We start from the raw sequence: 72,089 nt of genomic DNA on the forward strand, positions 1-72,089 counted from the left end.
TCTCCATCTTCCAGATCATACCATTCCCCTCTTACTCATTACCACTTTCTTAAAGTTATATTTTATTTGTTTTTAATGAATGATACTTGAACCTTATATAAAATATCATACAGAATAAAAGACATACGTACACATACACATGTACATGTACACACATATATGTGTATGTATATATATATCTGCTATTGGGTCAGTTTCTTTGAAGAACAATGATTAATAAAAAGGACATATGCATATACAAGCATGTACTTGTATGTTGTATCATGTATCATATATGTATATAGTTTACACAAATGATACCACACTATAACTGCTATTTCCATCTGCTCTTCATGTAACAGTCTATCTTATAGACAATTCTATATTGGTGCACATATAAAACTGCATAGTTTTCCATTTATGGCTATTCAATCATTTATGGAATTAGTCTCCTATGGATGGATACTCAATATGTTTCCAGACTTTACTTTTTCAAACAGTGCTGTGTAGAAATCTTTGCACAAGTGTCATTATATGTTAGATATATTACATATATCTACAGATACATATTATATCTAAGAGAAGTGCTTAGAGGGAGAATTTCTGGGCTTCAAGGTATGCACATCTTGTGCTTTGCTTGGCCTTGCCATATTAGCCTCCACTGAAGTTGGACATATTTACAGCCCCCTTACCAGTAATATTTCCAAGACTGTTTGATCTTTGGTAGTCTGACAGATGAAAACATGAACTTCAGTGTAATTTTTATAAGTTTTTTCTTATAAAATTTCTCATTTTATAAGAAAGAACAAACATGTTTGTACATGTTTAAGAATGATGTCCTTTTCCATGAACTATTTAAATGCTTTGCCATGTTTCTGCTGGTGTGGAAAGAATAGCCTTTTGTTAACAGTCACTACTCCGTGCCTAGGAAATAGTTCCAAGCTGTATAAATGTTTTAATGTTAAACTAGAAGTTGATAGCTGTCACTTGGACAAATTATCATTAGAATTTCAAAGTTTCATAAAATGAGAAGTTAGTATTTCTACTTCATATAAAAAGATAAATTCTAATAAAGAAAATATCATTTACCTATTTAATAAAACATAAGTGTCACACAAAAGCCAACTGTCCATTCAGCTGGCATCCAAAAAAACTATGTGCAAAACCCCTCGAAGTTTTGGGTCTTTCATCAGAGCTGTTTATCAACCTTAACCCCTCCCGCGACTCTAGTTTTGCTGTGCCTCTCCTAGTAATGTTTAGATATTATCATCTGTTATTCCTTCCTCTCTAAGAATGTAAACTAGCAGAAAAAAACTTTTTATTCATCTTGGGAAAATGTCTAAGGTAGACATTATGTATGCACATCAGAAGATCACAGACATTGGGAAGAAGAAAGAGAATAGGCTTGAAAGGATAGGTTGACAGAACAATGATAATAACTAATACTTATGGACTGTTCACCATGCACCAGAACTGGGCCTCGTATTTTATCTGTTTTACCTCAATTCATAATCAGCAGATCTTATCAGGTAGGACTCATTATGATCCCCTTTTTACAGATAAGGAAACAGAAGCACAAGAAATTAAATAACTCACCCCCAATTATACAGACAGTAAGTGACAGAGCTGCAGTGTAAGCCCAAGCCTCTGACTTCACAGTGTACCTTAAGCACTCTTTTTAGTCCACTTCCTAAAAGGAAGTTCCTTATGATGCATAAACCAAGGATGCATCAGTACCCAGTTCTGAAAAAATGGTGGGTTCTGGGTCTGCCTGGGATTAGCTTATTCTATGGAGTAAGTTGCTAAATAGACCATCCAACAGGTGGAAGTCCTGCCTTCCTCCCTGTAAGTCCGTGGGTTACCTAGAACCAAGTGTGGCTAATCAGATGAATTCATTGCACACATACAAAAATCTTAGAAAAGGAAGTTGCAACATTTCAGAATATTAGTATGAGACTCTACACACTGATTTCATACATGATATAAACACCCAGTTTTCCTGACTAGGCCCATATCTCTTCTTTCACTCCCCAGGTTAGGGCTAAGGATGCTGAAAGTAATCAATAAATGCTTTGTGGCCGGTTGATTAATTGATCGACTGATGGACAGGAGGAAGTCTTTCTCTTTTTGTTTTTAAGCCCCAGCTTCATTTATAGTCAGGTACTTCAGCCCCTACTCTCAGAAGTTCACAGAATCAATAGACAAAATCATCAAGGATATAAAAGAATTCAACAACACCATCAACCAAGGGGATCTAATTGACATTTATAGAAAACTATACCTGACTCAGTATAACACACAGTTTTTTCAAGTGATCATGAAATAATTATCAATATAGACCATATTCTGGGTCATAAACAAACCTCAATAAATTTAAAATAATTGAAATCACACAATGTATATTCTCTGAACATAATGGAATCAAACTATCATTGGGTTTAGTCAAACTACTCAGCCAGGTAATATAATACTATTTTTCTCTTATATTTATATGATTTTTACCAAATATACTGTTTCTGGGTCTTTCTTTATAGGTTGAATGATGTCAATAGTATCACTTTTAAAATATCCTAAATAAATAGCGAAAAACATTCCTCCAGTACTTTCTTGAAGAAGTCAGGTATCTCATATAAATGCATCTTTTCCAATTTGTAGATTTTTGCACCTGTTCTTTTCTTGCAAGAGACACCTTTATTTCTCTGTTCCCCACCCAAAGCATTCATAGTAACAAAGCATTGATCTGCCCTTCCTGATTAGGCCAAGGTCACTAGCTGCATTGTTCCTTGAGCTAAGAGGATTGCTGGCTTGCAGATACAGGGGAGTCCACAGCTCTCTGGGACCCTGCCTTTAATCCTCTAGAGATTAGTTTACTAGGAGAAGAAGAGCCTCCTGAGAGCAAAGTCAACTAGCTTTACCATTCTGTCTGGGTTATTTTATAATAGAGGGACTCTTCAACAATATCCCTCCATAGCCATCACCACGGCCAAAACCCATCTCAGGAAGCCCTCGGACTCTGAGGAAGCCGTACATAGCTCAGTGAGACAACTCCAAGAGCATTTGGACCAAAGTCTCTAGTCAGCCTTTGGGAGATAGTTAGATTTAGGCAAGGGTGGGGCCCTCACAATGGGATCAGTGCCTTTATAAGATGATATGTCAGAGACACCTCTCTCTCTGTCTCTCTTTCTGTCCTGCCAACCCCTCACCCCCACTTCCCTGCCATATGAGTGGAGAAGGTGGTTTTCTGAAAACCAGAAAGAGCACTCTCAAAAGAACTCAACCGTGGTGGCACCCTGATGCCAGATTTCCAAATTCCAGACTGAGAAAATAAGTTTCTGTTGGTTAAGCACCCAGTGTTTTATTATGGCAGTCCAGCCAGCCTAAGACATACGTGACATCCTCATGCCAGGTATCTCAGAAGATGGCTGCATCTGGAGACAGGGCCTTTAAAGTGGTAGTTAGGAGAAATGAGGTCATTTGTGTGGGCTCTACTCCAGTATGACTGCTGCCTTTATAAGAAGGGGAGATTAAGACACAGACTCACATAGAGAGAAGATCATGTGAGGATACAGGGAAGAAAAGATGGCCACCTACAAGCCCAGAAGAGAAGCCTCTAAAGAAACCAACCTGGCAACCCCTTGATCTTGGACTTCTAGCCCCTGGAGGTGTGAGAAAATAAATTTCTGCTGCTTAATCCCCCTGCATCTGTGGTGCTTTGTTATGGAAGCCCTAGTAAATCTAATTACACAGGCTATGTTGGGAGTCACAGTGGCATATTCTACATGTACCAGCATCACAGCCCATAAAATCACCCCAAACATTTATTAAACTAGAGATAATAGAGTACCAAAATGGTGGAGATGATAACGTAAATGTAAAGGAGGAGAAAGACTAGGACAGACAACCTAACTAGAGGTTTGGTGACTAAGGCAAGACAGCGGGTGTGAGCAAGGGAGGGGGGGGGAGGGGGAAGCCACACCAGGGCTTCCTGTCTCTCTGTGCAAGAATGATAGCAATGAAAGCACTGGTGTGGTGTGAGAGGGGGGTCCAGTCATCAGCAGGATGGGCTTGGAAGCTGCTTGAGTTATCTTGACTTTTCCATCTACCTCTCTCCTTTCAGGAAGGTTCTAACTTCTTTGAGCAGTAAGAAAGCAAATAGCTCATCTGCCCTTTAACAAGGAGATACAGCTCTGGTATTAATGAAGTGAAAATAAAATAATTATCAAGATAAGTTAGACATCCATCACCATTTTCAACTAAAATTTCCAGGTAAAAAAGGTATAAGAGTCAAGAGGAATAGACTGATTTGAATTAATTGCCTCATTTTACCATTTTATACTGGACTTGTCCAAAGTAAGTTACATAGATGGCCTTTAGCTGTGTTATGGGTCAGCCAGTGATAAAGACCGCTGTCAGCCAGTGTTCCACCAAGGGACTCCAGTTCCAAGACCTGGTCTGGAAGGAAAGGTCAGACACACCACTTCACACTGACTCATTCTTGGACGTACTTTCTGGGTGTGATACAGTGTCTCAAATTCCAGAATGTGAATCCAATAGGATGAACTCACTATGATCATGTGCAGGATAAGTATGGAAAAAGAACTGATGTGTATGAGCCTGCTTGGTCTTGTGTATCGCTGATGTGTTTTGTGTACCTTCTTGGGGAAAACACATGGAGGCATTTAGAAGGGAAAACTGCACTTCACAGCATTTACCTTAAGAACTCACCCAAAGAGCAGTGACTACAGGTCTTTCAGCATGTCAGTGCCTCTCCCTAAGCATATTTCATCAGAAATCCGGATATTATCAAAGGCCTACCCCAGGAAATGCTGCTAACCCCCATCTCCTTCTCCAGCAGTGGGTCGCTATGATAACTTCATGTTTTCTCTGAGCATTCCTTCTGGAAGCTGAGGCTCAGAACACCCATGTCTTAATTCTCTAACAAATGCCATAAAGAGTCCTGGTTTCCTTATCTTCCCATTGAGATTCAAGATGGTGGTGTTTGACTACTTGGGCTGTGAAGTCACAACACCTGGGTTTGACTCCTAGCTCAGCCAGCTCTATGCCAGGTGATCCTGGAAAGTCATTTAACTCCAGGGAGCCTCAGGTGCCCTACCTGTGACATGTAACATAAAACTCACAGGGTTATGAGAAGAACTCAAAGAAATGATAGGTATCAAAGCCCTTGACAAACCTTAAGGCAATGTGCACTATAGCTCTTGTCAATAAGCCACGAGCGTCTTTCCCCAGATAGAGGGTGACTTGGATGTGTGTGCCCGGAGTCACAGAGACGCACCCATAGAGTGCTCATATGATTACACATTCACCATCATCCCTTCCAGGTATCTGTACTTTATATAAATACTGAAGATAGTAAAATCTGGTATGTTGTAGAGAATTTAGCCCTAGTTTCCTTGTTTGTAGACATGGTGGTTAGAACATCCATTTTCCAGATATTTTACTTTTCAATATTAAATGAGATAATTTATAAAAGGTAACTATCAACATGAGTGTTATATTTTTGGTGCTTGAAAAATATTAGGGTTTTAAAAATATTTATAGTGACATGCCTAGTGTTCTGTGGCTACTCAGGAGCAGAGAGATGACAACTCTCCCTCCTCAGCGCCTGGCACATTGTTGCATGGGTCTGTGAAGGCCTCTATCTCATTTTATTGGTTTGTTTGTTTATTTATTTGTTGTTCATTCCTCATCCCAACTACCCATCCCCACTCCCGACTCCTATTCTTCTCTTTACCTCCAAAGCAAGCATTCTAAAGTGTTCGATGTCATTTCATTTCATTTATTTACTTATTAATTAATAGTTTTGTATGTTTCCTTGTGAAGCATATTGATCTGTTTTGGAAGCAGAAAAGCTTCATTTCTCTAACCACTGGGTACTTTCTGAAGGACAAAGGAAGAATGTTATGACAGCATTATAGACTCCAAAAGGAGACTGGGATTTCAGCTCTGAAAACCAAAAACATCTTTTTCCTTCTGAAAAACAAGGGCTCACTCAGGGCCTGTCCCCTCAGGGACTGGCTTTCAGTCCCCAGTGACTGGTTACTGCTTGGAAAGTACCAGGGAGGGGCAGCACCCTCTGATAAGTGACTGATCCCGCTCATTGAGCAACAGGACTGATGTCATCCTCCCCAGGGACAGGTCACGGCCCCCTCACAGGGAGGCAGAAGAGATTACTCAGGGCTATGAACAGGCTCACAGAACCCAGGAATTTCTCAAAGCAAGGCTGAAAAGTAATCTTCTACACACAAGAATTAACTCTGAGTGGAACATAGTCATAAATATAACACCTAAAACTATAAACTTCCTAGAAGAAAATATAAGGGTAAATTTTCTTGATCTTGTTTTAAGCAATGATTGTTAGATATGACACCAGAAGACAAGCAATGAAAGAAAAAATAAATTAGACTTTGTCAAAATTAAGAACTTTTGTACTTCAACAGATACCATCAAAAAAGTGAAAGACAACCCACAGAATGACAGGAAATCTTTGCAAATCCTATATCTGATAAGAGACTTGTATCTAGAATATATGAAGAGCTCTTATAAGTTAACAAAAAGTCAAAACAACTCAATTAAAAAGTTCAAAACCCAAAGAATTCAAATAGACATTTCTGCAAAATAGGTATACAAATTGCCAATAAGAACACAAAAAAATGCTCAACAGCATTAGCCATCATAGGAATGCCAATCAAAACCACAATGAGATACAACTTCACACCCACTAAAGTGGCTATAATAGAAATAATAGGTAAAAACAAATGTTGGCAAGGATGCAGAGATTGGAATCTTCATACACTGGTGGTGGGAATGTAAAGTGGTGCAGCCACTTTAGAAAAGTCTAGATGTTCTTCACATGGTTAAACATAGAATTACATATGACCCAGCAATTTTATTCTTAGGTATATACACCAAAGACTTGCAAATATATGTTCATGCAAAAAATTGTACACAAATGTTCATAGCAGCATTATTCACAATAACTACTAAGTGGAAACACACAAATGTCCATAAATTGATAGATAGAGAAATAAATTGTGGTATATCCATTTTAGGGGCAGTATATCCACACAGTCGAATATTATTTGGCAATAAAAAAGAATAAAATGCTACAACATGGATGACCCTTGAAAACATTATGCTAAGTTAAAAATGCCAAACACCAAAGACTACACATTGTATGATTTCATTATATGAAATGTCCAGAATAGGCAAATCTATAGAGACAAAAAATAGATTCATGGCTGCCTAGGGAGGAGGAATGTGGAATTTAGTGGGTTTTGGCTAATTGGTACAGTATTTATTTTTGAGGTGATGAAATGTTCTAAAAATTGACTGTGGTAATGGTTGTACAATCCTGTGAATATACTAAAAATCATTGAATTATACACTTTAAATGGGTATATTTTATTTATGAATTTTATCTCAATTGAGCTATTAAAAAAGATGTCCCTTTCCAGGGTGGATCTCAGAACACCTAAAGGTGGCCATTATTTTAAAAAATAACTTTATTAAAAGCTAAGTGCCACCACTAAAAGAAAGAAAGACAAGGAACCCCAGATACTAAACAGCACATGTTTCTACCCAATTTCTGCTTTGAAGACCTGGAAACCAAAGCAGACTGGGTTTGGGGGATGGTCTGGCTCCTCCCCCAAGGCTCACAGAGAGGGAAGGACATGCAGGTAAGAGCAACAATAATCTGGTAATTATTTGTTTTTGACTACAGGATATGTGTAAAGAGAAGGTCAGAGAAACTTCCATCCCAAAACTGGTACCTTTCTCAGCTTTCCCTGTAATGAGTCTGTGACCTGGATAGACAACAGAGTAGAAGAGATCTGAGATAGAGCCACTAAGCACTGCGGTCCATGTACAGGACTTCTCTGACCGTCTGTGGGTAAACAGGCTGTGCAATTTCCCTTTTAGGGACTTTTAATTGCTGTGCTTACTAGAGCAATACCTAATTTTACCAAATTCCACCATTTGACAGCCTACTAATGGGTGCCCAGGTATATTATACTTAGGTTGATGGAACACCCATATTGAGAGACAGTTAGATTTGATGAATTTAATGGCCTGTAAGACCCTGAATCTCCATGAGTCTATATAATTAGTTGTAAAGCAATATTTACTGAATACAATCCCCCCAAAAAAATCAATTAAGTTTTTCACTTTTAGTGAGCAATGGATTACAAAGAAATATACTGGCATCAGAGATTCCTCTTCATGGAGCAATTTCCAAGCAAGTTTATGTAGTTGACATAGATTTAGTACAATTAGAACAGAAGGGATATTCTAGACTATAAACTAGGAGACCCAAGTTCTTGCCCTACCTCCACCTTTGTCTTGGAAAAAGCAGTAAAGCAACTGGTTTCTCCATTCATAAAGTGAGACTATTATCCAGAGTTGGTCTTTGAGGTCTCTGTGTCTAATGCTCTGAATCCCTGCTTCTCCGTTTCCCTTCACAGCTCTGGACAAGAATGCAGCCCAATATGCATGGCCTTCCATACAACCTAGGGTTTCAATGTCATATGGGTTATATACAATGCCAAATATATAATGTGCAGTCTGTATAGTAGCCTGCATTCGAATCAGCCAGGAAGCTCTGTCCCTGGCCTGGGCATAGCAAGCTGTGCTCCCCCCTGATCTGGCCACCCACGTTTCCTCAGCCTCCTCCATGGATCAGCTAGTTGGTTGGGTTACAGACTGTTAGGCATGTCAAACTTAGTCTCAGCTTCCTACCATTGCTCTTTCAGTGGTGCCATCTGGCCCGATTACCCAAATTCTGCCCATTAGCCAAGACCCAGTCAAGTCACCTCTTCCTGGACTCTGAGACCCACACTGGATCACTGTGGTCTGGCCGTGAAGACCCCATACCAGGTACTTTATGTACAGTCCTGATTAGCTGTGATGTATATTCATGCCCTTTTCCTCATCTGTAAGCTCTCAGAGGCCAGAGTGCTTAGGGGCTCCCTAATACTTGAAGATAATAAATGGCTGTGTGGGAATGACATGGCTCATTCAGTCAGCCAGCCATGTGGTCACCATCAGTATTGGTCTCAGCCTTTTGAGGATAGTGCATTCTGGTCCTTAGTCCAGTGAAAACATAAATAAAACTTAAAAAATAAAAAAAGAAATCAGTAAAGAGCAGTGGACAAATGTCAGCAGAAAGCCTTTCAAAGGAAAAGCTAAGGCATATCTAAGGAAGCTTATCTGAGGTCAAGGCAAGGATGAAGCTAGACATGAGGAAGAAGGTCCTACATCCCCAGGAAGGCATATCCTGTCCTTATGTGGAAATGTGTTTAAAATGGGTAAAGGGTTCTATTTCTTAGGTGGTGAGAGTGTAAGTCTTTGTAGGGGTAGGTGACTTTCCAGAAAATTCATCTTGCTCCATGATTTTGAATCCTCAGCCATATCTCCTAACTGCCATGAGGTTGAAGCCCAGTATAATTTATATATTGTTTTATTAAGTTGCAAAGTCATCATAAAATCAAAGTAATCAGAGCTGCAATGGGCCAAATCAGTGATCTAGTCTTAGTCTTGTCCATTCATCACACAGATGAGGGACTGACACTGAGAGAGTCTTAGAGATTGTCCCATAATTCTAGTTCATAGATCCCAACTCTCTGTTTCCAATTCACCATACATTCTAAATTAAGATATAAACATATTCAGGCAGCATCCAGAGCAAAAATGAAGTGCATGTATGAAAAAATCCTGTCTCACAAGGACCATCTCACATTATAAGCACAGTATCTACTCTTACGTATTACCTACCTCGCCTACTGTGAGGTGTTGCTGAGGGAGAGAGGGAAGAGGGATACAAAGCTGAAAACTACACACAGTTCTCGCCCTCCAAGTTTCTCTCTCTGGTTAGCAAGGTAATATGTAAACCCATTCAAAATTAAATCATATCACCACAGAGAAATATAAGTTCAGGGCAACAACAGAAGTTGTCATGGTCAGTGGCCTTAAAAAGAAACTGACTGATAGAAGATCAGGGTCAGAAGCCATGAGGCTAACAGACTGAACCCAGGGAAAGGCTCCTTGAAGTGGGTGGAGCTGGAGCAGAGCCTGGAAGGTGCAAGGATAAGATCTGCACAGTCGAGCAAGTTTCACTTCTTATACATAGAAGCTCACTGCACATTGAGCAGTGCTGACTTCTGACTTCTCTCCCCTGGTAAAAACTGCTGCTCAACATTCTGACCTTATCTCTTGGATAGCAGGATGACAGAGTAGGAAAGTTTCTTTTCGCTTCCTCTAGGAGGTTAATCATCCATCAGCAATGTGTTCATTTGGTTGACACTGGCCCACCCCACTGTCTTCCAGCTGTATCATTTACCTAAACGCATTATGTTTTCCTTGACATTTCCTGTGTGTGTGTGTGTGTGTGTGTGTGCGTGCACGCACACATGCACAGATGTGCAGACCACACTGAGCATGGTTTCATCTGCAATTCTTGAGGTTTACTTTTCCAGCTTTTGGGCATGATTTGCAATTACAATGCAGTCATAGACAGACAAGAGATAGGTGATTAATCATTGTCAATATTTGTCCCTATTTACCAGATGAGGTTTTTGAACAGCATAGCATGGAATAATTTGTATCAAATTGTATTGCCTTCTTTGATGTCACTAAAAAGATTAATTTAGCATCATGGCCACTCTATATAAATATCATGGAAGCATTGGGGTATAACTGAATGGCATAGATCCATTCATTTGTATTCAGCAAATTACATACTGAACATTTACTTCAGTATGTAAACTGCACTGAACTCAGAATATTGGGATTCTGAGATGTCTTTAATAGTTCCCTGAACTTGGCTAAGACCCTTCTGGTCACCTGCAGATAAACAGAATGCATAATTTCACTTCTAAAGACTGTAACTAGGATACTCAGCATTATCTAATTCCTTGAAATTCCGCTAATCAGGTGGCTTTCTCACGGGTACCCAAGGCTCTGTGATTACTCAGACTGATGGTTCACCCAACAGGACTTTGCATTCGTGCGTTGATAACTCATAGACACTAGCTGAGATTAATTTTCATGATACCAGAATATGTCTCTGCTAGAGCCACTGGTCTGCTTGCTGGAGGAAGGCCTCCATTTGCCTCAGAAAGGACAGTGGTTTCAAATACAGAAATAATAAGGCACCAACAGATTCAAATGGATGCTCAGTCACATTTATGCATAGCCATCATGGAATCCTGGTTTTGCTTCTGTGCCCTCTTCAGCCCTGATTTCCTATTTTTGTTCTTTAATTTCTGTTCCTTCTGGTTAGCTAGGTCAATAGGTACTACAAATATACTTCTACTCTAACACACATAATAAATAACAATTACCATTTATAGAGTGTCTTTTTTATTTTTTATTTTTTCGGTCAGACATCATGCTATCAATGTAATTATTTACATGATTGTTTCATTTAATTCTCACAAAAATTCCTGTGAGGAAGCTGGATATTTCTAATCCTATTTTGGGGATGACTAAACAGAAGTCTGGGGAAGGTGGAGTCACTTTGCCAAGATTACAAATGTCGCCAGAACCCCAGCTAGGACTCCATTCTGGGTCTTGTTGAGTCTATTACTCACACTGGTTCCCTTTCATCAGCTGACCTCTCTGGACGAGTGTTCTCTCTGTTCAATGATTAGCTTACACCATATGATTTCCTGAATCCTAATATGATGTTTCTATGAAAACATGAAATTTAGAAGTTGCTTAGGAGAGGGAACTATAAAATGTTTTAGTTTAAGGAAAGGGATTAAGGGTGATCTGTGGTCACAAATAATGCTGTATTTTCAAATAGCTTTTGACAGAAGATCTAAGTGGATTTGTAACTTAAGAAAAATATATACATTAACCCTTATAGTGTTTCTATGAGTATACTTAAGTCAACTCAATAATTCTACATTTGCTCTTGGGTACTCATACACCAGACCCTGTCAGAGGATGAAGCCCAGCACAGGGTGACTCCCAGAGGAAATCAGGAAAACAGAGAAGCCAGCCCCAGGGCTTCCCAGCCTCGGGCGTTCTCCCTAAGGGATGTGGACAGGCAGCTCTGGCACATCCGAATACCCCATGGTTTTTCCCTGCATCCAAATCATTGGATTCATTTTTGATACCAAATCATAAAAATTATGTTCTCTACTGACACTGCCTGCAGGAGCGAGACCATTTCCTGAAATAGTAATAGCAGCTCTTGCTGGGGAAAGCCAGCCCACATAAAATAGTCACAATAAAATGCTCAGAGAAATGGGGTTTTGTGACAGTTACTTTTTCCAGACTTTTCACAATTCAGTGGTGTAGCTATGGCTTGCCTTGGGTTGAGAGCTCCATACTACCCACTTTTAACAATTTTAATATACCAAATATGCAAAGCAACGGATCCTTGGGAGTCTGGCTGCCCAGGAGTCCCTGGCTAAAGACAGTATCTGAATGGGGAGAAATATGGAGGCCCAAGGGCAGGAAACAAGGCAAACACCCTAGTGTGAGTCCCTTCTGAGGGAACGGGGGTGGTTGTGCACTATTACTATTTCAGAACATGACCTTTCTAGAGCTATTAGTCTTGCCATCAGGAGATTTAAAGGACTTGACAAGTAGTTTTACATCCAATATAACTTATAAATAAATTGTAACAACCAATGCTGACTCCTGTAAAGGTGCTTCCTGTACCGGGTAGTCCACAGCCACACTTCATGCCTCACCAGTAGTTATCCCAACACGGTTAATACCACTTACAGTCTACCTTCACGGTTCCCTGGAATTTCCCATGTACACACCGTGTCTCCCCGAGTAGACTGGAGGTGCCTTGAGGACACGGCCAGCCTCAGACGCTCGTCTATCCCATCACAGGGCCACCCCAGCCATCACCATTTATGATTGCATCCGGGTCAGTAAAACCAGGACAGCTGCAGTAGCTATACTGTGTCTGATTTCCTACAATAGGACATGGAAAGTGGGAAGGGCTGCTCAGCAGAAGTCCCCGGCCCCCATAGTGGGAAATGGACAGTCCCTAGAAGGGAAAGGAAATGTTCCTGGAGAAGGGTCTGGGATGTCCAGAAGGAACATGCTGCGTCCATCCACCGCTCTGCTCCTCACTGGCCTCTGCATCCCTGGAGGAAACTCCAGCTGGTTCCCTAAGGACAAAGCCTCCTCTCTTCAAATCCCCACCAAGACCCTGCCCAAGGGTGTGGGCCCTGGGGAAATGGTCTTCTCCAGAAGCTCCACCTCACTGGGGTTTCTTGAAGATTTGGGCACCTAAACTCCAGCTGAGATTGGGAGGAGGCCATTCAGGTCACTTGGCAGGCCTCCCTCCATCCCCTTTCTGCTCCCTCCCAGGTGGGCTGAATCCAGGGCAGGTGACCCACAGCCACAAGTATTGACCAGGATTAGGGGCACCCATACAAACCCAAAGTCCACCAAAATAGAAAATAATGGGAGTGGAAAATGTGTCAACCAAGAAGCCGTTGAGGACTGGCTCCTCCAATTGGCTACTGAGTCAGAGCAGGGTTTGTGCCTGCCTGGTCATCTCCTGAAGGCGCCCCTGGGTCAGAGCGGGTTTCCCAGGTGCTCAACCCATTGGCTCAGGGCCCCTCTCCCCGGGACCCCGGGGACTGGCCGGGCCGGAGGAAAGGCCCAGGGTGGCCCTGACGGGGTGGGGGCTGAGACCCCGGCCCGCCCCTCGTCGCGGCTCAGAGGGGAGGCCGCCGTGGAAAGCAAACAGGCCCAGGACGCTGCCCTTTGGACCTTTTGCAATTCTCCGGGCGCTGCGGCCTGGGCGGCGGGCGGCCCGTATAAATAGGGCGCGGGCGCGGGCCGCGCATTCCCACGTCGGGAGCCGGACGCTGCCTGCGGGTGCGGAGTCCTGAGCAGCCGGCGACCCGCGCGAGGCGAGGCCCATCTGCCGCGCACCGGGAGGAGCCGCCGCCCGTCGGCATGGGCCGGCCGAGGCCCGCGCTGCTGGCCGCGCTGCTGCTGCTCGCCGCCGCCGCCGCCGCCGCCGGGGCGCGTGAGTGCCGCGGGACCGGGTCCCTCCGCGGGGCGGCCGGGCCGAGGGAGGGCAGCCCGAGGCGGGGCCGGAGGGCGGAGGGAGGCGTGGGCACTGAAGGAGGAGAGCGCTAGGCACTGCGGGCCCTGGGAGGCCCAGGCCCCCTCCGCGAGTACCCACAGCTGTCTTTCCCCTTTTCTTACAGAAGAAGTGCCGGAAAATGTCAGCCCCATCTGCACAAGTAAGGCATTTCCCCACTGGGCAGGGAAGGGCACTCCGCGCATCCTCTGCGCCCCAGGTCTCTAAAATGCTCTGAGGCCCGATTGGCGGGCACGGCCTTCAGCCCCAGGCAGCCAGTCCTTGAGCCTCTGCGCACCTCGAAGGGCACCAGCTCCCTTCTTCCTGCCTTCTGTTCTGTTCTGTTCCGTCCCAGCAGCTCGGCCTGGGGGTAGGGTGGGGAAGGGACCGCCGCTCTGCTGACCCATGGACACTTTAGAGGGACATCACATCCCTTTTATCAGTGGCTGATCATTGACTCAGAGCACACGGGGGTGAGGAAATGCTGACTTTAACCTCTGGGTAGAAATTCAGAAGCCCCCACTCCTTCGTGTTTACCTGACCTACAGAGGTCAAAGGAGCGGGCCTCGCAGCGGTACCCAGTATTGTCCGTAGAGCGCCAGGCTAGTTTCTGATGGGGAAGCACTGCCATCTAGTGGGCATCTGTCATCGCTGCTCATAACACACACTTTTTTTTCTCGAATTGTTCAGGAGATTGTTCTCAAGCACAACGGAAACCTCCAAAAATTCCGTGGTGGGGGTTTCTTAAGACAGCCAGATACCTGTAATGCCTAATGAAAAGTACTCAGGAATCTGGCAGAACCAAAAGAGCCACACAATTCTGGTATTTGCAAGCTGAAAAGGCATTAGAGATAGTTTGTTTCATGCTGTCAACTCTTAATTTTCCAGAGTCTTTCCTATGGGCTTTCTGGCTGCATTCATTACTTAACACTCCCCTCCTTCTACTTCAGGTGATGTATTCAAGGAATGTCAGATAATTTAAATGTTTTCCTCAGTGAAACATAGTAGAGCTGTTAAATATACAAAAGAAAATTACATATAATGCAAAGTCGGTTAAAAATAATTTCAGTTTAATTAGCATTTTTGATTACCCTTGCCACTGCCCCTCTCTGCCCAAAACTGACTATCCTTGGGAGAGCTGTCTGGTATGTAGCTGACTTATTTCTCCTCATTGTAGAAGATGCAACTCGATTCAGGCACCTTAGGAAGTACATATATAACTATGAGGCTGTGATTTCCAGTGGTGTCCCCGGGACTTCTGAGGCAAAAAGTGCCACCAAGATCAACTGCAAGGTATGAGGGGAGACGGGAAGCCCCTGGAGGCACCTGGAACCCATGGCTGAGCAAACCTAGCCTCACGCCAGGACTGTTGTAATCTCGAAGTCCTGGGACTGACTCTCAGTATGAAAGTCAGCCACTCTTCTGAGAAGCTGTCTGCCACAGAAAACTTTGCCAATCAGATCTATCTTTCCATCAGCATCCAGGATGTAATTGGAACATACGATCTAGAATGTCGGGATGTAAGGCCGTAGATGTGACATGATGGGAGAAGCGCAGTGGGAGAGCCAGGGGAGGTGGGCCATCTCAGGAAACCGTTCTGGAGTGCAGGTTTTATAATCTAAGTCAAACACAATCTGTTGTTAAAAACAAATGGAAAAAAGAAAACTTAAAACATGTGGTTTATTCTCAAATGAAACTTTACTTATGGTTGAGACTGGTTGTACTCATGTCTCTGTTCATATGCAACATGTCTAAGGAAAATCATGGGGATTTGCGTGGGGAGCAGAAGTTAGACTGAGAAGTTGCCCTCCTCTTTCTCAGGCTCCATGGTCTGTGTTGTCAACTAGAGTAGCCATTAGCCAGATGTGGCTCTTTAAACTGAATAAAATTAAAAATTCATGTTCTTAGTCACACTAGCCACATTTCAAGTGTCCAATAGCAGCCCATGGCTAGTGGCTCTCACACCAGACAGCACAAATACAGAACAGTTTCATCACTGCAGGAGGTTCTTTGAACAGTGCTAGAGAACAGCTAGAGATCTGCTTAAACGCCACCTATGTGAAGCTCTGAACGGACCCTAACAGATACAAACAGTTTTAGGTTTGTGGGGGTTTTTGGTGACATTAAGGAGACATTTGCTGTTGAAACCAATGATAGCCTTCCTCCTGCTTGCTGTTCTTCCTCTTAACTCTCACCCTAGGCTGCATTTCTTCTAACCCATCCTACTTCTTTATAACTGAAGTGAGTACTTTCAGAGCCAATGAAAAAATGTCTTCCTTTACATGCATCTGGGCAAACTTAAGAAACTTGGTACCCAGAACATGCAAAAGGCCCAAAATAGGACTGAGTCTGTTTATTCATGGAGAACCTGTAAGACATGTAAAGCACACATGTGATTTTGGGAAGCAGATGTCATATTCCCCAACAGCCATTCCCCTTGGTGTCCTGATTAGAGAGTGAGACTTGGGCGGTGGGGGATCTCACTCTCTTGACAGAGAGTCTTAATGTGCCCTTACCCTTTCTTCTCAGGTCGAGCTGGAGGTCCCCCAACTCTGCAGTTTCATCCTAAAGACAAGCCAGTGCACCCTAAAAGAGGTGTATGGCTCCAAGCCTACGGGCAGGGTCCTGCTGGAGAAGACCAAGAACTCTGATGAGTTTGCTGCCCTCATGGCCAAGTGAGGCGTGGGCCTGCGTATTTCAATTTCTGAGCTCTGAGAGTGTATGTGTTGTGCATGAATGTGTGCGTGTGTCCATGGAGGTAGGAATGTGTGTGTTCATATTAGGCACAATTGTGAGTATAGGTATTTGTATTCTGTATTCACCATTCATCAGGGAATTGCTGGGTTTTCACAGCAGTCCAAAAGAGGGAAGGATTATTTACCCTCCCCTAATGGAGTTGCCCTAATTATCATTTAGAATTGTTTCTCAAAGATCTCATGCTTTAAAACTCCTTGAGACAATGAAGCTGAGATGGTTTGTTTAAACAAGTGAATTCTTGTTTAAAAAATTAAACAAGCTGGGTACCTGGTGGTGTCCGGGGAAGGTCCCTACAGGTGTTGCTGCTGGGCCCATACATGGCCATGCAGGGTCTGTTCAGCAGACCTCAGGGAGTCCAGGGAGTCCAGCTGAGCCTCAGGGAGTCCAGGGAGAACCGAGGCCCTACCCAGCGTTGCTGTTCTAATGGCGCACACTGACCGCTCCTGTGGTTTCCAGCGGGCATTCCTTCCGACTGATCAGTGTCTCTGGTGTGCCAGTTGTTAAATATTTTGAACATCACCTCTGCCTTATCTCCAAATTGGTTTGTAGTATCCTAAGTGTGTGCAAATACAGGCAGTCATAGCTTTGTCGATTCAGTAGCATCAGAAATGCCCTACTCTTTTCGCTTTGTTAAACATTAGACTCTGGAGCCAGTCCTTTCTCTGCAGAGTAGGCCTTGATGCTTCTGTCTCTCATCAGTGCACCTCATTTTATATTTTATTCTGGAACTTACATTGAGGGAGCCAGGTGCAATGATGGGAGGGGTCGGAGTTACTCTTTGTTCTTTACCTCTCTCCTAACAAAAGGGACTCCTGCTCTTAACCACCTCAAGGCTTCCTAAGCCTGCCCTACAGTGTCTAGAACATTCCGAGAGGGTTTATTGCTGTGGGAGGTATCCTTGGTCTCCTTGGCCTCTTTCTGGCTTAACTAGAGCAGGCATAGCTCCAAATTCCCAATGGGAAGTCCTCAAAGGAACGACCCTAAGATCAAAATAGACATGCTTCAGACATGGCATGAGACCATATGAAAGAGTGACTGTCCAATAAATGTATGAAAATAAGCTCAAATTCACTAGCAGTCAGGAATGTAATGAATCGAACAACAAGACCTTTATCTCCTAACACCCACAAGACACAGAAATATAACCATAGTTGTGGGCAGGCCTGTGAGGAAGTATACTTTCCTGCATTGCTGGTGGGAATGGGAGCCAAGAGTCAATATCTATTATAATTAAAAATACTTAGAGCCTCAACACAGCAATTGCAAACTCTGAGACTCTAGCCTATGAAAAGAAAAGCCGTGATGTGTGAAGATATATGCATAAGGATGTTTATTTCAGTGTTGTTCATGTGGAAAAAACAATCCAGGACAGAAAGTGAATGCCATCAAACATGAGAATGTCTGAATAGATTATATAGAACCATAAAATGGAATGTTATGCAGCTTTTTAGAAAGAATCTGTTAGAGCTATACCAAATGACTCAAAAGAATTCTCATGGACTATAATTCAGTGAGAATACCAAGATAAAGAAGTACGCATAATACAATGCCCTTTGGATAAAACACGCAATGACAAAATCTTTAGATGTGGTTGTCTGCACCCCTTCACATCTATAAGGAATTGTCTGAGTGGAGATACAAAGAGAACAGTCAGTGTAGGTTGTTCTCTGGGCAGTGTGGCAGCCGAAACTGACATGGGTGGAGAACAGAGGGGATGGGTGAACCCAGTAGAAAAGGAAAAGAAATAAAAGAATGCCCTAAACATGCATATTTGTATATTTTTTAAAATGTTGGTATATGTGTAGATATATTTATAAAGAAGAGATGTAAAAAGAAAATCAAGAAAGAAGTAGACTTTGAAGCCACCTGGCCTATGTCCCGCAGGCTCATGATGGAGAGAGGACACGTCTGTGACTGTACTCTCTCTGGAACAGGTATGATCTCAGGCTGGCCGTTCCTGAAGGGAAGCAGGCTGTACTCTACCCAGAGAAGGAAGAGCCTAAACACATCCTGAACATCAAGAGGGGCATCGTTTCTGCCCTCCTGGTTCCCCTGGAGATGCAAAAGACTAAACAAGTATTGTTTCTGGTGAGAATTTAGAAAGCTACTAATAGCGGCCCCTGGAATCATCTTCACATATTTGAGCTGGGTCCTAGTGTATATGCTATATAACACAGTGGATCACTGACTCTGTGACATGGTTAGTAACACAGGAGGCCCTCGATTGGTGTGAGGCAAGGCTCCCCCTGTCCTCTGGCCTCACTTGGCAGGTCATCCCAAGCAGGCTGAGCAGGTTGGGTCTCATTTTAAAGCAGTTTTGGGGAGTATTGGCCACCCTACTCTTTTGTTTGATTTTCTTCTTTCCCAAAAGGTATAACACAGTAAAACCTGAATGTATTTTAGCTATGGGAAATAATTGAATGTATTGCCAGCCTATTTTAAGAATTTCAGGTTTAATCTGGGAGAAAATTCAATTTGCTCCAGTCCGGTGAAAATTTTTGAGCCCTTACTGTGTTCTATGTTCTATACTGCACTTGGAGAACACAGAGGTGCATCCTGCAGAGGCCTTCCCTCGGGGGGTTCTCAAGATTCAGTGGGGAGAACCGAGATACACATAACACAAGGTGGATTAGAATACATGCCATAAATGAGCAGTAGAGAAAATGTTCTGAGAACACAGAATATAAAATCAGAGTTGGCTGGATCCTGAGCATCCTGGCCAGCGTACCTCAGAACCAGAACCACCCTTAACTGGATCTTCACTCCACCTCTAGCTGGCCAGGTATCAGCAATGCCCACATTCTGATTAGGAGGAAGAAATTCCTCCCAAACCCATGTTGTTTCTGCTTTTTCTCCCAGGCTCTCTTCCCAGCCCCTTCCAAAGTACATAAGGATGTTTTCCTGCTTTGAATACGCTTGTTGTATCTTCTGCTCCCCTAGGATACTGTGTATGGAAACTGTTCCAGTGACTTCACTGTTAAAACAAGGAAGGGAAACGTGGCAACAGCAATATCCATCGAAAGAAACCTAGGCGTGTGTGACGGCTTCAAGCCCATCAGCACAGGAGTGAGCCCACTTGCTCTGATCAAAGGCATGGTGAGTTTCACACCAACATTGCCGGTCACACTCAGCAGCATCCTCTTTGCTATTAAAACTCTGGAATGTGAGAACTCATAGGGACCTCAGGGAAGACCTGCCCAGCCTCTGCTTCCAAGGGACCATAGCAAGAAACTGAGGACCCAACCGAGAGAGGCCTGCCCAAGGCGCAGAGCCTGTTACTGATTGGCCCAGGGCGAGATCGGGGTCCTGAGTCCCCGTCCAGAGCTCTGTTCTTCTTGCTGTCATTCTGTCACTGGCGCCAAAGCTTATGCCATCAGTTGAGACTAATGACTGTCCATCCCTGTGAAGGCTCCAGGGCTTGATGTAGATTGGCAAAGCCACCTACCGCTCTTTCCTATGCCAGGGCTGGGTGTCTCCAGCCCCAAGCATCTGGCTCCCCATGGATGTCCCAAGACCTGTGTTCTGCTCTCCTCTCCCTCACTCCCAAGGGTGACATTACCAAAAGCATTTCAACATCCTGTCTTTCTATCCCATGTATGACCCTGAGCAACTTCTGGGCCCTCTGCCTTCTGCCTAGGCCACCCCCTCAGTACTAGCCTTCCCTGCTGTCACCTCAGCAGAGGTCATGCAGCACCATATTACCTGGGCTTTCCTAATGCCTTGTAATATCTTCTGGGACATGAAGCACAGCTTATCTCAGGAAACAGGAAGGACTTGAGCAATCACTGCCATCCCTGGCAATACTCCTGGTCATTGTCCTTGGGACCAAAATCAGGGAGCCTGAAGGCCACAGGGCCACAATGAGATGCCTAGGCACTGGCTTATGTGTCTTCTTTGAGCACCTGCTATATGCTCAGACTGGCTCTGGGCAGTACTGAGGGAGGGACAGTGGCAGATGAACCATGGCCTTCCCCTTGGGGTGCTTACAGGCCAATGCTGAAACAAGGGTCTATGCACGCCAATAAAGGCCAATATCTGGCACACCCAGTGAAATGATAAGCCGAGTAGTGCCCACAAGCAGTCCCAGGACTGACCCAGAAGGAGGAGGCTCTAGTCACATAGCACATTGGGCAAAGCTGCTAGTGGACCTGATGGGAGGAAATGATGGGCAAGCATCAATGAGGCTAGCCCCAGAGGTTCGTTGCAGGTGTAGAGCATGACCCTGACAAATACAGAGGATGTGTAATACAAGAGAGAGATAAGGACAGGCGTCTAGGCAAAGAAAACATACCAGCAGTAGTGTGTGAAGTGGTAGTGTGTGGTGGTGCAGGGATGCATAGGATACCAGGTTATGTGTAGTTCGTTTATATTGACGAGTGGTCCACTGGGATGGAAGAGTAGAGTCTAGAGCTTGACTCAGCTTTGGGGATGCGGAGTTGTTGCATCCCTTTGTCTAAATGCCAAGTGCCAAGTTCTTTCTTTAACTGAATTATCTGGTGGTACAGAACTTTGCCCTCCACCTCCCCCACTTCCTGAAGGTAAATTCCAATGGCAGGAGATTCAGGTTCAAGGCCCAGGGACTGATCAAATGCTTCTCCCCATCTCATTCATAGACCCGCACCTTGTCAACTATGATTAGCAGCAACCAGTCCTGTCAGTATACCCTGGACCCCAAGAGGAAGCATGTGTCAGAAGCCATCTGCAAGGAGCAACACCTGTTCTTGCCTTTTTCCTACATGTAGGTCACCTGCTGCATCCCTGATTCATTGTTTCTGGGGTTGATAATGAACTGAATGCTTTTCAGGTGCCCTGTCCCAGCTAGGCTGTGCTTGGGAGGGGGCTATGAAGAGGCACAAAGCAGAGCCCATCCCTGTTCCCCTTGTAAATCTAACAGGTAATTTGGCAGGAACATCTTACGAATGCAAAACAATATGACACCAGCAACAGCTATCTGAGACCCAGACTTTAATGATTGTAGATCATGAAAAGCCAAGGATCATTGCAGGCTCCCCTGGTTAGGAAGGCTTTATGGAGGATTTGCGATTTGGATTGGAGACTTGTATATCCAAATCTGTTTTGAAAATAAATCAATCAACCAATATTAATTGAGTAATTGCCCACTGTGCTGTGGGAAATTCAAAGGAATTTTGAGGCATAGTGTTAGTTCCTACCCTCTGGGCACTCCAGACAGGTGGGAGGTAGAAGGTACATCTGTCCTTTCATCAGAAAGACAGCTATATGACCAGGAGGATGTGGGTGCTGTTCATTAGGGGAGTCAAGAACAGCTGGCTTCAACTATGTTTTGAAAGGTGGGCAGGATTTGGATAGAAGAGGACATGGGGGAAACATTCAAGATGCAAAGAACGGTATGTTCTGGGGAGCTGGCTGTTCATAACATGATGGGTTTTCTTTGTTACCAGGAATAAGTACGGTATGATGGCACAGGTCACACAGACTTTGAAACTTGAAGACACGCCTAAGATCAACAGCCGCTTCTTTAATGAAGGTAAGACTTTATGCTCACATGGTAGTCAGGGCTGGGAAATCTACCCAAGATATACCATGTACCATGGCTTTGCTCCTTGCTGAGCCCTATGGAATGATTGCTGGCAAATGAGTCAAGTGGGCTTTGCTGTTCTATGAGCTGCTCTAGTGAGGAAGCAGATTCATTTCAGAATATCAGGTGGCAATGGGATAAAGGAAAGGGAGAAGTTTTCTAGAGCTAGCTAGATTTTCATAAACATGACCTGGCCTCCTAAATCTACCTCTGGTAATTGCCAACACTCGGTAACAAGGCCCATGGCCTGGGTGACTTGGGGCAAGTGGGAGAGAACCTTCAGGGTCAGGAATCAGTCTTTAGAACTGAAAGAAACCTAGAGATCTCTGGTCCAACATTTGTCTTCCACTGAAATCTTATGCATTAAGTTTTATGCATTACCTCATTGCTCTCAGCAACCTGTTATGTCACATGGCAGTGATGTGTGCTTTTATACCCATTCTACAGAGAGGAAAATGACACATAGAGAGGCTTGGTGTTTTCAAGGTCTCAGAATATTAGAGGTGCTGCAAAATAAGCTCCCAAGAAGAATCTAAGCCAGAATTCTTTCCATTATACCACATTTCCATGCTGACTTAACCCTCTCCCTAGCATAGGTCACAGTAGGGTGATAGAGGGGACACAAAAGGGTCTTCTCCTGCCCACAAGCTGCTAGATCCCACTGGAAGAAATGATAGCGAGCATCAGTGAGCCTAGCCTTAGCTGTAGCCATGTCAGCAGCATCAGCCCCTCCCTGGTTCTCCTGGGCAAAGAGGTAATCTGACGCTAAATTGAAAAAAGCCTAGATTCAGTTCCAGCTCTGCCTCTTACACCCAGAGAGTCCTGGGCCAGGTGAGTTGCTCATCTCTGGGTCTTATTCCCTTATGTTTAATTGAGGAACAACACTGACCCACAGGGATAGCATGATGAGTCAGCAGGAACATTGAAGTGAAACACTGAGCACAGAGCCAGATACACAATAGAAATCAAGTACAGGGTAGTTTTTCTTTTCTTTTCCCCTTTGCTGATACCTCCCCAATTCCCAGGTCCCAGCCGACCAAGATGCGGCTGAGATAAGGGGGTAAGCAAGAATCCCTCTGACACTTTTCTCCTGCCAGGTACCGAGGAGGTGGGTCTTGCCTTTGAGAGTACCAAGTCCACATCACCTCCAAAGCAGGCCAAGGCCATTGTGAAGACCCTCCAAGAGCTGCAGATGCTGCGTGTCTCTGAGAAGAATGCCCAGAGAGCTAACCTCTTCCAAAAACTGGTTACTGAGCTAAGAGGCCTCAGTCACGAGGCAGTCACAACGCTCCTGCCAAAGCTGATTGAGGTGTCCAGGTATTTCTTTAAGGGTCGAGGCTCTGTCTTCCATATAACCCATTATAATTGGCTGAACTTCCAAACCTCAGCTGGAGAATCTCAGGGACATTGAAATATCAATTCAGTTAGTCAATTAGTTGATCAGTTAATGTTTTCTGGATAGAAGAATATCAGCCAAGGTGCTTAGAGTCCCATGGGCAACCGCACATAGACACACACACACACACTGCATTCAAGGCAGATATGTACCTGTGTGTTCAAATAGGAGGGAAAATTTTCCTATATTTTGATGGATATCTTCTAATTCCTAGTTCTATTGTGGGTGTCACAGGAAGTTTGAGAGAAAAAGAAATTTTGCCCTTTAGAAGCCTGTAGTCCAGTGGAGAGAGAACTATGCAACAAAATAAAATACTGTGACTTCTCTATACTTCAAAGCAATGGCCCTAAGCGCTATAAAGGTCAGAGAAGGGATCGCGCGAATGTCTGCCTGGCATGTTCCGTGTTCTGTCCAAAGGACAATGAAAACAGTCCTTGTCTGGTGATAAGTCCAGGGGTCCTTCAGGCCTTCCTCCGCGGCCAGTGGAAATGCTCCTGGGGGAGGCTTCCTGGTTCGTAGGATCCGAGCTGTATTTTGGAAGATGGTGGGGTTTGGATCGTGAGTAAAGGAAGTAAGAGCACTCTTGACAGAGAGAACGCAATGCTCCACAGATATTTTAGCTGCCTTGATTTTGATCTGTGTAACTTCCTCTGCCCTTTTCTTATCAGCCCCATCACTTTACAAGCCTTGATTCAATGTGGACAGCCCCAGTGTTACACTTACATCCTCCAGTGGCTGAAGAGCGAGAAAGCCAGCCCCCTTCTGATAGATGTTGTCACCTACCTGATGGCCCTGATCCCAGAGCCCTCGGCCCAGAGACTGCAGGAGATCTTTAACACCGCAAAGGAGCAGCAGAGCCGGGCCACTTTTTATGCTCTGAGTCGTGTGATCAACAAGTGAGTTTTACACTGCTTCTCCTGGTGGTTGCTGAGAAGGACCCCATGTCTCTGGATTAGGATTGTACCCCACCGGCCACTTTAAAACTCTGATGTTTGCTTTTTTGTTTTTCTACTGTTCATTTTGAGAGTAATGACTTAAAATAAGAAATCAGCAAACACACGGTTGTATTTCAAGATAAACCAAGCCATGCTTGCTGAATCTGACTCTTATTCTGTAGCTACCGTAAGACACACCCTACTAAGACCCAGGACCTGTTGGATATTGCTGATTACCTGTTGGAACAGCTTCATGATGACTGCACTGGGAATGAAGATCACACGTACTTGATTCTGAGGGTACTGTTCAGTCTTTTGTCTAACGTGTATCCTTTTGGAAGCCTTTTCCTAGCAACTCCTTACTGCTTCTGCATCCTGATTCCCTCTTGTTCCTTTTCCATGTAGGTCATTGGAAATATTGGCAGTACCATAGAGAAGCTAACCCCAAGACTCACATCTTCAATCCTGAAATGTATCAAAAGTACAGAGCCCTCACTGGTCATCCAGAAGGCTGCCATCCAGGCCCTGCGGAAAATGGAACTTCAAGATGAGGTAAGGGCCACAGAGGGGGTCTGCATGTGAAAACATTATTCAGATTAACAAGGATTTTGAATGAGATTCTAAATCTCACCATTCTACTGACTTTATTCTACTGCTTTCTAATTGCCAATTTCAATAAGCCTATTGACTTGACTGCTTAGTAGTATGTAGACAGGAGAAAAATATTTGATCTTGAAGATATGCTACATGCTGTTCTCCTACCAGATTGACCATCACTCTCATCTTGGGAAAACATGCCTGATTTTTCCTAACCTCTCCAAACTAGCATCATCAGGTCCTAGGTACCTGATGCCTTAGGGACAATGACTCCATGGCTTTAGAAACTACTTTATTTATTAGACTCAAATTCTCACTATCCCTTCCCACCTTTACACTCACGCTGAGATAATTTATGTTTAAACAACTTTGTTTTCATTTAGTAGCATCTCTCCATCAAGTCATAACTCAGCCATACTTTGTGTATTTTAATGCAATTGAATTCAACCTGCATTTGATAGGTATCCTCTGAGAACTTTCCCTGAGCTGGTGGTTGCTCTGGGGAACACTGGGGAGAGACTCAGTACCAGCATTTAAGGTACTGAAAGTTATTAGAAAGACATTTGACTTGCACATAATAAAGCACTAACGGACCATGCCAGTGCTTGCCAGGCGGATTCTGTGTTTTAACCAAGGACAGTGATGACGGTCTCCTATTTGGCTACAGGTCCGGGAAGTCCTCCTTGAGATTTTCCTCAGTGATGCCTCTCCGGGGGATAAGCGACTGGCAGCCTATCTCATGCTGATGAGGGACCCTTCCCAGTCAGATATTAAAAAAGTTGTCCAACTTCTCCCACGGGAACAGAATGAGCAAGTGAAGAACTTCGTAGCTTCTCACATTGCCAACATCTTAAAATCAGAAGAACTGTATGTCCAAGAGTAAGTAAGAATAATTTTCCCTCATCTGACACAAAGGACTGGAATTCCAAGCCTCAATTCTAATTAAGCCACGGCCTGCCCTTTTTGGAGTGTTCTTTCTCCTGGAATAAACACTTGTGTGAAAGTGCAGCACACCTGAACCAAGCTCTTGGGGCAAATGAAATCCAAATAGTTTGGTAGCACCTGGAAATCCATATTTACTTGGGGTAAGAGAGACAATGGATAAGTAATATGATGTGTCAGCTGAAAATATATTCCTTCTCTTCATCTAGCTTGAAAAAGTTAGTGGAAACAGCTCTGAAAGAAACTCAACTTCCAACTCTCATGGACTTCACAAAATTTTCCCGGAACTATCACCTTTCCAAATCTGTTTCTCTGCCTTGGCCTGACCCGGTCTCAGCCAAAATCGAAGGCAATCTTATATTCGATCCCAACAATTACCTTCCTAAAGAAAGCATGCTGAAAACAACCCTCACTGTCTTTGGATTCGCTTCAGCGGACCTCTTTGAGGTATGTCTGAGACTGAAGAGGTCTTATGTTCTCTGCTCCGTTCTGTACAATACCATGAATAGGGAGTCAAGGGAGCCACGAGCCAGCCTGGGAGGAACCAGGAACCATCTCTTTGAGGGCTGCTTCTTTCCTCTTTCCTGGCCCTCCTTCATCCCCACTAGGGGTCTTCTGAAGCGTGACTCCTTAGCATTAATGGAAACGCAGATGTCTCAGAGAAGCCCTAAGGCCCCAAATCCAAAAGGAACGTCGTGGGCTGTGAAGTCAGATCTGGTTCAAATCCTAAATGCGCTCCTCACTCTGAATTTTTTGTTTAATTACTTACCTTCTCTGAACCTTAGCTGCTTCTTCTGGAAAAAGGCAAATAAGTTCTGCCTTTCAAGATTCTAGTGAGATTCAAATAGACAACTGCTGCGGAGTGCTAAGCTGGCTCCTAACCCGTAGTATTCATCAAATGCTTGCTTTATTAAATGGACATAAAGAGGAAATAGGAGGCTGACACACAACAAAGAAACCTGATGGCACCTTCTTGCCTCATTTTTTGTCTCAGATTGGTTTGGAAGGAAATGGCTTTAACCCAACAGTGGAAGCTCTTTTTGGGAAGCAAGGATTTTTCCCAGACAGTGTCAACAAGGCTCTTTACTGGGTTGATGAGCAAGTGCCTGATCATGTCTCCAGGGTCTTGGTGGATCACTTTGGCTACACCAAAGATGATAAACGTGAGCAGGTATGTTTTTGTTAAGTATCCTCTCAAGGAAGGCTTTGGGTCTCAATACAAAAACATTCTTATCCAGACCTAGAAGTCATCAAGGAACTATCTAGCTGAAGTGAGAATTATGGATATTATTAACCAGTCCTGTGAGGGTAAATACCAGTATCCTCTGCAGTTATGGGACTCCTAGAGATTCAAGGTGCCCAGAAACCAGACCCATTAGAGGCACTCTAGCATAATGATTAAGACTGTGAACTCTGGGGCATGGATTTGAATTCTAACCTCACTGTCTTCCAACTGCATGTTTGGGCAAGTTGCTTAATATTATGTCTGTCTGTTTCTACATCCCTAGATACTAATAATAATCCATACCTCACCTGGTCATTTAAAGACTAAACAAAATAAAATATGTAAAATGCTAAGCAGAGTGCCTGGTTGGTAGCAGTTGCTCAATAAGCAGATGCTAATATAATTTTTTAAATTCATATTTTGATCATTATTAACTGTGTTCTTTGGCTATTACTCATATCAGTGCACTAGCTAATGGGAGCAAAATCCATTTTGAAACTAGCATAAGCCCCCACTTAAGGAGGAGATAATAGATTGTGTAACCTGGGACTTCTTATTCTTCACGTTTTTCCCACCCAAAGTGTGGTCCAGTCATTGACATCACATCAGAGCTTATTAGCAATGTAGGTTCTCAGGCCCCAGGGGGATCTGCTGAATCAGAATCTACATTTTAATGAAATTCCCCAGGTGACTTGTATGTATATTTCAGTTTGAGAAGCAAGGCGATAATTTATTCCTAGATGCTCACAGAGGGCCCCACCTCCTTCTTCTAATTTATGTATACCTCCACTCGGAGGTTGGGGGTCTTTGATGTGTTTGGGGTCTGTCAATCACTCTTGTCTTTCTCAATACCTACACATCAGTCCAGGAATAGGAATTCTTACCTATAAGAACTTGTCTAGGATTGGGTGTTTTTCAAGCTTTTGGCCAATTTATACAGCAGCCACATTTTATCAAGAAACTCCTAATATTCATCCCCTGTCATAGGAGAAGGGCATGAGCATGTGAGGAAGTGGTGGGCAGATGATCTTCTAATTTGGGGGAGCCCCAGAGGTCTTGGCCTCCTGGAAAACCGAGATTCCCCTTTACTATACCTAAATTATTCAAGTTAAGAACAGTATGGCAACACCACTATTCCTGGTAAGACTTCAGTATTTTATCTTAGTTCAGAGGCACTATCTATCTTTCAGTAGAAGGTTGGGGACTCATTTCAGTGCCTGCCCCATATACGCCCTTGAGTGTTTATGTCTAACCCTCCACAGCTGTAACACACAGGTCCCCTATCAGGAATCTAAATGTGTCTGACAGTGCTGACAGCTCATTAGACATTTTGTTGTTAAAATCCCAGGACATGGTCAATGGAATTATGCTCAATGTTGAGAAGCTGATCAAAGATTTGAAATCCAAAGAATTCCCAGAAGCCAGAGCCTACCTCCAAATCTTGGGAGAGGAGCTCGGCTTTGTCAAACTCCATGACCTCCAGCTCCTGGGAAGGCTGCTGCTAAATGGTGTTCACACTCTACGGGGCATCCCCCAGATGGTGAGTGGGCCAGGCCCCATCACAGGGCCGTGAAATTAGCTTGTACTCTTTTTAGATCTCCCAGACTCCCTAAAGATCCAGATACACAAACCAGAGAAAGTGCTTGTATTTCCTTCAAAGAGGTAAGTTTGCCTTGAATTTCAGTGAAGAATGTTCCTTAACTGCAAGGAATTGGTAACATTTAGAAATTAAGCTATTTATAATGTTAGATGTATCTTTTAAGAGCATTCATGTGTTCATCTGAAAAAACAATGTTAAGTGTATCTCCTTCTTCCTGTGCTACAGGCTCCTTTTAATGTTGACGTGATGCAGTGGTTATGAAAGAATGTATTTGGCAAACTGTAATCCACTATCTAAACAGAAGCTATAATTTTTATTATTACTCATTTGTTATTGAGGGAGAAAATATCCAAATATACACCCCAAGCCTTAATAAATAATAATACCAACTTTAAGAAAACAGATCTCAAGTTATTTTCTAGAAATGTTATTAAAAACAAAAACCAGTGCATACTAATATCTATATGATCTCGATAGCTCATTGGTTTCAAAGAATTGGTTTTACCACAATATATTATATTTTAAGTAAACCCCTGTTTACATTTAGACTCCTAAAAAACAGAATTCATACCATGCAATGATACTTAAAGTTCATAAAGCTCTAGGGCCCAGCAATATTCTTAAGTGCCTTCTGAGTCACCATGTGAAAGTGACATGATGTCTATCTAGGGCAATTTCTTATATCCCAGTTTGCTAAGAACCAGTAATCATTCATCTTTACTGATCAACCTGTTCAGCTAATCAAAATATGCTAGTCCCCTCCTTTCTGGATCAAGAATAATTATTGTCCAATACATGGGAGCCTACCTCGATGGGGCTCATCTTTAATTACTCTCTCCTGTTGCATCTGTAGATCGGAGAGGCCATAAGGAAAGGTTCAGAGAATGACTTGTTTCTTCACTACATCTTCATGGACAATGCCTTTGAACTCCCCACTGGACTTGGATTGCAGCTCCAAGTGTCCTCCTCTGGGGTCATCACTCCTGGAATCAAGGCTGGAGTGAAACTGGAAGTAGCCAATGTAAGACTCTGTTTACCTTTTGATTCCTTGAGGTTGTTCTTTTCCTCCAGGATGGGTTTCTTGTGCAATTTAGAAAGACCTGCCTCATTCAAGACAAAGTACATCATCATTGAAATCACCTCATTCATTTTTATGAGAAACTTCAGGGTTCCAGTAGGACGTGTCACCTCGCTAGCTCAAGTTGGGCAAGACAGTAACATGAGAACTTAGCTGTGCTCCCAGTAAATGAGGATTCTGTCATCTTTTTATCCTGTTATGCTTAAGTTAACTTGGGTACTTCCTATTTCTGGGTGTCAGTGTCATGTGTCTCTGGGGAGCTGAGAACTTGGCTTTTCTTCCTCCAAACAAATCACAGTGTTTCCTGAGCTGTGAGCCATCCAGAGATGTTTGCCCAAGGATGGGGAAGGGTGGTTGAATATGACTGCCAGGGTACTGAGATATTTAACAATATCTAACAAAGCTGATATCTAACAATATCTAACAATATTTAACAAAGCTGAATAGGTCATTTTCTGACTTACAGATGCAGGCAGAACTGGTGACAAAGCCCTCTGTGTCTGTGGAATTTGTGACAAATATGGGCATCATCATTCCAGACTTTGCTAGGAGTGGAATCCAAATGAACACCAAGTTCTTCCATGAGACAGGCCTGGAGGCACAAGTTACCCTGAAAGCTGGGCAGCTGAGGCTCATCGTTCCTTCTCCAAAGAGGCCAGTCAAGCTCTTCAGTGGCAGGTAATTCAGCCAGCTCTGGCCAGCCAGTTTGGAGAAGAGAATTGAGACTGTCTGAAGGACTTGGCCAGGCGAGGCAGCTGATGGAAATAGTTCAGGCCCCAGTGCATCTGGGAGGACAGAGGGAAAGAAGGTGCTGGACTACCTGTTTTAAACCTAGACTAGACTCACTCAATAAGAACCATTTCCTCAGCTCTCCACATTTTACTAGAAAATTGAGACTTAAGGCCTACTGATTAATTAGCTCTTATTAAGTTGTGGTTTTTTTTATTGTGGTTGTTTTATTGGTTGGTTGGTTTTGAGGATGAAGAAACAGTAGCTCTAGAGAAATCATCCTTGGGAAATGAACGTTTTTGGTTCCCCCAGGAAAAATACCAGAGGACATACTGGTTCATGGCAGCTAGGTCAGTAGACAAAGCATCAAATACCTAATCTTGTGATTATGGGATGCAGCCTCATATTGAGCACTCCATATTTGAAGACATCATCAAACATTGATTTACCTTAGTTTCCATATTTTGAGCACATTAATTTGTTGATTCAAAATGCTAAAAAAATAGTATTTAATTGTCTGGTATGTACCCAGCATGTTGAATGAGATACGTAACATCTCTGACCTTCTAGGGCTTACGGTTTACAGGAAGGACATAAACAATGAAGCAAGCTGTAAGTATCAAGTGAGGGCTAAGTTAGAGGAAGTGTTAGCCAGCCATGACACTCCGTATCTTGGAGCCTGTGACAGTTAGGGAAAGCTTCCTGAAGAAAGTGATACCTAAGCTGATATCTGAAGGCTGTGCCAGAGTTCTACAGAAGCATTCAACTCTACTGAATGCTTCCAGGAGATCAAGGAAGATAAAGCCTAAAATGACCAGTGGAGTTAGGAGCAATAAAGTGCCTGGAGATGCTGATGAATGTAGCTCCCGAGGCATGGTGGGGGCGGCAGTCAGACTGCAGTTCAGGTAGAAGCATGCGAAAGAAGTGGACACTGCAAAAGAGACAAATTTCCTGATTGTGAGGGAGCCAAGAAGGGACTAGAAGGGCAGAGAAAAGGTGTATGTGTGTGAGTGGGTGTGTTTGTGTGTATGCATGCACATGCCCACAATGGGAGAGGAGACTTCAGCATGTTTAATGCTGGTGGAAAGAGATTTCAGAGGAAAGAGACAGGGCCTCTCATCCTTACCTTTCCCTTCATAGGAAGGAAGGGGCACACCTGAGCTCAGGTCCCAGTGATTGTTACTTACCATCTCTGAGCCTCTGTAAAAAGGAGATGCCTAAGGCCTCCTGCTGTGGGGATTATAGATTGCATATGTACACACCTTAGTGCAATGTCTGACACATAAGGGTTTCTGTGATTGTTAGCCTTGCTGATGTTCTTCCTATTATATATTTCTAAGTAAATCCAATAATTTGAAGTGGAGGTAGACAGAGGAGAGAGATAGAGAGCAGGATAAGGGGGCATGTGCAATGTGAGAATCAGGGATGTTCGTTTCAATTCAGGACTTGAGGGTAACCCAGGTTTTTTGTTTCTCCACCAGTAACACATTTCATTTGGTCTCTACCACAAAAACTGAAATGATTTCACCTCTAACTGAGAACCGGCAGTCCTGGTCAACCTGCAAGCCTTTCTTTACTGGCCTGAACTACTGTACTACGGGTGCTTACTCCAAGGCCAGTTCCACCGACTCAGGCTCCTACGATCCACTGACTGGGGACACCAGGTCAGAGGTGCTCACTGCCCCACCCAGCATCTGCTCACCTTCTACATCCTGGCCATCTAGCAGGGCAAAAGAAAAAATGCTGTGTGTTGTAGGCCATGCATCAATGTTAGGGATTTGCATCATCCTCTGATTATCTAAAACAGTGGTCCTCTGCCCAACACACCTGCGGGGTATCCATAATCCTAACTAAATTTTGAGCTTAAGACAGAGGAGGAGCGCTTGTGCAGTGAGAAGTCATGATGTCTAAGGGAGTCTTAGCTCAGAAAATAAACAATCAAGGTGATTCTATCACATTCCTTCAAGGGAACTATAGCCATTGCCATTGACAATCATTCCTTTGAAAGCATCTCTTTCTGGATGGTGTCCTCTCTTCTTCCCTTATGCATTAGATGAGATCACAGCATGCATTGCAATTTGCCCCTAAGTCAGTGTCCATGTTTCTTAGCCTGCAAACACATAGGCATGACCTTTCCTGGAGCCCGGGATGTGTTCAAAGCCTTCACCATGCTTAAGGGCTCCCTTGTCTTCAGTAACCCCCCTACAACATCCACTGCTTGCTCTTAGCTTTGTAGAAACAACCAGCTGGCTTCTGCCGGGATCATCTAAAAACCTGGGGAAGCCTGGGATCTGCCCTTGCCTTGGGCTCTTAGAGGGACTGAGAAGCATCATAAAGATCATTGTTAGTTAAGGAGAAGAGACAATATTAAAATAAGGACCATATTTTTGTTGCCATTGAGGCTCAGTTGTTTTGAGGCCATTATCATCACCGAAAGCTTTAACTTATGCACTGTGACATCTTTAGATTTGAACTGGAACTGAAGCCAACAGGAGAAGTAGAGCAGTATTCTGCCAGTGTGACCTATGAACTCCAGAGGGAGAACAGAGCCTTGGTGGACCAACTGAAGTTTTCAACTCAGGCGGAAGGCAAGTAGCCTCTATCTCTGCTCTCAGTCTCAGGCCCAGGGCTCATAAGGGGAACATGTTTATTGACTAAATGCCTGAAAAGTGTCAGTTCTGTTCTGAGCTGAGGCTAGAACAGTATACGATGGAGCTGATATCTCCCTCCGGGGTTTACGCAGACAACCAAACAAGTAAATATTCTCAATATCAGATGGGTGCTGGGGAGAAAAATAGAGCATAAAGGCATCTAGGGAATGTTGGGAGTGGCAGGGAGAAGGAGAAGGAAGAATGGGAGAAGCCAGTGCTATTTGGAAAGTCTTACTGGTGAAAGGAGCATAAAAAAGAGACTGAAAGGGGTAAGGAGATAAGCCACATGGAAAGAGTGTTACAGGCTGAGGGGCTGGTAGGTGCAAAGGCCCTGAGGCAGGCATATGGCTGCCATGTTTGAGAAAAAGGAAGGAAGCCAGTATGGCTGAAGCAGAGAGACCAAGGAGAAAATGGTAGAAGGTGAGGTCAGAAAAATAAGGGGAAGGGTAGTCTTGTAGACCATGGTAAGGATGTTGGTTTTTACTGTCAGTGAAATAAGCAGCCACTGGAGAGTTCTCATGATTTCTCTATGTTTATGTTGAGGAAAGACTTTAGGAAGACCAGGGCAGAGAAACTATTATGCAGACTGTCACAATAATCCAGGGCAGATGTGGTGGTGCTTTAGGTTAGAGTGGTGGCAGAGGATATCTGGGAAGTAGTTGGATTCTGGCCATATTTTGAAGGTTAAGCTGACAAGATTTGCTGACACAGTGGGTGTTATGTGTAAGAGAAAACAGGAAATCAAAATGACTCTAAGATTTTTTGGCTTGAGCAACTAAACAACAGAGTTGCCATTTGCTGAGATGGAAAAGATTAGTGGAGAAACAGGTTTTAGGGGATGGGGCAAACTTAGATGTTCACTTTGGAAGGTTTTTGTATGTAGAAATACTACTTCACAAAATTGAACTAGAAAAAGAAAACCCACAGGAAAGGAGATGCCTACATGGGATACATCTGGAAAAAAAAAATCGCTTAACAGTTTTACGAAAGATATAATAAAATGGATACACCTGTGAACTGGAGGAAACCTAGGTGTCTTGAGACAAGGAAAGGAGAGCTGGTGAGATGGGCAGCCAGGGCAGAGGTAGCAAGGAACCAGGAAGGGCCTCCTAGGTGAAGGGTCATATAGAGATGCTGTGTCTACCTGACACAGAAGGACCCTGAGCCCTTACTGTTCCCTGAATGTGCCAAGCATTTCCCACATTGGGGTCTGTGCATTTCCAATGCCCTCTGTCTGGAATGCTGTCCCCTAAGAATGCAGCACGGCCTAGAGCCTCTCTACATCAGGCCTCTGCCTATATACCTCTTAAGAGGAAGACCTCTGACCACCACACATGAACTAGCACCACTTTTATCCCTTCCTTTATTGTCTTATCCAGTTTTGCTTTTCTTCATCACATTTATTACCACCTGATATGAAAAATGTACTTGTTTATTGTCTGTATAGTCCCCCCACTAGAGTGTAAGCTCCATGAGTGCAGAGATTCCTCAGCACCAAGAGCAGTGCTTAGCACATGATAGGCAATCAATACATTATTTGCAGATCAAACAAATGTATGAGCACCACTGAGTATAAAAATTAAAGGTAAGTCCTAAACTGCATCCTCATTCGAGCACATTTGGTACTTAGGGTTTCTCTGTTTTTCCCTCTCCTTCCTTCCTAAACATTGCTTCTGAATACACGTCTTGATTCCTTGTACACTCCCCCAGGTGGGAAGCAGACTGAGGCTACTATGATCTTCAGATATAACCGGCAGAGTATGACTTTGACCAGTGAAATCCAAATTCCAGATTTTGATGTTGACCTTGGGACAGTCCTCAGAGTTAGTGATGAATCGGCTAAGGCAAAAAAGTCTTACAAGCTCACCTTGGACATTCAGAACAAGAAAATCACTGAGGTCACTCTCACTGGCCGCATAAGGTAAGGACAGTTCAGTGTGATCTGACCTGACCCACAGGCCCTTGTAGTTTTCTTTCTTCCTCTTCAGGTTCAAGGCTGATCAAACCAAGGGCATTCCTACTCTGCAGCCCAAGGGGTAGATAGAGCCCTCAACATTTGATCCTCTGTACATGTCCAGTTGAATCTTCCTTCACTGGGCACTTACTATTCATCAGGTACTGCGCTGGGTGCTTGAAAGAAATTATCTTGGTTCTCATAATAAACTGCAAGATAGGTATGGGTTTCTCTGTTTTATAGGTAAGGAAGTGGTAGCTCAGTGGGGTTAAAAAAAAAAAAGTGGCCAAGGCAAGAGAGCCTGTGAATGGTAGAGCAGGATTCGAACCATTTTGGAAACACTTCTCTTCCCCCTGTACCTTCCTGGAAAGTCCTGCATTTAGGCTGAGTTAGCTTTAGAATGAGCTAATGAGTTAGCTCATTAGAAATAACTGAGTTAATGAGTTCATTTCTCTGAGCCATTCATGTGTCTGATTTTTATCATCAGAAATGGAACTTCTAACTGTTTCACCCTGCATATTTCCTTGGAATGGAAAAGTCATTCATGTCAACTGATTTTCTTTTCCCTAGCTGTGACAAGAAAGAAGAAGGCAAAATCAAAGGTGTTATTTCCATACCCCGTCTGCAAGCAGAAGCCAGAAGTGAGATCCTTACCCAGTGGTCTTCCACAAAACTCCTCCTCCAGATGGACTCATCAGCTACAGCTTATGGCTCGACAGTTTCCAAGAAGGTGGTATGGCGTTACGGTATGTGCCTCTCCTCATGGGGTGCTTCCGGGAGCACTGTGTACCTGAGAGCATGGGTTAGGGGCTGACCTGGTACCACTGACAGCTATGCCGCGTGTGCATTTTCAGATGAACAGAAGATTGAATTTGAATGGAACACAGGCACTAACGTGGATACCAATAAAGCGGCTTCCAGTTTCCCCGTGGATCTCTCTGATTATCCTAAAAGCATATATATGTATGCTGACAGTCTCTTGGATCACAGAGTTCCTCAAACAGACATGACTTTTCGGCACATGGGTTCCAAATTAATAGTTGTAAGTACAAATCAGTCAGTCAACCAATACATGGTTATAAGGACTAATTATGTACGAGAAGCCCTGAGTTCAGTGAAAGAGGGTGTCCAAAGTGGGTAAGGCATGATTCCTACCATGGAAACATTCATGCAACGATAATTAACCCCGTTTCACAAGGCTATATGTGATAAATACCAAATAAACATTACAAAGCAAAAGAGTTTGCTGTACCTAAGATATCAAAGGAAGCATCAGGACACAGGTGGAATTGACTATGTCATATATTCCTTTTACAAAATACAGGAAGAGACCAATGACTTGTAACCAAAATTCATAATTTTCTGCAATTTATTTTTAACTTTCAGTGCATCATTCTGCTTAATGATTAATCAATCAAATATGGATTATCACCTAATGTCACTTGTACTTTGAGGCCTACCCATGCCTATTGCTCTGAAAACTTATATTATTTTGTAGGCAACAAACACATGGCTTCAGAAGGCTTCCACGAGTCTTCCTTATGCCCAGAATTTGCAAGATCACCTCGGTGGCCTGCAAGAGTTCTACCTCCAGAAAATGAGATTACCAGACTTCCACATCCCAGAAACACTCTTCTTGAAAAGGTAAAAAAAAAAAAAAGAAATCAGAAACATTTCTTGAACCATGAAAAGTAAGTGGAAGATTTTACTTAGTGTGATTTAGGATTTTTTTAATTTACATTTTTAAGGGAAATAATGTAAGCATTTTAGTGAGAGGCCTAAGTATAGCATAAGCACTGTGGTATTTTTGCAGCATTGAACATGAGGTATGTGAATGCCAGCCCAGTCCAAATGAACCTAAGAAAGTAATGAGAGGATTCTGGTGCTTTCCAGGAGGAGGCTTTATTCACTACAACCTGAATTTGAAAGCCATTCAGTTTTCCTCCATTATAAGAGTGAACTCCCCTCTGTTCAGGACCAGGTTATATTCATCACTGGCTGTGAAAAATTCAGGAGTGGCTAGAGGAATTGTTGATGACGGGATTTTTTGTTGAGCTCTAGAGAGTCAGAACAACCACTGGGCATTGTATGAAGGTAGCATTCTGAAAGAAGATTTCACTTTAGCAATATAGCCTCATGCCTATGGGGAAGTCAGATTCCAAATTGTTTAGTCTACTCCTCTGTTTACAGAAATACATGTAATGCTTTATTTCATGAAAAAAAATATCAGAGCATGAGCAGAAAAGACTAGTCTTTTATAGATTGATGGTTCTCTGTATTATCTTCAGGATTAGGATACAAGTGACCTGTGTCCATAGTCATGGCTGAGCAGCAAAGTTTAATAGACCAAATAAGTGTGAAAGGCTGAAGTCCTTTAAGCACTCCTACGGCCAAAGTCTATTGAAGATAAACAAAAAAAAAATGTCAGCTTTAGAGAACCCAGAAACCTCTTCCTTTACTACTACAATTTCTGACCAACAGTCCTCTCTGTGCTGTGCTGAAAAGACAGGACTGCAGAGCTTTGGAATTGGACAGGGCCTTATCGAGCATCCTCCTACTGAATGTGGGATCCTGGCTAGGAAGCATCCACTCCCTATTGGAATAATGCAGTGAACAAATTACAGCATTTAAACTCTGCCATCCTATTTTATTCTTGTGTTATAATAATCCATCATACATGCATAGTATCAAAAAGATTTGCAAAGTGCTTCCAAGTAGTTTTCTTCATTTGATATCCAAGGCCGACTCCATGCGGTCAGCAGAAGGGTACTGTCCTTACTGCACATATAACATCACTGAGACTCAGAGAGGTGAATTCACTAATACAGTATCACCAATAAGTGGCAGCTAAAACTGTAACCCAAGATTGCTGACTCCCACACCTGTGTTCTTTCGAGATACAAACAATTTACTAAATATAGATCAAATGTCCCCTATGTGAAAGAACAGATAAAGACCAGGATAAGGTATAACCCTGCCTCCCAGGAAAATAACCTGTGGACACTGACAAATGCACAAGTAAGTAGTAGTTATATAAGCAGAATTGGAACATGCTCTTTGAGATAGGTGTAAGGAACTATGTCACTGTAAGAACAAGAGAAATTAACTATGACTTAGATGTCACAATAGTCATAAGGAAGTACTGATAAGGAAGTAGCTTTTGGTTGGAGGGGCTTGTTGAGTGGATTTGAATGTTTGATAAGTAGAGGTAAAAACAAAGCTGTCCTTAGCATAGACAGTGATAGGAGGAAAGGTACCGTGTAAGTGCAGAAATGGGGTACAACGACTATTGCTCAGAAAGTCAGATAGCAGAGAACTGTGAGTTCTTGATGTCTGACCGTGGGGACATTGTCTTTGTTGTTCATTTCAGTGATGGACGGGTCAAATACACCTTGAACAAGAATAGCATGAAAATTGAGATTCCTTTGCCTTTTGGGGGCAAATCTTCCAAAGATCTAAAGATGTTAGAGACTATTCGGACACCAGCCCTCAACTTCAAGCCTGTGGGATTCTACCTGCCATCTCGAGAGTTCCATGTCCCCACATTTACTATTCCCAAGTCATATAAACTGGAGATGCCTCTCCTGGGTGTTCTAGACCTCTCCACAAATATCTACAGCAATTTGTACAACTGGTCCGCCTCCTATACTGGTGGCAACACAAGCACAAACCACTTGAGTCTTCAGGCTCAGTACCACATGAAGGCTGACTCTGTCGTCGACCTGCTCTCTTACAGTGTTCAAGGTGAGCCCTGCTCGGATAGAGGGTACACAGGGACTAATTCATCACAGGCTCTGATGGGATAGCCTCCTCTAGGAAGGGAAAGATTTTGGCTTTCTAAAATATTTTCTTTGCCACTTGGAAGACTGTTCATTCATTCATTCAACTAATAGAAATATTTATTAAACATATAATATGTATCAAGTATACTACAAGGCAGAAACAGAGAAAGCAGATATATAAACTGGCAATTATAATTCCCTATAAGAAGTAGTTTGGTAGGGTATTGTGTATAAATATAAGGTGTGGGAAAACACCTGGTAAATGAACCCCGCAGTGGTCAGGCAAGGCTTCCTGGAAGAATGCCTTTTGCTATCAGATTCTATGATTGTGTTATAGACAGAGACTTTTGCACAATTGACCCAGATCAATGGAACTTTATTATCAAAATACATTCAACATAGAAATTGATCTAGAAATTTATGAGTGAATTTAACCAATGTGTTTTCATTTTTATGTCAGGATCTGGAGAAACAACGTATGATCACAAGAATGTGTTCACGTTATCATGTGTTGGGTCCCTACACCACAAATTTCTGGATTCAAACATCAAATTCAGTCATGTAGAAAAAATCAGAAACAACCCAGCCTCAAGAGGTTTGCTAACATTCAACGTATCTAGTGCCTGGGGACCACAGATGTCTGCTTCAATATATTTGGACTCAAAAAAGAAACAGCATTTGTACGTCAAGGAAGTTGAGATTAATGGGCAGTTCAGCGCCTCGTCATTCTATGCTAAAGGCGCATATGGCCTCTCTTATCAGAGGGATACTACCACTGGCCAGCTAAATGGAGAGTCCAACTTGAGGTTTAACTCCTCCTACCTGCAGGGCACCAACCAGATAACAGGAAGATATGAAGATGGAACCGTCTCCTTTACCTCCACCTCAGATTTGCAAGGTGGCATCATTAAAAATACTGCTTCCCTGAAATACGAGAACTATGAGCTGACTCTGAAATCTGACACCAATGGGCAGTATGAGGACTTCACCACATCTAACAAGGTGGATCTGACTTTCTCTAAGCAGAATGCGTTGCTGCGCTCTGAGTACCAGGCTGATTACAAGTCACTGAGGTTCTTCACCCTGCTTTCTGGATCCCTAACTTCCCATGGTCTTGAATTAAATGCTGACATCTTGGGCACTGACAAAGTTAACACTGGTGCTCACAAGGCAACACTAAGGATTGCCCCTGATGGGATGTACACCAGTGCGACTACCAACTTGAAGCATAGTCCCCTGGTGCTGGAGAATGAGCTGAATGCGGCACTGGGCTTCTCCGGGGCATCTATGAAATTAACAACAAATGGCCGCTTCAGGGAACACAATGCAAAATTCAGTCTAGATGGAAAAGCTGCCCTCACAGAGGTGTCGCTGGGAAGTGCTTATCAGGCCATGATTCTGGGTGTTGACAGCAAAAATATCTTCAACTTCAAAATCAACCAGGAGGGACTTAAGCTCTCAAATGACATGATGGGCTCATTTGCTGAAATGAAACTTGACTACACAACCAGCCTGAGCATGGCAGGGCTCTCTTTGGACTTCTCTTCAAAACTGGACAACATTTACAGCTCTGACAAGTTTTATAAGCAAAATTTTAATTTACAGCTACAACCCTATTCTCTTGTCACTACTTTAAACAATGGCCTGAAATTCAACGCTTTGGATCTGACCAACAGTGGGAAATTACGGCTAGAACCCCTGAAGCTGAATGTGGGTGGGAACATAAAAGGAGTCTACCAAAATAATGAAATAAAACACATCTACACCATTTCTTATGCTGACTTATCAGCAAGTTATAAAGCAGACACTGTAGCTAAGGTCCAGGGTACAGAGTTTAGCCATCGGCTCAACACCAACATTGCTGGACTGGCTTCAGCCATTGACAACCGTATAAGCTACAGTTCGGACTCAGTGCACTTCAGCAACGCTTTCCACTCTGTAATGGCCCCGTTTACAATGACTATCGATGTAAATACAAATGGCAATGGGAAACTGGTTCTCTGGGGAGAGCACACTGGGCAACTGTATAGCAAATTCCTGTTGAAAGCAGAACCTCTGGCCCTTACTTTCTCTCATGATTACAAAGGATCCACGGGTCACCTTTTCATGGCCAAGAGGAGCATTAGTACTGTCCTTGATCACAAAGCCAGTGTCCTGCTCACTCCCGCCGAGCAAACAGGCACCTGGAAACTCAAGACCCAGCTGAACAAAAATGAATACAGCCAGGACTTCAGTGTTTACAATACGAAAGACAAAGCCGGTGTGGAGCTTCACGGAATAGCCCTGGCCGACCTCACCATGCTAGACTCCCCAGTTAAAGTGCCCGTTTTACTCAGTGAGCCCATCAATGTAATTGATGTTTTAGAGATGAGGGATAGTGTTGACCAGGCCCAAGAATTCACTATTGTTGCTTCTGTAAAATATGATAAGAACCAAGGTGTTCACACCATCTACCTCCCATTCTTTAAAATCCTGCCAGAATATTTTGAGAAGAATCGAATGGTGATCATAACTGCACTGGAAACCATACAGAGACAATTGAAACGCATCGATATTGATCAGTTTGGGAGGAAATACAGAGCAGCCTTGGACAAACTCCCACAGCAGGTTAATGGTTATCTGAACGCATTCAACTGGGAGACACAAGTTTCAAGTGCCAAGGAGAAACTAACTGCTTTTACAAAAAATTATAGAATTACAGAAAATGATCTGCAAATTGCATTGGACAATGCCAAAATCAACCTTAATGAAAAATTATCTCAACTACAAACATATGTGATACAATTTGATCAGTATATTAAAGATAATTATGATTTACATGATTTTAAAATAGCTATTGCTAAGCTTATTGACCAAATCATTGAAAAATTAAAAATTCTTGATGAACATTATCATATCCGTGTAAATTTAGTAAAAACAATCCATAATCTATATTATTTCATTGAAAAGATTGATTTTAATAAAATTAGAAGTAGTACTGCATCTTGGATTCAAAATGTAGATACTAAGTATCAAATCAGAATCCAGATACAAGAAAAATTGCAACAGCTCAAGACACAGATTCGGAATATAGACATCCAATACCTTGCTGAAAAGTTAAGGCAACAGGTTGAAGCTATTGATGTCAGAGTACTTTTAGATCAGTTGAGAACTACCATTCCATTTCAAAGAATAGAGGAAATTATTGAGCATGTCAAATACTGTGTTACAATTCTTACAGAAGAGTTTGAAGTAACTGAGATAATCAATGAATTTAGAGCCATGGCCCATAAGTTAATTAAGATGTACGAAATAGACCAACACATCCAGGTTTTAATGGATAAATCAGTACAGCTGGCTCACCAGTATAAGTTGAAGGAGACTGTTCAGAAGCTAAGCAATGCCCTAAAACAAGTTAGGATAAAAGGTCACTTTGAAGAATTGCTTGGGTTTATTGATGATGCCGTCAAGCAACTTAAAGCATTGTCATTTAAAAAATTCATTGAAGAAGTAAACAGATTCCTTGACCTATTGGCAAAGAAATTAAGGGCATTTGATTACCACCAGTTTGTAGATGAAACCAATAACAAAATCCGTGAGGTAACGCAGAGAGTCAATGGTGAAATTCAGGCTCTGGAACTTCCACAGAAAGCCAAAGCTCTAAAACTATTTGTAGAGGACGTCAAGGCTGTGATCTCAGTCCATCTGGAAAACCTAAAAGGCACCCAAATAACCTTATTCTTCAGTTGGTTACAGAAGGCTTTAAATTCAGCATCTCTGAATTACATGAAAACCAAATTTCAAGATACCCTAGAAGATATACGGGACCGAATCTATCAAATGGACATTCAGCAGGAAGTTCAGCGATACCTGTACCTAGTAGGCCAGGTTTATAGCACACTTGCCACTTACATTTCTGATTGGTGGAGTCTTGCTGCTAAGAACCTAACTGACTTTGCAGAACAGTATTCTCTCCAAGACTGGGCTGAAAATGTGAAAGCATTGGTAGAACAAGGATTCACTGTTCCTGAAATCCAGACCATCTTTGGAACCATGCCTGCCTTTGAAGTCAGCCTCCATGCTCTTCAGGAAGCTACATATCAGACCCCAGATTTCATGGTCCCCCTGACAGATTTGAAGATTCCATCAGTTCAGATAAACTTCAAAAAGTTGCAAGATATAAAAATCCCATCCAGGTTTTCCATGCCAGAATTTACTGTCCTCAATACCTTCCATGTTCCTTCCTTTACAATTGACTTGGTAGAAATAAAGGCAAAGATCATCAGAATCATTGACCAAATGCTAAACAGTGAGCTGCAGTGGCCAGTTCCAGAAGTACATCTGAAGGATCTGAAGGGGGCAGATACCATTCTTGCTAGTATCACTCTGCCAGACTTCTATTTACCAGAAATCACAATTCCAGAATTCACAATCCCAAATCTTGATTTTAAAGATTCTCAAATTCCTGACCTTCACATACCAGAATTCCAGCTTCCCCACATCTCACACACAATTGGAGTACCTACTTTTGGGAAGCTGTACAGCATTTTGAAAATCCAATCTCCCCTTTTCACATTAGATGCAAATGCTGACATTTATAATGTTACTACAGAGAACAAGGCAGAGATTGTGGCTTCCATCACCGCCAAAGGGAAGTCCAAATTAGAAGTTCTAAATTTTGATATTCAAGCAAATGCACAACTTTCAGACACTATGATTGATCCACTGGTTTTGAAGGAGTCTGTGAAGTTCTCTAGCAATTACCTGAAAACAGAACATGAGAGTGAAGTGCTATTTTTTGGAAATGCTATTGAGGTAAAATCAACCACAGTGGCAGATATACACACAGAAAAAAATACACTGAAACTTAGAAATGGTGTGCTCATCAAGATAAACAATCAGCTTACCCTGGACAGCAACACAAAGTACTCCCACCAATTGAACATCCCCAAACTGGACTTCTCTAGTCAGGCTGACCTGCGCAATGAAATCAAGACCCTATTGGAAGCTGGACACGTAACATGGACCTCTTCTGGAACAGGGTCATGGAAATGGGCCTCCCCCAAATCCTCAGATGAGGGCACACATGAATCTCAAATCAGCTTTTCTGTGGAAGGACCTATCACTTCCTTTGGACTGTCTAATAAGATCAATAGCAAACACCTAAGAGTAAACCAAAACTTGGTTTATGAATCTGGCTTCCTCAACGTCACTAAATTTGAAATCCAGTCACAAATTGAATCCCAGCACATAGGCCACAGTGTTTTAACCGCTAAGGGAATAGCACTGCTCGGAGAAAAGAAAGCAGAGATAACTGGCAACCATAATGCTCATTTAAATGGAAAAGTTATTGGAACTTTGAAAAATTCTCTCTTCTTTTCAGCACAGCCATTTGAGATTACTGCTTCCACAAACAATGAAGGGAATTTGAAAGTTAGTTTTCCATTAAAATTGACAGGAAAGATAGACTTCCTCAATAATTTTGCTCTGTTTCTGAGTCCTGGTACCCAGCAAGCAGGTTGGCAAGCAAGTGCCAGATTCAATCAGTATAAATATAATCAAAACTTCTCTGCTGGAAACAGTGAGAATGGCATGGAGGCCCACATAGGAATAAATGGAGAGGCCAACCTGGATTTCTTAAACATTCCTTTAACAATTCCAGAAATGACTCTACCTTATACAACGCTCAAAACTCTCCAGGTGAAAGATTTCTCTTTATGGGAGAAAACAGGCTTGAAGGAATTCTTGAAAACAACAAAGCAATCATTTGATTTAACCGTAAAGGCTCAGTATAAGAAAAACAAAGGCAAGCATTCCATCCCAATCCCTTTGGATAAATTTTATGGGAACTATTTCAAGGTATTGAATACCCCAAACAATATTTTAATTCCAGCCATGGGCAATATCACGTATGATTTTTCCTTTAAATCAAGTATCATCACATTGACTACCAGTGCTGGACTTTATAACCAATCAGATATTGTTGCTCATTTCCTTACTTCCTCCTCTTCTGTCATCAATGCACTGCAGTACAAATTAGAGGGCACCTCAAGTTTGACGAGGAAAAGAGGGTTGAAGTTAGCCACAGCTTTGTCTCTGAATAACAAATTTGTGGAAGGCAATCACGACAGTACTATTAGCTTAACAAAGAAAAACATGGAAGCATCAGTGACAACAACCGCAAAAGTCCACATTCCAATTTTGAGAATGAATTTCAAGCAAGAACTTAGTGGAAACACCAAGTCAAAGCCTACTATCTCTTCATCCATTGAATTAAAGTATGATTTTAATTCCCCCAAGCTGTATTCCACAGCTACAGGAGCAGTTGACCACAAACTCAACTTAGAAAGCCTCACCTCTTACTTTTCCATTGAGTCATCTACCAAAGGAGATATCAAGGGTCTGGTCCTTTCACGGGAATATTCAGGAACTGTTGCCAGTGAAGCCAGCACTTACTTGAATTCCAAGAGTACTCGGTCTTCAGTGAAGCTGCAAGGGGCTTCCAAAGTTGATGGTGTCTGGAACCTTGAAATAAAAGAAAATTTTGCTGGAGAAGCCACTCTCCAACGAATCTATGCCATCTGGGAACACAATACGAAAAACCACTTACAGCCAGAGGGCTTCTTTTTAACATCCAAAGAACATACAGGCAAAGTTACCCTGGAACTCTCCCCATGGAAAATATCAGCCCTTGTTCAGGTCCATGCAAAACAGCCCCATGGCATCCTTGATATCAATTACCTTGGCCAGGAGGTATCCCTGAATGCTAACACTGAGAACCAGCAAGTCATCTGGAAGAGTGAGGTCCATGTTCATTCTGGGTCTCTCGAAAACAATGTACAGCTTTCCAATGACCAAAAAGAAGCACGCCTTGACATTGCAGGTTCCTTAGAAGGATCCCTATGGTTCCTCAAAGATATTGTCCTACCAGTTTATGACAAGAGCTTATGGGACCTTCTAAAGCTGGATGTAACCACCAGCATTGATAAAAAACAGTATCTTAATGCTTCCACTACCCTTGTGTACACCAAAAATCCCCATGGCTATACTTATACTCTCCCTGTGCAAGAATTAGCTGATAAATTCATTATTCCCTTACTGAAACTAAATATTCTAAATTCAGTTCTTGTCACACCTACGTTCCACGTTCCATTTACAGATCTTCAGATTCCATCCTACACACTTGATTACACACACCTCAACATACCAACACTACCCAAAGTGAAATTCCCTGAAGTTGATGTGTTAACAAAATATTCTGAACCTGAGGACTCCCCAATTCCTTTTTTTGAGATAACTGTGCCTAAATCTCAATTAACTGTGTCCCAGTTCACCCTTCCAAAACGAATTTCAGTTGGCACTACTGCTTTGGATCTAAACAAGGTGGCCAGCAAGATTGCAGACTTTGAGTTGCCAACCATCACCGTGCCTGAGCAGACTATTGAGATTCCCTCCATTAAGTTCTCTGTACCTGCTGGAATTTTCATTCCCTCCTTTGGAGCACTGACTACACATTTCAGGGTGGCCTCTCCCCTGTATAATGCCACTTGGAGTGCTGGTTTGAAAAACAAAGAAGATCAAGTTGAAACATTCCTGAATTCCATGTGCAGCTCAACCATTCAGTTCCTACAATATGACCTGAAAGGTAAGGAAATGTCCCCACTCCTCTCCTAGATGCTGTGTGTGTTTTCATTGAGAGCTGTGAATAAATAATTATGTAGTTTGATAAGATTGGAGGCACAATTATGCTCTATAGCAAAATTCTAAAAACAGGAAAAGAGAAAAAGAGATACATATATACCCCACATCTAAAAACCATCCTGTAGAACTTACTGTCATTTAAGAGAAATAGGGTTAAAGAAAATAGATTTTTCTGTAATGATTTTAGGGCTCCTTCTAACTATTTTTAAAAATGTGGACTACGTGCTCCAAACACATGAGGCATTTAGTTAAGATACAATTCTCTCAGTTTTCATGATGAAAATGTCTATGTCCTACAGTTATTAATCTGATGAAATATAAAATCTCTCCTATACAGTTGTGGAAACACACAAAGTTGAAGATGACGTATTAGTCTATAAGATTAAAGGAACATTTGCACACCGTGACATCAGTGCAGAGTATAAAGAAGATAACAAATATCAAGGACTTCAGTATGGAACTTTTATTGAAACTTCATCCCTTTCCAAATCTTTGTGGTTTTTACTGTCTATGTACCCATTTCGTGATGGTTCATTTGCTTTTCGACTTTCAGGGTCTTGGAAGAAAACGTTTACTTTGACATCACCAGCCCAACATTCACTGACATCCACCTGCACTACCAAGCAGACAGGGATAGCCTGTCTTCCTCGGCAGCCTTCCCAGCCATTGGCACTGTGGCCATGGACTTGAAAGATGATAACAATACCTTAAAATGGAACTTCTACTACCGCCCTCAGGTGAGTCCCATTTAATGGGCTCTGTACCCCCAAGAGCAAGTAGAGAATTTGGGCAGATAAATTTAATTTAATACCAAGTATTTTCTTGGGGCTTTCCCAAACTAGTGGAAACCAAGCAGGGAGCAGGTTGAACCAGAACAGAATGAGTCTTTTATTGACTTTAATTATTAGATGCACACATAACATATTATTGCCATTATTATTTTTTACTACTTCGGAGCAAATTTAGAAAGATGAGGGTCATGCCTTATCACCCCACTCATGGGCAAACTGCCCTATGTTGAGTGCATTTTTCAGATAGTGGTTTCTGGAATAATTTGAGGTTTCAAAATTCTTCCACACAATAAAATTGTTGGATGAGATATGCCAACTTCCTCTCATGTACTTTACAGACTCTGCCAGGACCAAATCAAAAATGTCATAAGTAGAGGAGCAGCAGTGTGATTCTCTATTACTGAAGTTTTCCATAGGCTTAGGGAATGAATGGCTCCTGATATTGGTATTCTAGATCTCTGCCGGAAGGGCTGTGGTCCTTTTTCTTTTTTGCTACTTCCCCTTTCTCTGAATTAGTCCTCTCCTGTCTCTTTCTTCCTTTTCTCTCCCTCTTCCTCATTCCCTTCCAATCTTCAATCCTAGGAAGACCTTCATGTTAGATGTTACGATGTAAATGCCACGCATAATGTTCTCCCTTCTGGGGCACATGATAAAGAAGAATTAACAACAGGGAACTTGTTTAACCGTAAGACAAAAGGCATGAGCTGACATATGACAGATAAATCCCCCTCAGAATATGAAAGATCCTCTCATCTTTAACTGGTAATAGAGTTTTAGTGTAGTTTATTGTGTAATCAGGATAATTGAAAACATGTTCTTTTCATCCTTTTTTTCTTGGCTGGTTTTAGTCCTCTCCAGATAAAACACTCAACATGTTCAAAAGTGAGTTGAGGTACGAGGAACCTGATGAGAAAGTTCAGATCAAAGTTAACTGGGAAGAAGCAGCAGCATCCGAATTGCTAAACGCACTTAAAGACAACGCGCCCAAGGCCGCAGGGGCCCTTTATGACTATGTCAACAAGTGCCACCAGGAGCACACAGGCCTTGATCTGAGAGAGGCTTCTTTAAAACTGAGAAGAAGTCTGCAGAACAGCGCCGAGGAGGCCTATCAAGGGGCTGTGAGGCGGATTGATGAGGTGGACTTGGCGCTCCAAAGGGTAGCCAGAAACACAGCTGGAACCTACCAGCAGTGGAAGGACAAGGCCCAGAGCCTCTACCAGGAACTGTTAGTTCGGGAGGGCCAAGTTAATTTCCAGAAACTCCAAAATAAAGTATTTGACAGCTTAATAAGACTTATTGAGGAGTACAAAGTGATAGTCAATCATCTGATGGACTCGTTCATTCATTACATGAAGTACACCAGATCGCAGCTCCCAGGAATTGCCGGTACGTACACTAGAGATGAACTCTGCTCTATGGCTTTGAAGGAAGTGGGGAAGCTACTGTTCCAGGTACATTCAAAAATCCACAGTGGGCTGGAAGTACTGTTTTCCTATTTGCAAGACTTAATGGAGAAATCTGAATTCATCAGGATCCTAAAGATTGAATTTCCTTTTGATCCAAGCAGCCATAAACTAATAGATGTAATCTTGGAGTATGGGGAACTGTTGAAATTCTTATCACAACAGATCCAAGACGCCCTTAATGACCTCCAGTCTATCAAGACCACAGAGATGCTAAGAGATCTTCAGGACATTTTAGAAGGCATTTTTGAAAGTATAAAAGAAGGAATTACACACTTAAAGGAGAAGAATCTTACTTACATCATTAATGATATCCAATATGAAATCAACACAATCTTTCATGACTATATTCCATTTGTTTTTGAATTCCTAAAAGAAAGCCTATACCTTAACTTTGGTAAGTTTAATGAACATGTTCAAAACAAATTTCAAGAAGCCTCTCAAGAGTTACAGCAGCTCCAGGAGTTCATAAAGATTCTTCACAAAGAATATATTGATCGAAGTGTGGCCAGCTGGACAGTGAAATATTATGAGCTTAAAGAAAAGATCATCAACCTCATTAAGAGCCTCGTAGATGTTCTTAAGGACTTCAATTCAAAATACACTGTAGGTGTTGCTGGATTTTATTCCCAACTCTCAAGTCAAGCTGAGCAATTTGTGCAGAAAGATATCCAGGAATACCTTAGTATCCTTGCCAATGCAGGTGGCAAAGGGGAAGAGAAGATTGAAGAGCTTTCTACCAGTGTTCAGGAAATAATTAAAAGCTGGGCTGTTGCAATGAAGAACATGATTTCTGATTACCACCAGCAGTTCAAATATAAATTACAGGACTTTTCAGACCAACTCTCTGATTACTATGAAAAATTCATTGCTGAGTCCAGAAGATTGATTGACCTGTCTATTCAAAAATACTACATGTTTCTGAGATATATCACCGAGTTACTGAAAGAGCTACGATCAGCCGCTGGGAATGACATGAGCCCCTACATAAAGGTTGCACCAGGAGAATTTACTCTCACCTTCTAATTTTTTTATAGCAATTCTCATTTATTCTTCTGCACCAATGAAACTTTCGCATAGTAGGGAAAACCTTCAAACTGTTTATATTGGTATAACCATACACTGAGCTAGCCCCGTAGCAGGCAGCTGACTACAAGCAGAAGCACATATGAACTGGACCTGCACTGAAGTTAGCATCAGATCTCTGAAGGTCTCTGAACTCTGGAAAATAACATTATTTGCAAGTCAAAGAAAATCAGGATCTGAGTTATTTTACTAAACTTGAGGGGAGGGAAAACATATAAATAAATTCTTTATTGTGTATCATACCACTCAATGTGGCTCATTCATATTGAAAGACAGTGGAATGAGAGTATTCATTCAAATGTCTGACATTTCAAATCTCTAGAAGAACACACACTGTGTTGTTTTGAGTAATAGAATGAAATGGGAAAGGCAGAATTTGAGAAGGGGAATATTTTGCCTCCTTAAAAAAAATATGTAACTGGTCTCAGGGGTTTTATTGGCCAAGTGAGAAGAAAAAAATATTCACAAAGGCTTTCACATAATTTGATCCTGAGGAGTATCTCATTTGTCTTCACGTGCCACACAATCTTTCTCAGTGACCAGCCTGACTTTGCCAGACAAGACTGACAGACTCTGATATAAACCTACAGGCCCTCTATTTCATTCAGCCTGCCAGGAGTGGACAGGGGATGGCTAGGAAGTCCTAGCCCCAAAAGCCTTATGACAGTAGGGACCCCAGGAGTCTCCCTGCAGTTCAGCCAGGATCCATTCAAGGCAAAGGACGTGAGGATGTAAGAGGAGGCCTGGGGACCTAACATTTTGGGACCAACCATACACTATGTATGCTCTTTCATTTCCTTATTTCTCCAAATGTAATATCCGACAATCCCAAGTGTAATCAAAACTCAAGGATTTCTCCTGTCACATCCACTCACTTAAAACTCTGATTAATTTAAACATAGGCAAAGTCCAGTCAGAGCATCCATGCTGAGCTCTAGGGAGGGAAGCCTGCAAGAATAAGTGTCATTAACACCTTGGGGGAGTTAGCTGTAACTCTTTCTTTCAAGAGCATTGAAAAACAGAAGAAAGGTGGGACCTTTGGAGAACAGGAAATTGGAGATTACCTCCCCACCAAGTCCTACACAAGGTCTGTTGGGAAAGACCCTTTTTATCCAAAAATGCCTTCCTCTGTCATTCTTTCATAAAGGCTTCACATTTCCTTGGTCAAACCCACTGTCAAAATGCACAAGCATTACTATTTGTACACATTAACCTATTTGTACCTTAGCAGAATTCTTCTGTCTGAACTTAGAAGCAAGAAAGAGTTGTAGGGAGGTGGAATACTTGGTAGTGAATCAGCACTCAAGGAAAATCTGTTGAATAAAGGATGGGTGGGTAGGTGGATGGATGGATGGGTGGGTGGATGGATGGGTGGGTGGATGGATGGATGGATGGATGGATGGATGGATGGATGATGGATGGATGAATGGATGGGTAGATGAGAGGTCATTTCCAGTGGTGAGAGAAGGGGGAAAATTAGACCCAGTTCCCATGGTATCACAAGAGTGGTTCTAGGGCATAGCTCTGCAGGAGTTTCTTGGATGAGCTATGAACAGCAAGGATTTACTGAATGTTCAAACTGAAAGGAGGCCTGAATTATGGCTTAATTTGGAGAAGAAGGCAGAATGTCTCTTGGGTGCTCATGAAAAGTCACAGGAAAAGTGCTCATTGGGAGCACAGGAAAAGTCAAGGGGAGACAGGAGTGGAAAGGTGAGTTTCACAATATTTCAGAGGGCTTGAAAGCTGGAGCAAAAGGTGATACTCTCTTTATTGTTTAGAAGAGAATCCAGTGAAATTTTTTGAACAGGAGAGTGATACAAGTTGTGACTTAGTGCTCATGAGACACTATCTGTATTTAGGGCATGAGAAGAGAGAAAAATAGACACAAATTCAAAATTATCATGTAATTATAACAAGGCCATCTGTCCAGTTCCTTGATATCCCTTATATGAGATGCTCCTGGCTGGCTTAGAATATCTTTACCATGCTCAATAAAATTGGAAGAAGAAGAGATACTTGGGAGGGCTTGGACTTTGCTTGATCTCTTCTTTGGTCTTCAACTGCGTATCAGGACACTTCCCTGGGTTCAGTTAATGGCTACATTCATTACTTGTAGCTTTGGACAACTTATTTCCTCAGTTTTCTTACCTACAGTGTGAGGATGGTATTTATCCTGCCTGCCTCAAAAGGCTGTTTATAAAAATCAGTTGAAATAATACATGTGAAAGAGATTAGTAACCTTCAATCTTGTACAGAAGCAAAATACCCTTATTATTAGATGCTTGCTTGAATGAGTTTATAGCAAGGAAAGAATGTGGAGGCAGGGAGACCTATCCAATTCAATGAGCCTTCATGAAATGCTTCTGTGTGCCAACCACAAAGGCTCAGTAGGGGAAGCAAAGATCAGTGAGATGCAGTTTCTGGATATCTGTCCATCCGTTTGTCTACCAAAGGTGGAATGTGGGTATAAACAAGTATTGTGAGGGCTTATAATAGGAAAGGATAAGATTCAAGAAGTTTTCATGGAGAATGTTGAAATGGTTCTTGAAGATATGCAGACTTTGGCAAGAAACAAGGAGAAAGGGCGTCCTAGGAGAAGAGAAACACAAGCAAAAGAAAGATAGGTTGATGTGTTTGAGAGACATTGGATCATCTAATAGCCAGAGCACAGGAAAAGTCAAGGGGGACAGGAGTGGAAAGGCGGGTTTCACAATATTTCAGAGGGCTTGAAAGCTGGAGCAAAAGGTGATACTCTCTTTATTGTTTAGAAGAGAATCCAGTGAAAATTTTTGAACAGGAGGGTGATACAAGTTGTGACTTAGGAAAACTGATGTGGCAATTCATACAGGATGAATTTTAATGGACGAATCTAGATATGAGGCTATGCCAGGGTCCAAGTAAAAGATGCTCTACTCCTCAGCCAAGTCATAGATGCTGGGAATGGTGAGGAGGTGTTGGATACAAGTATCATGAAGTACAACCAACAGAGCCAGGGGGCTGACCGTTTTGAACAGAAGGGGTGGGTGCAAAAGCTATTAGAAGTGGAACTGCCTCAGTAAGACAACTGGAGCCAAGAACTGGAGGGGTAGCAAGAGAGACCAGGAGAACATGGAAAAAGAATGAGTGAAGCAGATTTTGAAACCGCATAACTTGAAGAGCTGTGGGACATCAAAAGCACAGGAGGAATGTGTTGGGGGCAGATTATTAGTGTAAGGCATGGACCCATACGTCAGCACAGCTGGAAAGGGACTGTGGTAAGTTTCAAGCTGCAGTGGTGTGTCTAGACAGAAATATATGTCAGGCTGTTAAACTGGGGAGATGGGCAAGTGAAACAATATCCAAAGGAATAGGGGCAAAGGGAAATTTTAACCAATTAATGTATTGATTTTATAAATACTTTTAGAAATTTAACAAGTAAACAATTCTTCCCCTTGTACAATTCGTTGGTCTATTGTCCTGAGAGGAAGCCAACACATACATCTCCTAAGAACATACTGTGAATTGTCATGGAAAGTCTTACTATAAACACAGATATTCCTCCTGTAAAACAAATATCCAACATTTAAAACCAAAAGAGAAATGAAATAATGGAGCCCAGCCCATGTACCTGGAACTTTGGAAGCACAATCAGGCTGTGTGCTTCGGTTTGATTCCCAGGTCCAGCCTAGACCAGTGTCACTGTCCCCAGAATAAGCCTTGTGATAAATGAGCCCCGTGGGAGTGGGTGCCACCAGGCGAATTTGGACCAAGCTCTCCTTCCTTTGCTTTTTACTTGAAGGCTGGTCAGTTGAGGAGCCCAAATGCCTTTTATTGGTGAGATGAGAAAAGCCTCCTCTGATTTCTTAGTCTAGGTCCCCTTTCTAGCTCTAATTTATGACTTAGTCCCCATTCAGTCAGAGAAGGGGCCAAACTGGCCCTTAAATGGGGCCTGCAATGTGGAAGCCGGAGTGGACAAACAGATGTTCCCTCTAAAAGTGTCTAATAACCAGAGATAAATGTGCAGAAACAGGCCCTACCTCTTAGCTCATCCCCTTGTCTTGCTGTTTTGCATTAAGAGGTCAACTACAACTCCCTTTAGAGCACTCCGTTTGCTGGTGGGATGGTTGGGTGGTCACCAACAAATGACAGTCCAGGGCCTCATAAAAGTTGGTGGAGTAGGCACACATGCTTCTACGTGGACAGGGCCCTGCCCTTCTCAGATACAAACCGCTCCTGGCTCCTTCAAGTCTGAGCAGTGCTTGAGCTTAGCCAATGATGCTGGGGCACCAGGCTCTAAGCTCTGACCCTAGTGTCAATTTCATACCCTTGACTGGCAACAGCCAAGGCCCAGTTTGAGTGAGAGGGATGGCTCAGGCCTTGGAGGTGGTCTGGTCCATGAGCTTTAGACCTGTGTCCCCACCCTTGTTAAGCTATCGCTAGGGCTTGTAGTTGTGCGTAAGCACCAAGCCACCCTGAGCACAGGATCCAGAGTTTAGTTGCTAGAGAGCAACCTGAGAGAAGGCACCTTGGTCAACAGCCAGTCCACCAACTCTCCCTGGCTCCCTGAGCAGACTCTGATCCTTCTTTTCTCTTCCATTAAGTGGGACCCACACAGGCTTGCTCATAGGCCCCTAGAGAAGAGTGGGACCCAGGCCAGCCCCAGGAGCCTTATACCAGGGCTGAGCCAGCCGGAACTGAGTAGATCATTAGAACATTTCTGGAATTACATGATGCTGTGGAAGATGACAGAAGGAACAGTTGAAGGAGGGCAGAGGACTGCCTCTAGCTCACTGAGCTGAGCGAGGGATGCCTGGGGCTGCAGCACGTCCTTCTTCTCAAAAGTAGTCCCAAGCTCTGTGGCCACATTCAAGTTTCACCATTCATGAGTTAATGTCACTTCAGAAAAGTTACTTGATTTTTCTAGTTTCATCTTTAAAATGGGAATAATGAAAGAAGAATAGTTTGAGCCACTCTGAGCAGGAGTAGAAAGTTGTTCCCTCATATGTTACAGGGTTGCAGTGAAGATTAAATGAGATAATGGATAGCAAGTGCCTGGCATACAGAAAGTGGATAAATTGGTAGTGTCATATTGGCAGAAGTACAATTACAGTTACATCCAACTGTATAAAGTCTTCCATTCAAATGCTCCACTCTTCTGAAAACACCCTCACAGATACCCCCAGAAGTAATGCTTAACCAGCTATATAAGCATCCCTTAGCTTGGTCAAGTTGGCATGTGAAATTAACCATCACAGGGGTGAGGACACACACAGCTGGATGTGAGTTAGGCCATGCCTTCATTCTCATGCTGTTGATGAGTTTTGGGGCATTTATAGTGTTATTAGTAAATCAAATCATAATAATTACTTAAAATGAAACAGAGAAAACGTAAATCTTTCAGTAACTGACATATATTATTAAGCACTACATTTATTTTGTGGTTCCTTTCCCCTCTTCATGGCATTTTTGGATGGAAAAATTTCCTCTTTTCAAGAGAAAATTATTTCATATTTTCAGCAGCTATTTATTCTATGGGCCAGGCATTCAGGGTACTGCCATAAGGAGACAGGGGCGAGACAAGAACCCATCTTAATGACAACTATGGCTATTGATCACTTCAGAATCCTAAAGTGGACCATGTGGCATGGAGTAGCTAGAATGGTATACCACACTGAACGTCCGGAGAAGGAGTTCAGGTGATCATTTGTAAAATCTGGTGACTGGCCTTCTCTTCCATGTTCTTGGCTTCCTGAGGTTATCTGCCCATCTGATTCTCTTGAATTTTATATTTATGTTTAAAAATGCATGTGTGTATGTAAAAAAGTAAACATATATTTAGAGAACTGGTAAAGTTAGAGGCATGACCCTATTACAATGAGGTGAGAAAAAAAGTCTGGGAGGGGCCCAAAGGAGGAAGAGTCCCCAGGAGGGAAGGAGAGTAGCCTCGGGGGCCTGGGAGAGTCACCTGACCTTGCTGATCCTTAATTTCTTCATCTGCAGAAAGGGAACTCAGCAGTAATGCCTTGCAGATGAACTGGATTAGTCTGTGTCCCCCTGCACTGTCCACACCTTGCTATCTCCGTGACCGGTTCTTCCTTTCTCCCTATGCTTCAAGGCCCAGCAGAAAATGTCTCAGCCCTTGAAACCTTCCCCGATCTCCTCTGACACTCACCCAGGCCATGTGCTTGCTGACCCATGTTGCTGCCCTAGACCAGACTGAAACTGGCCAGGCCATTGTAATGGGCTCATGCTAAGGCCTTGTCGGTTTTATGCTTCACCTTGGGGCTGGCTGTATAATGGGCCCAGCCCTTCCTGAGGGTTCTGAGTTTGCTGAAACATTCCCTTCTTTGAATTCCTGTGAGACGACAGCTCACTCACACTGGTGGGTGCTGTTTGTTGACTGACTAACCATTCACTGACGTGGTACTTCCAGGCTTTTTCCCTCATAAAAGCAGTGGCCGAAGATCTATGAGGTGGCCCTTTTTCCAGCCAGCCAGCAATTTTGTTGGGGTAGAAAGGGCAGGTCAGGTGAAAAGGGCCTAGACATGGGGTCTAGGGGACTGGGATATAGTCTCTGCTCTGACCTAAGAATAGGAAGTCACATAACTTCCCTGAGCCTCCATCTTTATCTTGTAAAATATCCCTCTCCTGGGAGCACAGGAATACCTGGCAAATGCTGACAGCATCGCACACTCAGCCTTGCACACTGCCTGGCACATAGGTGCTCACTAGAGGTGTGTTGAATGGCTCAAGGATGGTCAGGAGTCCATGCTTTCCCAGGTCGGTGACCCCTCCCCTGCTGGGCTCTGACTGGGGGAACCAGGCTGGCTCACCCGCTTCCCCAACACAAACCAAGTCTCTGCACTGTCTCGATTCTTGCAGGAACTTTCTCTTGTCGGACAGAACACACGCTTCCCTCCAGCTTTTATTTCTGTGAGGGTTTGCTTACGAGTGGGGCATTCTGTTCTTGGAATTTCTTGTTAAAATATTTCGTTTAATTAAGTTTTTACAACCAGCTCTGCTTTGTGTCTGTCAGAAGGTAGGGGCCAGGGCAGCCCTCTCCTCAGCTCTCTGGGAGGCCAGGTCACAGCCTCTGGGGAGAGCTGAGCCCAGGCCTGGGGCTGTGTCCCTAGGTCCCCAAGCATTCTGATACAGCCAGAGAGCTGGGACTGTCAAAGGGTGGCGCTCCGCACAGGCCCCTAGACAGCCTAAGTGGATCTCTCTCTCCTCCGGGAACTGCCCAGCGTCTGAGCCACAAACACAGTCCAGAGCGAATGTGCTGTGGGCGACCATAGCCACCTCTTAGCACCCCCAAAGCTCTAATGAAGACCCATGCCATGTCCCTTTCTTTCCCAGGACCCCTCCTTAACCCATTCTTCTCGCCTCTTCAAGCCTTGCTCAAGCCCTTCTCTCTTGGAGATTTTCCCTCCGTGTTCCGTGGTTTTAAAACTGCCTCTTTCCTCCAGCCACAGCCCACATGGAAATGGCACCTCCCTGCCTGACCTGGTGGTTCGTCTACCCTCTCACCCTAACCATTGCAGACACGCAGGCCACATCCACACACCTCTCTCGTCCATGGGCCCCAGCTCAGGGCCTTGCTGGGGAGGCCTTGGGAGGTGCTGAACTCAACGAAGCAGGCTTTTCCTTCTTCCTACAGAGCATGGCTGCTACAGGACAGGGACCTGAGGTTCAGGAGAGGGCAGAAGGTGCTATTCTCGCTCACTCGTGTTTTGGAAGGTTTCAGACCTTGTGTATCTAACAGGCAGACCATGAGGTCGCGGAGAACAGGGGGAGGAGAGGGGTCCAGGTGAGCAGGTGGGTTTGTGCAGGGTGTTCTCAGCAGAGATGTGACTGCACCCGGCGCCCAGCACGGAGTCTGGGTAAGCTCTCTTCACAGGACCAACAAGCCAACACTTCCCTGCTAGCCTCCAGTGCGTGTCCTGCAGAAAAGCTCCCCCAGTGCCGCTGCCAAGCCCAGGGTCCATGTTGTGGGGCAGGGGAGCTAAGGTGCTCCTGCGCCCTTCCCGCTGGTCCCCCAGCTGAGGCCATGCCCTGGCCTGTCGCAGGGTGGCACTGGAGGCCGGAGGCTCTGCCTCTGTGGGCTCCTTCCCCCCAGCAGGCTGTCTCCTGCCAGGCCCATACCTGGCCTAAGGAGACCACTGTGGCCCCTGGCTAATTCCAGCCTCCCTGTGGGTTGCTAAGAGCCCAGCTGCCACCTGTCAGGAATTTGCAGTCAGGGATGTGGCAGAACGTGCTGTTTTCCCACACTCATATTTTAAAAGGTTACAGACCATGTGTGCGTAACAGGCAGAACATTAGGTCACTTGTCTCACTTAGAACAATAATCCGTTTTGCTAGGGGTCAGGTTGACACAAAGAATCTGTCCAGACCAGGTCTCTGGATGGGACTTAGCCCTCCCCTCAAACTAATGAAATTTTCAACTCGTGGGTACTTGAGTTAATAAAGTGTGCCACACATCTGCTCCGGCCGCTGGCAGAAGAAAGCCCTGGGGTTCAATTTTGAGATCACTGACATAATGTTTGAGTGGCCTCCCGCTGGTGCCCAGTGGGACACCAAATTAAGGAAAGCCTCACAATGAATGTGTGAGAAAAAACATTAGTGTATAAACACAGAGGCCAAGGCTTCCCAAAGGGAGGGTGAGTGAAGGGAGGCCATGGAACTGCAGACAGGGCTGGTGGGGCTGCGGCTGGGATTTCACGCCAGTGGTCCGCAGGTAATGAATTATTGTAAAGGAGAGGCACCAACATGATCTTAGGTCCAGAAGATGAAAAAGAGAGTTTGAAAAAACATATTTTCTAGGCTGTTGAATTAAGTGCTAAAGTATAATGTAAACAATTCTGAACAAAATATAAAGCTAGAGATAAGCATATAAAAAAGCCCCAGGAAAGGTTGCATTTGGAGCCCTGCAGACCCCTGAGGATCTAGCCCCCCTCCGCCCCCGACGTCCTTGGCAGGGGTGCGGCCCGGACCTGACTCAGGCCGACTCACCGCAGGGAGGAAGGGGCCCGGCACCCACGGGATGGGACTCCCCATCGGCTTTCCCGGCTGCCCACAGATGGAAAAGCAAACTTAAAATTCTTCAGGACTTGCAAATGCTGAGGACTCCCGTCCTCTAGGGACTCAGTCTCTGGGAGGGAGACACAGGGGGCCCCGAGTTTTCTGTACTCTTTCTGGTGGCAGAATGGGAGGCTCCCTTACCTCCACGGCCTGGTTTCCAGGAAATGCTGTCGTGTTTGCTTTGAGATCAGCTGAAACCAGGGAGCATCAGAGGTGCCCCTGGAAGCTGAAGAGAGGGCGCTGGTCAGTGCTGAGACTTCCCACTGACACCTCCCTGTCTCCCCCAGTCCTGCCCAGTGTGGGGGTGGGGTACGGGAGGGAAGGGCGCTGAAAGCTCCCCAGGGCTGCAGACCCAGCTCCTGGTCTGTGGGTGGGATCCCGGAGGAGGAGGCGGCACCTCCAGAGCCGGCCAGCTTCCCCTGAACTCAAATCCAGAAACCATGTGGTTAGCTGAGGAGACACGTGCCTGAGATGAGGTGAAGTCCCCACCGGAGCCTCCTCGAGGCTGGGCCAGCCCTTCTGCTCCCATCACTGTGCTGGGCACGAAGCTCACAGAGGGAACTGCCTCGTCACTTATGGTTCCTTTGTTCCTTCAAGTGCCTGCCATGTACTCTGAGGGCTGCTCTGCGGGGCCTACAGAGGGGTTCGGGGGAGGTGAACACGCCGGGATGAAGAAATATGCCTACAGAGGGGCTCTGTGGCCCTACACCAAGTAGCGGGCCTGGTCTCCTGAGCCAGGACAAAAAGGGCTCAGGAATGTGGCCCCCAGGGCTTTACCACCACCTGCCACCCCACCTTCCCCTTTCCCAGTGACGTGCCACATCTTGTCTATCCACCTCTTCACCACAAAGCTCCCAGGGTCCCCCTCCTCCAGGAAGCCTTCTCTGACCCCAGTCTCCAACCCATAGGGCCCTCTCTGTCCTCTGGGCCATCGGCCCTCTCTGCTCCAGGCTGAGTGGCCTCTGTACCACCTTGGCTGGCCTGGGCTTCCCACGTCTCATGCCCTCTGCGGCCCAGGCCCTGGCGGGGGAGCAGCAAAACCTTGTAGATCAACTTTGGGGTAGAGCTGGTCCCAGCTACACACCTTCAGGGATGCCACGACCCCAACCTCCTAGGGAAAGCCATCTTCCCTTCCTTGGTGAGGATTCAGCACATAAAGGAGGAAAGGCAGGCCAGGGGGGAGCTGGTCCCCATGAGGGGCCACACCGTGAGTAATGATGCTCCCCAGAAGCTCTCCCAGCAACTGCACACGGCCACCATGGAATGCAGAGCAGGCTGCCTTCCGAGCTGCCCAGCCTCGTGTGGAGCTCCCAGGCCTCCCTCTTTGCTGGGAGAACAGAACATGCTTATAGCTTCCCACCACTCAGCCCAGATCTCCCCAAGGGGCAAGGGGCTCTCTCCTTTTGTCCCCTCCTCCTGCAGAGCACACAGAGAGAGAGCAGGCCAGGGCCAGCCACCTGGACCTTCCACCAGCTCCCTCGTGAGCCAGGGGTGTGGCCCTGCCAGGTGGCTGGGCTCTTCTGGAACTCCAGTTCCTCAGATCTAAAGTGGGGATGATAATAGTCATTACCTCAACGGGTTGTGAAAATTACAGACATTAATCCGTGTCACTTGCCTAGAGAAGCATTTGACACAATGTGAATACTGAGTACTTGCTGTTTTTATCATCTGATGATCTGACTCCAGAAACCTGCTATTCCCTGAGAACCAAGAGAACACCTCCTGGGCCAGCAGGCTCTACTGCCCACACCATCCCCCAAAAGCAGCAATAAGTTTCTGCAACGTTGGTAGGGGGAGGCCTTGTCTTGACGGAGTTTCTGCCTCTGCCACTAACTTAGCAGCAGCATCTCTGCAGGCCTCATAATGTGGAGGGGGTTTCTTAGGTGATGAGGCCGGTGTAGCCAACCCACCTGGGTAAACCAGCCAGACCATGGCTGTGTCCAGCAGGAAGGAACCTGGTGTTGCCCTCCTCCTCTTCCCCTCACCCCAGAGCCACCAGGAACCTGGGGTACAAAGGAGGGTGCATGAAGAATGGGGGCAGCTGTCAGTGATGAGCACCAGCTTACAAGTTCTCAAAAGTAGTGAAAGGTGTGCACAGCCCCAACGTCTCACCAAGTCCCAAGGTCAGCTGCAGAGCCAGGACTCAGCAGAGGGAGGAAGGCCACCCCAGCTAGAGGCCCAGTGGCCTTGTGCTCCAAGCTCCCCACATGTCCACACCCCCTGCCCCAGTTATCCTAGCCCCTCCCGTGGGACCCCCTTGGCCTTCCTATGACTCTAGAACTGCTGTGTTACTGAGTGTCCATTCTGATTGGTCAGTGCCTGCACCAGGCTGGGTATTAAACATCCCGAGTGCCACCCCTTGGTGACAGTAGCCTAAGAACATACACAGGTTTGTAGGCACATACGTTACATTGACAGCTGGCCCTATGCATTTGCACACATGAGACACAGGAACACAGAAATGCCTATGATAAATTACTTAAACACAGAGGCTATTAGACTGAGGTGGTTCTGATGCCTTAACAACCTACGTAAGCAAACAAAACCTAAGTCTGTCTATGTCCCAAGTTTAAGAAATCAGAACTCAGGGACAACCAAATCACATAGGACCACCAACTAGGCTTTCCCAAAAAGGCAGCTGCTTCAGCTGTAGATGATCAAATTATCTCCTTGCTTGCTTCTGTGATCTTCTCTATAAACGTCTTTCCCCTGGCTCCTATCAGTGGAGCGTTCTTAGCATTTCTGGTTTGGTACTGACCAATTCAAGTCAATTTTGCTCAAATAAACACCTAAAATTTTTAATATGCCTCAAACACTAAGTTCATCTTTTAACACCTATATACAGGCACTGGGCACATGCATGCATACACATGCCCACGTCTCATGCCCTCTGCGGCCCAGGCCCTGGCGGGCCAGATACACACCTCTGCATGAATGTATGCATGCATGCACACACAAATGAACGGATGCACCCCACACACAGCCCCAGCTCACCCTCCATCTTGGCACCTCCCTGTAGCTGCCAGAGGTACTCCTTTCCAGGTGTCCTGCCAGTCTCTGTCTCTGATATTCTCTCTTCTCTGTTCCACGGTAATTTTAGCTGCTTCCTTGAAACCCAGGGCTGTGGCATCTGATAAGTGGAAGTGGAGAGGAGCCCAGTGGCACTGGTCAGATGGCTGGTCCTTGAGAAGGTGGCCAAGAGCAAGTGCTTTGTCAATCTGGCCTGGAATGCTTAGCACACACAGGTGCTCTGCTTGTTAGATGTCGCCTCAACCAGAAGAGAAATAGCCCAGTTACGACGGGCAGGCAGGTGCCACTGCCAGCAGCCTCCAAGCTCCTGGTGAGTCCATGTGATCAGCCTTTTGTCAGAAAGGAGATGAGGAGGCTGCCACCTCCAGGGGACCCCCAGCTTGGTGCTAGCCTTGGTACGGGGACAGGGCACTCCTTGCCTGGCCTGATGCTCACTGTAGGGTGCTCAGAGATACCCAGGGAGGGTGGCCTTCCTGGAATAGCTATAGGAATCCCCACAAGAACACATCAGAGCACTTTGCTTTCAAATGAACTCCTGTGCAGGTCAGTCCACACCCCTGGCCTGACCTCAGATGGGGGGCTCCCTCAGCTCCCTGCCTCCTACTCTAGCCAGTGTCAACGTGGTGCTGAGACAGGTCCGGAAGTGGAGATGGGCTATACTCTTTCATTCAACAAACACTGAATGAGCACCTGCTCTTCTGGAGAGAACAAAACAAATGCAAATCTCTTGATTCTGCTGCAGTAGCTCTGTCTACAAAGCTGACCCCTTACCCCAGAGTGACACAGTGAGACAGTTGAGACAGCCACACTTCCATCCTCAGCCTGTCACTTCTCCCATTGGGAGAACTCCCCTGACATTCTACAAGGGATTTGAGTCTCAGAACCTCTTACATCCCTCCTAGCTTGGACTGCTTACCAGGGTAACATCCAGAGACATCAAATCTCTCACAAAGGAAAACAACTGAGCCTCCAGGGACAGGCCGGTGGTGTCTGAGCATGGTGGGTACAGCGGCAGCCCTGGTCTCTGCTAGAGAGAGAGCTCCTTCCCCGCACAGGCCCCAGGCCATGTGTCTCCAGGGAGTGTCTCATTTTAGTAAGATCCTAAAACAAAACCCACCCCCATGGAAGACCTCCATCCTAGGGCCACTGGGGGTGCTGATAGGGTCCCTGGGGAAACTCACTTTCAGCAGCACATGTGCTCTGTTTCATTCCATGTAGAGGGGTCCCTGGGGATTTCAGAGATGACACCAATGAATGGGACACATGGGGTCTGACTGTCAAAATCCACAGGCTCTTTGGAGAGCCTTCCAGGCAAATTTCTGTTTTCCAGGAGTCATTAACTAGAGCTGCCACCACTGGACCAAGCCACTTATATCCTAAAAGACCCCTGCACCCATTCCTGTGTGCAAGGATCACATCCCAGAACATTCTCACACCCAGGGCAGCACCAGGCAGACTAATGACCCCACAAACATACTGACTGTGTTTACCCCCAGCAGAATCAGTTCAACAAAGCAAGGTTTCTGTTTTGGACCCTTTCCTGAGCCCCCATGTGTTCTTGCCCCTGCTGCCTGTCACCTCTCTACTTGTGCCACTTGATCCAGGTCAACATCAGCTGAAGGGGGTGAAGTTGAGAACCAGTTTGCTGGGGAGCTCCTGCCTCTGAGCAAGCCTGAATCACCCCCACAGCTCACCCGCATCCTCCTTTGGCACCTGTAAGGCACTCTATGCAGAGGAGGAAACATCTGCCCGCCAGCTATCCCTAACCCAAGGAGACTACCATCTACATGCAACCTCGCGGGGCAAGGTAAGGCCCACCACTGGCTCCAAATCAACTTTCAACACTGAGTTAAAGCTCCAGATGTGCCAAAAACACTCATCCCAAGAGCAGCCTTTATGGAGCACTGTCCGAGCCATGGGTGTTCAGCTGACTATACATCCTCGCTGGATGGGGGGCTGGTGTGGAGCAGACCCAGCAGCTACTCTTGGACCCCCAGGTCCTCTCTAGAATGGGGAATCTTCTCCTCTAGCCTCACCCCCCTGACCTTGCAACTGAGGGGGCCCTCTGCATCCTGCACACAGTCAGCAGCTGCACCCTGACAACCAGCTGGACGCCAGAGAGGCCGGTGAGACAGAGCCTTGCTGTGCAGCCTGGGAGCAGAGCTGCAGTGTTGCTCTCTCTCCTTCCTACACCAGGCAAGAACAAGGATGGAAAAATACAAGAATAAGATGTTGCTCTGATGCGTCGAGGCAATATTTACCATTTCCTCTTATTACCTTCCATCCCAACAAAACATACTTAGAAAAATGCAGCCCCTCAGCACATCAAGACTTGCAAAACAGAGCAAGCTCATTGAAATGGCAGCTCTATCGAGGCCTGAACTTGGAACTCCCTGATCTCAATGCCCAGGACAAGGCGATCATTTGGCTGGTGCTCTCTAATGAGGGACATGAGCCTAGTTGTTTCTGTTTAGTTTGGTTTGCTTTGCTTTTATGGACTGTTTCTTAATCCTCTCCCCATGTTGTGTTCATGCCACACAAAGAAAGCCCTAGATCTCCTCCCCAGCCAAGAAGACAGGCATCAGGTGAGAACTCTGGCATTCACAGGAAACTGGGGCTGAGGGCCCAGTGCCCCATGATCTCTTAAGAGGACTGAACATTGCTTCCTTTCTCTTCCCAAGGCTACAGGCACTGGTTGTTTCTGTGGCCTCGGCTGTCTATAACCAGTTCAGCCTGTGTCTTGCCAATGGGTTTCAGCCCCGGGCAAGTTCGCTATGGATTCAGTGTAACCAAAGAAATTGACAGCAAAAGTTCTTTGGGGTGAAAGGGTTATACCCAACTTTATTTCCAGGTGGCAGGTCAGTCACTAGAATCCCATTCACTCAGAGCGAGTCTGTATGCAGCAAGCCAGTCTCTGCTTCTGGGCCCCTCTGTTTGCACAGCCGTCCTCTGGGCCTCTGTCCTTGGCGCTGCCACCACTCCAGCCTCTGCTCTGCTCTCCTGCAGCCTTGCAGCCCTGCCACCGTGTCGTGCCCAGAGCACTGGGTGGAGCTCTTTTTATAGAGTCAACAGCCATGTATTGCCCACAGGTGTGCAGTGAGCTAGTCAACCAGGGCCAGGTGAGAATCCTGACCACAGGAACTCTCATTTTATCCACACTCCACCCCTCCGGGATTCTCTCCTCTCTATCTATGTGCCTTTAGTCCTCTGCAGTGGTCCCTGTGCAAAGAAGCTCGAACATTGTTCTCCAGCTTCTCCAGCAAAAAGTCTTGCAGACACACAGGCCAGACTCGTGGCTCTGTCTCTGACCTCTGCCTCTTTGGTCTCAATGGCTGGAACTGCTGCGCTGGTTTCAGTTGTTGCCATAGCCCCAGTAAGATCCTATTTGGCTTCCCATCTAATTTCCTTCCATCTACTCCTACCCGTATCAAATCAACCCACATCTGGGCCCTTGTAACCCTCACAAGGCCCCTCAAATTCCTCCTATGAGTAACAGGTCTTATTTCTTTCTGGATTCTCATTGCTTCACCTACTGTACATGTCACCTCACATTTTGTAAACGCTGCCTCAAGGCGGGCTGCACTGTCAGGGAAGACAGCTCTCCCATCTCTGATTCCGACAGAACAATTCCATGCACCCCTAAGTCCCACAGCCCCCAGCTCAGCCTGAGTATAGGGTCGGACCATAGAGTGCTCCCTGACCTGGGAAGGGGGCTGCTCCTCTCCTTGGGGAACTTTCAGCTGCTGGGTCTTTATTTTCTTTACAACCACTGGGCATGCTTTCAATACAGGAGGGGCGGGTGTCTCCCGCACCACTCCTTCATCCTTCCCCAGCTCCTCCATTTCCGGGGCTGATGGCACCTTTCTCTCCCCTTCCCGGAGTGCCTCCTCTGCTACAGTGCCTCGCAACAGTGCCAGCTCTGTCTTCAGAAGGTCTCTTACCCTCAGCTCAATGCTTCACAGCTGACATTCTCACGCCACCTCCGCCTGTGCTCCCCTCAGGAGTTCGTCTTTTTTCTTGATGGCCTCTTCCTCCTTCAGAACACCTGGCAGCGCTGCTGTCTCGTCTCCAATGGCACCCTGCTGCCGGTGCTCTTGTGCCACCTCCTCCCACATCAAGGCCATCTCCTGCCTCAGGGAATCCACAGAGGTTTCTCGTGACGCCATTTCTTGGGTCTCCTCTGTGGACCTTTTTAACACTGTGAGAAGCAGCCAACCCACAGTCCCCATTGCCTCCCAGGCTCTCTGCTTCTCAAAGGATCTGCTCACTCTACCAAGGGCCACCCCTACTGCCTCAGGTGTCACCCCCACTTGCCTCCGGTCCTGGGGTGGGGCCCAGTTCTCTAGGAGGCAAGCAACCTCAGACCACATACCCACTGGGGGACGATCCACTGTCTCCCCATTCACAGGGGCAGCCTGCTGAAGCACCCCTCCCATAAGGGCAGTCTGTCTTTTTTCTTGGTCAACAGTGAACCTTGCCGATTTTTGCCAATTGTCTTGCCAATGGGTTTCAGCCCCGGGCAAGTTTGCTATGGATTCACTGTGACCAAAGAAATTGGCAGCAAAATGTTCTTTGGGGTTAAAGGGTTATACCCAACTTTATTTCCAGGTGGCAGGTCAGTCACTAGAATCCCGTCCACTCAGAGCGAGTCTGCATGCAGCAAGCTGGTCTCTGCCTCTGGGCCTCTCTGCCTCTGGGCCCCTCTGCACAGTCATCCCGCACAGCCGTCCTCTGGGCCTCTGTCCTCGGCGCTGCCACCACTCCAGCCTCTGCTCTGCTCTCCTGCAGCCTTGCAGCCCTGCTACCGTGTCACACTCAGAGCACTGGGCAGGGCTCTTTATATAGAGTCAACAGCCATGTATTGCCCACAGGTGTGCAGTGAGCTAGTCAACCAGGGCCAGGTGAGAACCCTGGCCACAGGAACTCTCATTTTATCCACAGCCTGCTTCTAGCTTTTTATGCAATTTTGTCTTCTAACGCCTAGGCAATATCTTTTGGGAGCATGAAAAAGTCATGGCACCACCAAACTTATCATATCTGGGGGGCTTAAGAAAAATACCCATTCACCACATGGCAAACAGAAGGGTACCCAGAAATAACAGAGCTGGGATGTGGGCAGGAGTTCTGCTCCTCCTAGTCTTCAGTTTCCTTTGTTTCTTCAGAGGGAGGCCGAAGGGCAGACAAATGGTGAGGGGCCCAGAGAGCTACCCTCCTGGAAGAAGATGCCGAAGCGACTGGAGCCCGATCAGGGCTGACTGGTGAGGCTGTGGTCCCGGCTGAGCAGGGAGGCCAGAAGCCTTCTCCTCGGCCTCTGGAATCATGCAAGCAGTCAGGTTCCTCAACTTAAAAGGGAGACCCAGGGAAATCTGAGGTAGGAGAGCCCAGGCAGGGCGCTCTCTCCCAACTCTGCATGCCCGGCCAGCTTCCCAAGTCACTGTGTGCGGCAAAGTGCCCGGGCGGAGACCCGAGCTGCACACAGGCCCTCTCCCCATCTGCCTTACACTCCTCAGCCAGGGGAACCGGGTGGCTTGGTCCAACTCAGTCAGTGTGGCTTCTACAGGGCACGGGTCCAGCCAACCAGGCTTTAGGCTGCTGGCATGTTCTATGACCTTGTATGAGTCCTGTGGGATTTTAGGTTTGAAAAGACTTTACGTCACTATAGCGTCTCCGAAAGTGAAAACGGATGGTAACCCCTGTGTCCTGAGATCTTCTTGGGGTTTCCATGAGATGCCAACACTGTAACACCCATGTTCTCCTCCCTGCTTTCCCTCTGCCCTGGGAAAGAAGGCTGGTGATGTGTGAGAATCCAGCCACGGGCGCTCAGGCTCCAGAAAGACAGGCAAAGGATGAGCGGGGAGCACAGAAGGCCTGCCCGCCCGGACTGGGGCGCACAGAAACCAGCGCCTCCCCGACTCTCCATTAGGTCCCTTTGCCCCAAGTGAGGTCCAGGCCCTGAGGATTCAAAAATGTGCCTCACAGGCATCCCAAGATGCCAGCTCCTTATTAAATATTTCCATACTCACTTGGGCACAATCAGAATTTTTAATCATCTTCCTGAGCATCAGTTTAGATCACTTCCAGATGTGATTCAGCATATAAAACAAAAGTGCACTCATTGATTAACAAATGATTTCTAGATGGAGAATACATGCGACTGACTAACAATCCACCGTGGAAACTTGCATCAGATTCTGTTTGAGTGGTTGCGAAGCCAGACATCGTCCCTGGAGAAGAATTTATCTCTTTTCAGGTGAGGTTTGAGCCCCAGGCTGGCTCCAGATGTATCTGCTTCTGACCAGATCAAACAGGAGCTGGAGAAAGAGCTTTGGTCTTTAAAAGATTCTCTCTGCCACCTTTGTTGGTGACATCCCACAGACCCCGTGCTTTCAGCCGAGGGCAAGAGCAAATGATACACAGAGGAAGAAGGCAGAGCTGCCAATCAAAAGATAGCTTTTCTGTCCATCCTCTGGAAGAAAGTACCTATGTGAACATCAGGAAGACGCTTTGCCTGCCCATTCTACTTATTTTCCATCTATATGAGTTACAGACCTTTCTAGATTACTTACTGGGCCCCTGTCCCTCCCTAGCCTATGCTGCATGAGCCCTCGTCCACAGAAGACATTGCTAACCAATGACCCTTCACTGGGTATACTGGGAACCCACTGAAAGTCTACTTCTGTCTTGGGAAAGGACATGGTACAAGTCTGTTTAAGAGCTGGTATCCTCAACTAGAGCTGGCAGTTCAACAGAGGAGGCAGGGGCGGGCCCACCTGCCACAGAGGTAGTATGAAGGCTAAACCACCAGCGAGTGGGAACTCGAAATGCCAGAAAGGGAGGAATTGGGGCCTTGGGTTCTGGCAACTTACCAGTTAAAGAGGGATGTGCCATCTTAGAAAGAACATCAGGATCTGAGATTTGGGGAGGGTAACCCAGAGCCAGTCAAAGCCATTAGGTTGGCTCTAGTTCTGACCAAACTTAGCACTAGCAGTTGGCTGCTGTCTACCTGGGGACCCACTCTGCTGGTTTTTTTGGCCTTTCAGAGCCCCTGCAGTTCCCTTAGATGCTCCACATTCCATCAGTTAATTGGTTTGTTCCTTCTATTCAGAGCATAGCAGATACCACGTGACATTTGCATTATTCTCAGTCCTCATTCAAAGGGTATCAATTCCTCCAATGACCGTAAGTGATTCTCTGTTCCTGCATGTTTCATGGGGCCACTGGAAGGGCAGATGCACGTATCAAACAGGAAAATGTCTGCTTCTTGGGCTGCAACCAAGCCACAACTTAATTTCTTCCTCTGGCTGTACTTCTTGAGAAGTAAATATGAAAAATGGGACTGGGTGGCTGTCTCAGATAAACAGGCCACACGCTGTAGCTGGACAAACAAGGTGCTTGGCTGGAAATAAGATGTTCTTTGGTTGGCATTTCCAAAATGTGACAGTTTCTTCCCAGATGCTATTCAAAGCATGTAGCAAGCTTTCTCTGCCTCAGTGCATTGCCTACATCAGACTTTAAAAACCAGACAAAGTACAAAGATAGCACCAGTAATATTGACACTAATAAAGCTAATGCTTTTCAAATACACACAAGGTAGTAGTCAGTGGGAGAAGCATTTCACCCGTGTTTCCTCATTTAATCCTCCCTGCAGTTCTCTGAAGGTGGTATTATTACCCCCATTTTACACATGAGGAAATTGAGGCTCAATGAAGTTAAGCAAATCGCCCAAAGACACACAGCTAGTAAGTGACAAAGCAAGGATTTGAACCCAAGGCCTAACTTCAAAATCCCTGTTCTTAATTATGAAAGCTTCATCCATCCCTCAGCTGGCTGTCCCGTGCCCGGAGGGTCCTGGCTGCAGCTTGTCACCATGACAACCAGCATTGATTTGCAGCACCGTGATTCTAAGATGCTCAACAAATCAAAATTGCTTTTTGTCCTTCCCCCAGGGAGTTGGAGGGCCCTGTTCCACAGGTGGGGCGTCTGGCTATCCAGCACAGCTGAGGGGCTGGAATGCCAGGTCTCAGCCTCATAAGGCTTGTGGCTCTGATAGAGAAACAACGTTTCTGATGAGCATGGAGCTGCCAGAGGGAAGGTGTACGGCTGGTTACTGCTTCACAGTGGGAAAGGAAAGACAGTCTCAGTCTTACAGCCAAAAGCTAGTTTTCAGGCAAGGCAGAAAATCTATATTGAACTCACCCCTCTGTTGCAGGATGATGTTTTAAAATATGAAATAATAATATGCAGAAATTTGTCATGGATCTCAGTTAATGTTCACTGTCACCCTCCAGATATATCTATTACCGCTCGCAGGCATTTGCAGCCACGATTTCTTTCCAGCTTCCTCTACAACTCCAGCTTCCAGACCAGGGGAGTGACTGCCACCTGTTCTGCCCTCCTTGATAGTGTCACCTGAGTCAGATGGCTTTTCTGTGAGTCAAGCAGCTTCTCAATGTGCCATTGCAGAGTCTATGAGGGACTTGGCTCTTCCGGGTTATCAGTTCAAGACTGAACACGTTTTCTGAGTCAAACTAGATTTTTTTGGTACAAGACAAGTTCTTCTGGACCGTCTCTGCAAGGTCATTGGTTTGATCTTCCCTCTGAGTTACCTTGGCCTTGGGGACTACCCAGGCCCTAGACAACAATTCTGGTGGCCTTTGATGCTGAGTTTCCGTCCTGGAAAGTCACGGGATTTTGAGCCCCTAAGACTCTCTTCCTGTCCTGTGGCCCAGGGGCTCACAAACTCCCCTTCATTTATAGAACTTGCCTTGTTATTTTCTCTAATATGCTTTTTGGACTTTGTCCTTGTGGTTACCCACTTGCCTCTGAACTGGCCTTGAAACTAGGGCTTTCCAACAGTTAACTCAGCTTTCGGCCAAACTTCCAATGGCTTCAATGACTGGGGTTCTTTGTGTGTGGGTGGGGTGAGGGGGGTGGGGGGTCCCAAAGCAAACTGGCTGTGTCTCAACAGTCTCTTAAGGAACTTGGGACAACTTTCTGGGGACAAGACTGGAAGAAACCATGGGACCCGATTTTCTCCCACCTCAGTGTGGCCATTGTCACACCTTTTCTCTGAAGGCTGTTAATCCCGGCATCCCAGAGGCCTGTCTGTCTCAGGTGTCCGTTCTGGAGACCCTGCCCTTATATGTCAGCGCCCCCTAGAGGAGGCAATGTATGCAGCCTCTGCACCTCCATGAAGTTAACTGACCTGCCGGTTACAAGAGGGTCAAGTTCACCGAATCTAAATGGACCTTCTCACATCCTCCAAATGCTAACCAGCAAACCAACCTCACTCTCTTCTCCCTCCCTCCCTCATGCGTTTGTTCCTCTTAGAGTCCTCCCCACATGCCATCACTCAGTCACAACTCCTGGGATTCCTCTCATTCATTCCATGTACATTTGCCATGCGTCTCGCATCTGTCTTTGCTGACATATGCCCCCTGATCATGCTCCTTCCGTGTGAGTCTTGACACAGCCCCAGGATGGGCGGGGTGGGATTAGGGAAACCGATCCAGGCTGAGCCAGTCCCATCTCTCCCTCTCTCCTTTTTCTTCCTGTCTCTGGAATTTAAACTAAAAACACAGAAACGATAGCAGCAAAATTTTGGGCTCGGGCATTAAAAGGTCATGAAAATTTGGACAACAGTAGGTGTCAGGGCCGCCCAAAGCCATGGACAAGCTGACACTCTGAGGGAACAGAAGTGAAAGACCTCGTAGGGGAAGC

The 72,089-nt window shown here is 44.9% G+C and overlaps 1 protein-coding gene across 1 annotated transcript; it reads left to right on the forward strand.

The window, feature by feature from the left end:
- Window positions 1-13,829: 13,829 nt before the first annotated feature.
- Window positions 13,830-50,524, forward strand: APOB (apolipoprotein B). Its single transcript, XM_037026467.2, has 29 exons — window positions 13,830-14,002; window positions 14,187-14,222; window positions 15,237-15,352; window positions 16,589-16,734; window positions 18,751-18,904; window positions 19,757-19,912; window positions 21,430-21,554; window positions 22,237-22,322; window positions 23,471-23,690; window positions 24,438-24,665; window positions 24,887-25,004; window positions 25,110-25,256; window positions 25,969-26,180; window positions 26,453-26,690; window positions 27,238-27,414; window positions 28,817-29,008; window positions 29,922-30,089; window positions 30,613-30,824; window positions 32,357-32,539; window positions 33,342-33,463; window positions 35,237-35,447; window positions 36,051-36,226; window positions 36,335-36,522; window positions 36,979-37,124; window positions 38,851-39,224; window positions 39,723-46,886; window positions 47,280-47,394; window positions 47,496-47,679; window positions 48,582-50,524. The coding sequence occupies exons 1-29, from the start codon at window positions 13,930-13,932 to the stop codon at window positions 50,220-50,222; spliced, it is 13,308 nt and encodes a 4,435-aa protein (XP_036882362.2). The 5' UTR covers window positions 13,830-13,929; the 3' UTR covers window positions 50,223-50,524.
- The last annotated feature ends 21,565 nt before the right edge of the window (window positions 50,525-72,089 follow it).

This window comes from Manis javanica, chromosome 1, assembly GCF_040802235.1.
Source record: "Manis javanica isolate MJ-LG chromosome 1, MJ_LKY, whole genome shotgun sequence".
In the NCBI taxonomy this organism is placed as follows: Eukaryota; Metazoa; Chordata; class Mammalia; order Pholidota; family Manidae; genus Manis; species Manis javanica.

Coding starts and splice junctions, on each gene's coding strand:
- APOB (XM_037026467.2), top strand. CDS start 13,930: ATGGGCCGGCCGAGGCCCGCGCTGCTGGCCGCGCTGCTGCTGCTCGCC. Junction 30,825..32,356: donor GTCAAGCTCTTCAGTGGCAG/GTAATTCAGCCA, acceptor TTTCTCCACCAG/TAACACATTTCATTTGGTCT. Junction 37,125..38,850: donor GAAACACTCTTCTTGAAAAG/GTAAAAAAAAAA, acceptor TGTTCATTTCAG/TGATGGACGGGTCAAATACA.